Source organism: Somniosus microcephalus, chromosome 21 (assembly GCF_052327205.1).
Source record: "Somniosus microcephalus isolate GS21.2 chromosome 21, FLI_Smic_1.0, whole genome shotgun sequence".
In the NCBI taxonomy this organism is placed as follows: Eukaryota; Metazoa; Chordata; class Chondrichthyes; order Squaliformes; family Somniosidae; genus Somniosus; species Somniosus microcephalus.
In genome coordinates this window covers 20,484,523-20,556,611 of record NC_141007.1, presented here as the reverse complement: position 1 = coordinate 20,556,611, position 72,089 = coordinate 20,484,523, and the positions used below count along the sequence as shown (strand labels likewise).

At 46.6% G+C, this 72,089-nt stretch overlaps 1 long non-coding RNA gene across 1 annotated transcript; it reads left to right on the top strand.

The window, feature by feature from the left end:
- The first annotated feature begins 48,362 nt into the window (after positions 1-48,362).
- Positions 48,363-52,451, top strand: LOC147102645 (uncharacterized). Its single transcript, XR_015073172.1, has 2 exons — positions 48,363-48,436; positions 52,082-52,451. It is a non-coding gene; the product is annotated as an uncharacterized LOC147102645 (long non-coding RNA).
- The last annotated feature ends 19,638 nt before the right edge of the window (positions 52,452-72,089 follow it).

Sequence of the window (72,089 nt, the reverse complement as noted above, 5' to 3'; positions counted from 1 at the left end):
TGATGAACCAACCGACGACAGGGGGCCAGGATCGCCTCCGCACCAAGAGCAAGACACTCAGGAAAGGCGCTATCCAGAAAAGGATCAGGAGGCCGCCCCAAAGACTGAATTTATAAATGGACTATTTGCAGTTAATGTTGCATGTTAAAAGTGTTAATTGTTAAATGAATGTTATGGTACTGTTAATCTAAAAGGGGAGGAATTGTAGTGTATGTACCTTTAAGGGGAGAACTACTTTTTACAGCTCCTGTATACTGTAGTACCGGCAGTGACCACATCTGTATATAAACCCTGAGTAGGGATCTGTACTTTAGTTTTAGAGTAACCTGCATCCAGTAAACACCTGTTAATTTTTCCTCTGCAGTCTCTGTCGATTTATTGAAGAACACCATACATCAACATTCACGGATTCAACAGAAAGAAAGACTTGCATTTCTATAGCAACTTTCATGCCCGCAGAATGTTCCAACATGATTTACAGCCAATGAAGTACTTTTGAAGTGTAGTCACTGTTGTAATGTAGGAAACGCGACAGCCAATTTATACACAACAGGATCTCACAAACAGCAATGTGATAATGACCAGATCATCTGTTTTCTAATACAGGTTGAGGAGTAAATATTGGCCAGGCCAGGAGCACTCCCCTGCTCTTCTTTAAAATATTACCATGGGATCTTTTATGTCTATATGAGAGGGTCGATGGGAAATCAGTTTAACATCTCATCCAAAAGACGGCACCTCCTGAGAGTGCAGCACTCCCTTAGTACCACACTGGAGTGTCAGGTTGGATTACGTGCTCAAGACTCTGGAGTGGGACTTGATCCCAAGACCTTCTGGCTAAAAAGCGAGAGTGCTACCACACAAAAATCACAAAGAATAGGAAGAATGAACCTGGTGACTGTTCGCTGTGGTAATGTCGCACCAATATGCAGCTTATTCTCATAACACATTTAGACTCGATACATTGCAGAACTCCAATCATTTTTCAATGTGATATCTGATTGAGGGTTTGCTGCCTTGCTGAGTCCCTTATGGGCAGACTCTAATAAAAGATTAACAGCGCCAGGTGTCACAGTGTTGCCTGCGGACACAGCTGCAATGGTTTAACTTCAAAGCAAATTGAATTTCAACGTGGTTCTTACTGTACTGCATGACATTTGTATCGTTAAAGCCGAGATGGAAACTCCAGGGGTTAAGCAGTGTGCATTAGCAAACATTTAGCAATGACTCGGATGAGCAGCTTACATCAGTCTTCAAATAGACTGACATCAAAGTTAGAGCAAAGGACAAGCTCCCCGGATATATCCCCGGAGACCATCCATTCCTCTGTGTGACTGACGGGACAGAATGGATGACACAGAGGGGGCGCTGAAAATGTGTGTGTTTAAAAATTATAATAATGGATATTTAAAATGGTTGCTGTGATGGAGGGGTGGCAACGCTGGTCTCAGAGCCCCTGCTTTAGGGAAAAGGGTGGGAAAGAAAATCAGCCGTGCTTCCCATTCCTGTTCACTCTCCACTGGAGAATGCATGTGTGTGGGAGCCAGGAAACTATTACAGAGAATTACATGGAATATACAGCACAGAAACAGGCCATTCGGCCCAACTAGTCTGGGCTGGTGTTTATACTCCACACGAGTCTCTTCCTATTTCATCTACCTTTAAGAGCCCCAGGTGTGCTGTAATGCCGGTAATGGCCACTCGGGCTATATAAGCCTGTATATTGTGTATATCCGTTAGAACCCCCCCCAGACTTTGCTTAGTAAACACCTATGAACCAACTCCTGTCTTCAGTGTCTTTATCAACACACGGACACTACAGTGGCGACGAAGTGGAAACGGACTTACCTGCAATTTGGCAGCACCTCAAGGACATCGATTCCTCGGGCGTCCAGAAGACTCAAGAAAGTGAGAGAAGCTGTGGTTTCACCAGCGGACCAAGCTGGTGTCAGGTACTGCGCTAATCCTTCCTGGGCATCAGGCTGGGGCTCCAGCGGCTGGCTCTACAGCTGAGACAGGCAGCGAAATCGGAGGCAAGCAATAACGGACTGGGAGGGAGCACTCGGGAGACGGCCGGCGCGGCAAGCAGGTCAGCGTTCAGACCTGGAGCGAAAGACCCGCGGGAACGAGTCTCCAACTGTAAATAAATTTTTAAAAAAGAACAGGAACCGCGGGAAACAACGTTGTCATCGGCAGCAGCAGCGGGAAAGCACAGGAAGCGCCATATCTTTGCTGCAGAAAAGAAAGAAAAGCGCAGGAAGCGCCATATCTTTTCTGAAATGCCTAAGTCTGGCAATATTGATGCTTTTGATAGCGAAATAGAGGATTGGACCACATACGTGGAAAGAGTAGAGGTACATTGCACTGCAAATGGAATAGAAGATGAAAAAAAAGCTTCAGTACTGCTGAACCTAATGGGCGCAAAGGCATACGGGCTGTTACGAAATTTAATCACGCCAGCCAAACCAAAGGACAAGAATTTTAAAGAAATTGTTGATACCCTGCAGGAGCACTTAAACCCAACACCGCTGCTGATAGCGGAACGATTCAAATTTTCAAGAGAAATCAACACAAGAATGAAAGTAACGCTGATTACCTAACCGAATTAAGAAAGCTATCAAAGTACTGCCAATTCGGGGCAGGACCAGCAGATTATCTTCGAGACAAATTCGTTTGCGGTCTCTTAAGTGAAGGAACACAAAAAAGGCTGCTTTCTGAAAAAGATTTAACATTGGACAAAGCTTTCAGTATGGCTGTATCATACGAAGCAGCAGCAAGAGGAGCTGCAGAGATACAACAAAAGACACAGGACTTCGGCACCCATGAAATGACACAGGGTTTCGAAAGATGTTATCGCTGCGGCAGATCCACCCATAACCAGAAGGACTGCTGGTTCAAGGACAAACCGTGCAGGCAATGCGGAAAAATTGGACACATTGCACGGGTATGCCGATCTGGACAAAATAAGTCAAGGGACAGAAAAAAAAAAATCAATAAAGGAAAGTACAGGAAGGTACAAATGATGACAGACAGTAGCTCCGAAGACCAGAAGAGCGATAGCGACTCCGAAAACAAGAGACTAAGCTGTCTCAAATTACATAATGTACTTGCCAAAGATGATTACCAAACCATTTGGGTTACCCTCACGATAGCAGGGTCCCCAGTTAAAATGGAGCTAGATACAGGATCAGCTCTAACCGTAATAAATCAACGGGATTACGAGAGGCTATTTTCGCATATACCTCTAAAAGACACATCCATTATCTTAAAAAGATATACGGGGCAGAAAGTATACCCCGAAGGAAAAATAAGGGTGCCTGTTGTACGCAACGGCAAAGAAATACAAAAGTTGTATTTATACATTCTACAAGATGGTGGTCCACCATTGTTGGGACGTGAATGGATCAGAAAGATACGTTTAGACTGGCACTCCATTCAGGCACTGACGGTGACCAGTAAGAAAAAAAAATGATGACATCATACCTGAACGATTAAAAGACATCTTGGCCAACGCCAAAGAAGTGTTTCAGGAGAAACTAGGAACCTTGAAAGGCATCACCGCCTCAATAAAAGTGGAAGATGCAGCAATTCCCAAATTTTTTAAGGCAAGACCGGTGCCATACGCAATTCATCCAGCAGTCGAGGCAGAGCTGGAGAATTTGCAAAAGGCAGGCGTATTATCCAAAATAGATTGGAGCGAGTGGGCAACACCCATCGTTCCAGTCATGAAAAAAGCATTGAATAATGATAAATCTGAAGAACAGAGAAAAATTCGCATCTGTGGAGACTTCAAGGTGACTGTAAACCCGATCCTTCACACAGTACAGTATCCTCTTCCGAGGATAGAAGATATTTTTGCCTCACTATCCGGAGGGAAACGTTTCACCAAAATTGACTTGGCACAGGCATATCTACAGATGGAGGTTGAGGAGGCGTCTAAAAAGTATCTCCCGATAAACACACACAAAGGCCTGTACCAGTACAATCGACTGGTTTTTGGAGTAGCATCAGCTCCAGCTATCTGACAAAGAGCTATGGAGCAAGTCCTGCAAGGGATTCCGGGGACTCAATGCTACCTAGACGACATCCTTGTAACAGGAGAAAACGACAACGAGCACCTTGCCAATTTGGAGCAGGTGCTCACTAGGCTGAAAGAACGGGGCCTACGAGCAAATCACCCCAAGTGCGAATTTTTCCAAAATCAGGTATCATATTGTGGCCACATAATTAATAATGAAGGGTTGCATAAGTCACCTGAAAAAATTGAAGCGGTCATAAAAGCCCCAGCACCTGAAAATGTTTCACAATTAAGGTCGTTCCTGGGATTAATAAATTACTATCATAAATTTTTACCGAACTTATCAACTCTTCTACACCCTCTTAATGAACTTCTGCAAGCAGGAGTGATTTGGAAATGGAACGAAGACTGTAAACGTGCCTTCCATAAATGCAAAGACTTAATCACATCCGAAGAAGTTTTGGCTCATTACAACCCATCATTGCCAATCAGACTGGTGTGCGATGCATCCCCTTACGGCATAGGAGCAGTATTATCCCATAAATTCCCTGATGGCTCAGAACGGCCGATAGCTTTTGCGTCACGCTCATTAAACTCAGCTGAGTGTAACTATGCCCAAATCGACAGGGAAGCACTCAGCCTGGTATGGGGAGTGAAGAAATTCAACCATTACCTACACGGACAAAAATTTACCTTGTTGACTGACCATCAACCCCTCATCTCCATATTCAACCCTAAAAAGAGTGTTCCCATTATGACAGCGCAAAGGCTACAGAGGTGGTCCCTTTTTCTAGGGGCACACCAATACAACATAGAATACAAAGGATCAAAACAGCATGGGAATGCTGACGGTTTATCGTGCCTACCGTTGCCAACGGTAGAAGAGGCACCTACAGTAGACCCAGTAGAGATGTTCCACTCTACCATAGTGGAATGTCTACCAGTAACAAATTCTGCCATTGAAAGGGAGACGAGAAATGACCCGAATCTCTCACAGGTCTACGATTTAACAGTGAAGGGATGGCCAGCAGATGGCGAACCACTGTTGCCAGCATTCTCGCAAAGAAGAGAACAGCTGTCAGCGTGCCGAGGAACCTTGATGTGTGGATCCAGAGTGGTGATTCCACCCAAACTCCAGGATAAAGTGCTAAAGGAGCTTCACGAGGGGCATCTGGGTGGAGTGAAAATGAAGAACCTAGCTAGGGCGTTTGTATGGTGGCCAGGTATCGATGGAGACATCGAAGAAATGACCAAGAGCTGTCTAGGATGCCAGAAGGTCCAAAACGCTCCACCACAAGCCCCTCTACATCCATGGGAGTGGCCCTCATCTCCCTGGCAAAGGGTGCACATCGACTTTGCTGGTCCATTTATGGACTCAATGTTCTTAATCGCAGTTGATGCACACTCCAAGTGGCCGGAGGTAATAAAGATGTCCTCCACCACCACGGAAAAAACCATCACAGTATTAAGGACCATATTTGCCAGGAATGGGCTGCCGGAACAGATATGTTCTGATAATGGACCGCAATTTGTGTCCGAAGAATTCAGAAAGTTCTTAAAAAACAATGGGGTTAAGCACTACACGTCCGCCCCATACCATCCCGCCACCAATGGATTGGCTGAAAGGTTTGTCCAGACCTTCAAGAAGGCCATAAAGGCCATGGGTAATAAAGACATAAAACTTCAGCACAAGGTGGATAACTTCTTATTCGCATATAGGAATGCAACACATATGGTTACAAACCAAACTCCCGCCATGATGTTCTTCAATAGAAACCTAAGATGCCGGCTGGATTTGGTCAAGCCCAACATCAGAAGGGACGTGGAGAACCGGCAGTTTCAAGGCATGAATGAAAGGCCAACTAGAACCTTCCAGATAGGTCAACAAGTTTTGGCCCGGGACTACCGTACCGAGAAATGGCAGCCTGGAACTATCTGCACACGACTAGGACCACTAATGTATACCGTGGACATCGGAGAAAGCATAATAAGGCGCCATGCTGACCAAATCATAAAGTCATCCGAAAAGGGACAACCTACACCACAACTCTATACGTCTAACGATGAAGTAGAGATACCCATATCTACCTCCGATCCGGTAATACTGGAACCCGATGAACCCGACACTGGCATTCAAGCCGAATCAGCCTTGCCAAAAGAACCTACTACACCACCAGAAACTACTACACCCCCGAGGCGTTATCCGGACCGAGTCAGGAAGCCTCCTGAGAGACTGACTTATAATTAATTAACTACAACAATATGTATATTATTTTTCTTATAACATGTAATTAATAATTACTTAAAATATGATGTACTGGTTAGCTAAAAGGGGAGGAATTGTAGTGTATGTGCCTTTAAGAGCCCCAGGTGTGCTGTAATGCCGGTAATAGCCACTCGGGCTATATAAGCCTGTATATTGTGTATATCCGTTAGAACCCCCCCCCCCAGACTTTGCTTAGTAAACACCTATGAACCAACTCCTGTCTTCAGTGTCTTTATCAACACACGGACACTACAGTCTGTGCTGGTGTTTATACTCCACACGAGTCTCTTCCCATTTCATCTACCTCACCTCAGCCTTTCAGCATATCTTTCTATTCCCTTTTCTCTCCTGTCCTCGTCTAGTTTCCTTTTGAAAGCATCTAAGCTATTTGCCTCAACCACCTCCTGTGGTAGCAAGTTCCACATTTTGACTACTCTCTGGGTAAAGACATTTGTCCTTATCTATATATATAAATCGGTCGATCTGTCATTCTGTCTGTCATTCTGTCTGTCATTCTGTCATTCTGTCTGTCATCGCGTGTGCATCTGGCGGGCTATGCGCTCGAAAGTTACAGGGCGTACCTACGCGCGCGTTACCTCCAAAGAAAGCTTACGCTTCCGAGACGGTTTTAAGCGTATTTACGTTTCGGCCGGGCTAAAATCGCGTCCGCGGTATCCCAAAAACCTTCAACATTCTGCTCATTAGCATCTCATTATCCGCTCATTAGCGACAGAGTGACCTCGAGGTCGACCAATCGTACGGCGGCTTGCTGCCGCGTGCGGCCGGGCCCTCCTACGGTCGAGTGACGGGACGATTAACCAATCCTACGCTTTGGTGACCTGACGGTCGACCAATCGGTGCGTGTGTGGGCGGGCCTTATCGTTCTGAACCGAGGTGAGTAGCCGCCATCTTGCTTTCATTCTTTTTCCTACTTTCTGCGTCTTTCTTTTCAAATATACATTTCCAGCAAAATAAAATTCAATTTATTAAATTCTTTTAAAATAAATCACTCATTTGTAAATATTTTATCTAACCTGAACATTCTTTTTCCTACTTTTGCCCGTTTTTTTCTTAGGCCTGAAAGCCTGGGCCTTTCTTGCCCAGCCAGGCCCGAGCTAGGTAACTGGGCTGCTGCTAAGCTCCTCACGCGCCCCCCCCATGTCACGTTACCCGGGGCAACGGCGTCAGCCACGAGGGTCAGGGTGCGCGCGCAGCAGGAGCAGGTGAGACTCTGTTCCGCGCTCGGCTCGGGCGGGGGGGGGGGGGCGGGGCTCTCGAGAGTGCGGATCGGGTTACCCCGGCAACGGGAGTGCGGGCCGGCTGGGGCTTGGAGAGCAGGGCTCTCGGGAGTGCAGAGCGGGCTCGAAGAGCGGGGCTCTCGGGAGTGCGGGGCGGGGCGGCTGCGGCTTCGAGAGCGGGGCTCTCGGGAGTGCGGGGCGGGGCGGCTGCGGCAGCGGGGCTCTCGGTAGTGCGGGGCGGCGCGGCGCGGCAGGGTTACCCCGGCAACCGGGCGTAGCCGTGGCCGTCTCTCAGCCTCAAGCCCTCCCTTCCTCCCTCCCCCCCCACCCCCTCCCCGCCCCCTCCCTTCCCCCCCCTCCCCCCTCCTCCTTCTTCCCCTCTCCCTCCCCCCCTTCCCCTTCCTCCCCCCGCCCTCCCCCCCCGCCCTCCCTTCCCCCTTCCCCCCCGCCCTCCCTTCCCCCCTTCCCTCCCTTCCCCCCCTCCCCCCCCGCCCTCCCTTCCCCCCGCCCTTCCCCCCCGCCCTTCCCCTCCCTTCCCCCCGCCCTTCCCCTCCCTTCCCCCCCCACCCTTCCCCTCCCCCCCACCCACCCTTCCCTCCCCCGCCCACCCTCCCCCCCGCCCTCCCTTCCCCCCCTCCCCCCCTTCCCCCCCTCCTCCCCCCGCCCTCCCCTTCCCCCCTTCCCACCCTTTCCGCCCTCTCTTCCCCCCACCCGCCCTCTCTTCCCCCCCAGTCGCGCTCTTCTCTCTCTCTCTCTCTCTCTCTCTCCCCACCCCCCAGTCGCTCTCTCTCTCTCTCTTCCAACAACAACATGCCCTCGAAAAAGCTCGGCACCGCCGGGCACTTCAGCTAGTCTATATATATAAATCGGTCGGATCTGTCATTCTGTCTGTCATTCTGTCATTCTGTCTGTCATCGCGTGTGCGTCTGGCGGGGCTATGCGCTCGAAAGTTACAGGGCGTACCTACGCGCGCGTTACCTCCAAAGAAAGCTTACGCTTCCGAGACGGTTTTTAAGCGTATTTACGTTTCGGCCGGGCTAAAATCGCGCCCGCGGTTATCCCAAAAACCTTCAACATTCCGCTCATTAGCATCTCATTATCCGCTCATTGGCGACAGAGTGACCTCGAGCTCGACCAATCGTACGCCGGGTTGCTGGCGTGTGCCGCCGGCCAATCGGTGCGTGTGTGGCCGGGCCTTATCATTCTGAACCGAGGTGAGTCGCCGCATCTTGATTCCAAACTTTTCCTTTCTTTTTTCCTGCTTTCTGCGTCTTTAAAAAAAAAACGTTGCTTTTAAAACACATATTGTTTTAAAAAAAAATGATTTAGAAACGAATTAACTTATCTAATCTCATTAATTTTCCTACCTTTCCCCGTTTTTCCAGGTAGGCCTCGAAGCCTCGGCTTCTCCTCCGCACCCACGCCCGAGCTAGGCACCTCCCGGCCCCACTCGAAGGCTGCAGGGGCGGGCCTCAGCCCAGCGCCGCTACTTACTAAAGGGTGCGCGCGCAGCAGGAGCTGAGACGTGGCGTCTCTCTCTGGCTCGGCCGGGGGGCGGGGCTTGCTGAGCGTCAACAGTTACCCTGGCAACCGGGCCCGCCGGCCGTCTCGCACAGCCGCAATCGGTGGTCTTCACCTCGGGGGGGGGCGCGACCCTCGGGTGTGCGCGCAGCAGGAGCTGAGACGCGGCGTCTCTCTCTGTGTGTAGAGCCAGATGATGTAGGCGGGGTTTTAAATGAATTTTTTGCATCTGTGTTCACTATGGAGAGAGACGATGCAGACATAGAAATCGGGCAAGGGGACTGTGACATACTTGAACATATTAGCATCGAGAGGGAGGAGGTGCTAGTGGTTTTAGCAGGCCAAAAAGTGGATAAATCCCCAGGCCCGGACGAGATGTATCCCAGGCTGCTGTGGGAGGCAAAGGAGGAGATTGCAGGGGCTCTGACACAAATTTTCAGAACCTCTCTGGCCACAGGGAATGTACCAGAGGACTGGAGAACAGCTAATGTAGTACCATTATACAAGAAGGGTAGCAGGGATAAACCAGGGAATTACAGGCCAGTGAGCCTAACATCTGTGGTAGGGAAATTATTGGAAAAAATTCTGAGGGACAAAATTAGTCTCCACTTGGAGAGGCAAGGATTAATCGGGGATAGTCAGCATGGCTTTGTCAAGGGTAAATCATGTCTGACAAATCTGATTGAATTTTTCGAGGGGGTGACTAGGGGGGTGGATGAGGGAAATGCTGTGGATGTGGTTTACATGGACTTCAGTAAAGCTTTTGACAAAGTCCCGCATAGGAGACTGGTCAAGAAGGTAAGAGCCCATGGGATCCAGGGTGCCTTGGCGCGTTGGATCCTAAACTGGCTGAGTGGCAGGAGGCAGAGGGTGATGGTCGAAGGATGCTTTTGTGACTGGAAGCCTGTGTCCAGTGGGGTACCTCAGGGATCGGTGCTGGTCCCTTGTTGTTTGTGATCTACATAAATGATTTGGATGAGAATGTAAAAGGTATGATCAGTAAGTTCGCAGATGACACGAAAATTGGTGGGGTGGTAAATTGTGAAGAGGAAAGCCTCAGGCTACAGGACGATATAAACGGGTTGGTCAGATGGGCGGAAAAGTGGCAAATGGAATTTAACCCTGAAAAGTGCGAGGTGATGCATTTTGGACGGACAAATAAGGCAAGGGAATACACAATGAGTGGTAGGACCCTAGGAAGTACAGAGGGTCAGAGGGACCTTGGTGTACATGTACATAGATCTCTGAAGGCAGCGGAACAGGTAGATAAGGTGGTTAAAAAGGCATATGGGATACTTGCCTTCATTAGCCGAGGCATAGAATATACGAGCAGGGAGGTTATGATGGAGCTGTACAAAACGCTGGTGAGGCCACAGCTGGAGTACTGTGTGCAGTTCTGGTCGCCTCACTATAGGAAGGATGTGATTGCTTTGGAGAGGGTGCAGAGAAGATTCACCAGGATGTTACCTGGGATGGAGCGCCTCAGCTATGAAGAAAGACTAAACAGGCTGGGGTTGTTTTCCTTGGAGCAAAGAAGGCTGAGGGGGGACCTGATTGAGGTGTACAAAATGATGAGGGGCATAGATAGGGTAGATAAAGAGGAACTTTTCCCCTTAGTAGGGGGGTCAATAACAAGGGGGCATAGATTCAGGGTAAGGGGCAGGAGATTTAGAGGGGATTTGAGGAGGAACTTTTTCACCCAGAGGGTGGTTGGAATCTGGAACTCACTGCCTGAAAGGGTGGTAGAGGCAGGAACCCTCACAACATTCAAGAAGCATTTGGATGAGCACTTGAAATGCCATTGCATACAAGGCTATGGACCAAATGCTGGAAAATGGGATTAGACAGGACAGGGGGTGGATGGGTGGCGCAGACACGATGGGCCGAAGGGCCTCTTTCTGTGCTGTAAAACTCTATGACTCTATGACTCTCTGGCTCGGCCGGGGGGGCGGGGCTTGCTGAGCGTCAACGGTTACCCTGGCAACCGGGCCCGCCGGCCGTCTCGCACAGCCGCAATCGGCGGTCTTCACCTCGGGGGGGGGTGGGGGGGCGCGACCCTCAGGGGGGGCCGCGACCCTCAGGGGGGGGCGCGACCCTCGGGGGGGGCCGCAACCCTCTGCGGGGGCCGCGACCCTCGGGGGGGGCCCCCCCGCCCCTCCCTCCCCTCCCCGCCCCCACCCCTCCCCCCTATCCCCACCCTTCCCTCCCTTCCCCCCTCCTCCCCCCCTCCCTTCCCCCCCCTCTCCCCCCCTCCCCCCTCCCTTCCCCCCCCTTCCCTTCCTTCCCCCCTGCCCTCCCTTCCCTCCCATTCACCCCCCTCCCATCCCCCTCCCTTCCCCCCTTCCCTCCCCCCGCCTCCCTTCCCCTCCTCACTCCCTCTCCCCTCCCTCCCCTCCCCCCGCCCTCCTCCTCCCCTCCCTCCCCCCCAGCCCTCCTCCCCCCCCCCAGTCGCTCTCTCTTCCAACAACAACATGCCCTCGAAAAAGCCTTGCACCGCCCGGGCACTTCAGCTAGTTATATTATATTATTAAATTCCTCTAATTTTGTCCTCTTGAGCATCCCTGATTATAATCGCTCAACCATTGGTGGCTGTGCCTTCAGCTGCCTAGGCCCTAAACTCTGAAACTCCTGCCTAAACCTCCCTGCCTCGCTACCTCTCTTTCCTCCTTTAAGACGTTCCTTGAAACCCACCTCTTTGACCAAGCTTCTGGTCATCTGCCCTAATTTCTCCTTGTGTGGCTCGGTGTCAAATTTGTTGTCTTATAACACTCCTGCGAAGCACCTTGGGACGTTTTACTACGTTAGAGGTGCTATAAAAATACAAGTTGTTGTTGATATTATTTCCCAATTGGATTTATTAGTAAATAATGTTCCCCCTAATTATTTTTGGGTGCGCGTGGCCTCTTTAAGGGGCTGCGCGGCCCATTCACAGTTTCGCGCAGAAACTTAACATTGTAATAGCCAGTCCCAGGGTGCGTGGAACCGGCAGAGAGCCGTGCAGCCACACGGCTCAGAGGGAACGTTGTTAGGAACTATCTTGTGTTTATGGCCCCTAGTTTTGGATTCTCCCACAAGTGGAAACATTCTCTCCACATCTTTGCTATTTCTGTTTTCTGGTCAATGTTCTATGTAATGTGATATGTCAGCAATGGCCCTGGTGGATATAGGCAACACTTGATGTACTACAAAGTCATTGTACAGATCATAGGGTCCCATGATCACCATTGAGAGGTTTCAGTTCTGTGGAGAGACTAGAGAAGCTGGGGTTGTTCTCCTTCGAGCAGAGAAGGTTAAGGGGAGATTCAATGGTATTCAAAATTATGAAGGGCTTTGATAGGGTAAATGGGGAGAAACTGTTTTCACTGGCGGGAAGATCAGGAACCAGAGGACACAGATTTAAGATAATTGGTAAAAGAGCTAGATGGGAGATGAGGAGAATTTTCTTCTACAAGGTGAGTTGTTATGATCTGGAATGCACTGCCTGAAAGGGTGGTGGAGGCAGATTTAACAGTAACTTTCAAAGGGAATTGGATATACACAAAAAAAGGAAACATTTGCAGGGGAGTGGGACTATTTTGGATCGCTCTTTCAGAGAGCCGGCACAGGAACGATGGGATGAATGCTCTCCTTCTGTGCTGTATCATTCTACCTACCCTGTCCAACCCAGTCATCATTTTAAAGACCTCTATCAGGTCTCCTCTAAGTCTTCTCTTTTCTGCTTGAATGTGATACTCCCAGGGTTGAATATCTGACATTCGCTGTCCAAGCTCATACGTGAAGAACAGCCACTTGAGTGAGACATTGGAGGCAGGATCAGTGTTTGCCTTGCGGGGCGAGGGTGAATGTGAGGGGGGGCGGCGATCCCCTTTGAAAAGGATGAATTTGAGGCCCCTACATTTTACCAGGCAACGATACTAAATACTATCGACTTCACCTGGTGTCAAATCCACACCCATTGGATTGTGAAAAGACCCGTTAGCACTAGGCTTTATAAAATTAGTTGACAAAATGAAAAGCGATAGAGAGAACACCAGAGTAAATGACAGCGAACGATTATAAAGGTCTCGAAACACCACTTTTATTTCAGTATATGAACCGAATGACAACTCAGGGACGAGCTTTTTGTGCTATTTCCAGCGAGGTCTGGCTTAATATCAGAGTAGTCGAGTGGTGCTTTAAAGTTGGAAGTTAAGAGTAAGAAGTGAAATCAGGTGGAACCGCCCCACCCCCCCTCCCCGCCCCCACCCCCCACCCACCACCCCCCCCCCTCCTCCCAGAGGAGAATGGAGCTGTGGAAACGTTTCCAGGGCGGCCACTGAAGCGGTCAGTCTAACTGGGGTTAGGGGACAATTGGATACATTTCGAGAGAGAGAAGAGGTTGAGAGATATAGTGAGACAGTGAATAGGTGCCTCAAAAGAGACGGGCTTTTTAGGGGCGGTGCCATTGGCTTTACTGATGTTGGGTTAATGAAAGGAAAGGAAATTCCTTAAAGTAAAATAAAAATGATTTCCCAACTCCTGACCAATATTCAGTGACTCCCGCTACCGAGCGTGCATGGGTGTGGATTTTGGGTAAAGGCTGGATCGTGCTGGGCTTTTGTAAGAAGCCTTACTTTTAGGCCTCTGTTACTTGTTCAACAGGTTAGAGACAACACCAATGGTTACATAAGAACATAAGACGTAGGAGCAGGAGTAGGTCATTTGGCCCCTCGAGCCTGCTCCGCCATTCAATAAGATCATGGCTGATCTGATCTTGATCTCAACTCCACTTCCCTGCCCACTCCCCATAACCCTAGACTTCCTTATCGCTTAAAAATCTGTCTATCTCCACCTTAAATATATTCAATGACCCAGCCTCCCCACCTCTATGGGGCGGAGAATGCCAAAGATTCACGACCCTCTGAGAGAAGAAATTCCTCCTCATCTCCGATTTAAATGGGTGCCCCCTTATTCTGAAATTTTGCCCCCTAGTTCTAGATTCCCCCACGAGGGGAAACATCCTCTCTGCATCTACCCTGTCAAGCCCCTTCAGAATCTTACATGTTTCAATAAGATCCCCTCTCATTCTTCTAAACTCCAATGAGTATAGGCCCAACCTGCTGAACCTTTCTTCATAAGACAACCCCTTCATCTCCAGAATCAACCTCGTGAACCTTCTCTGAACTGCCTCCAATGCAAGTATATCCTTCCTTAAATAAGGAGACCGAAACTGTACGCAGTACTCCAGGTGTGGTCTCACCAACGCCCTGTACAGTTGTACTGCAATCGGACTTGTCACCTTTCTTGAAGATGGTCACAATTACAGCGTCTCTGAGATCCCCTGGCATGCTCTCCTCCTTCCAGATAAGAGAAATGAGTTCATGAATTCATGCCAGTAGTGCTTCTCCACCATGCTTTAGTGCCTCGGTGGGGATTCCATCTGCTCCTGAGGCCTTGTTGTTCTTCAGTTGTCGGATGGTCTTTTCAACCTCATGCTGGGCTGGGGTTGCGTTGAGATGGTGACGGGTAGCATGCTGTGGGATGGAGTGGAGGACACTCGTGTCGAAGACAGAGTCATGGTTAAGGAGATCTTCGAAGTGCTCTTTCCAGCGGGCACTGACTGTCTTTCTGTCCTTGATGAGTACCTCTCCGTTCTTGGCCCGCAGTGGGGCAGGGCCTTGGGTGCTTGGGCCGTAGATGGTCTTCACTGCGCTAAAGAATCCACACACGTCGTGGTTGTCAGCTAGCTGCTGGATCTCCTGCGCTTTCTCCACCCACCATCTGTTCTTTAGGTCGCGAGTTTTTTGTTGGACCTCGGCCTTCAGGCTTCTGTAGAGCTGCTTTCTTGCTCTCGAGTTCTGTTGATGTTTCCAGATCAGGAATGCCTTGTGCTTGCAGCTTATTAGCTCCTGGATCTCCTGGTCATTCTCCTCAAACCAGTCTTGGTGTTTCCTGGTCGAGTGACCGAGCGTCTCTTCACAGGTGCTGATTATGGAGGTCTTGAGTAATTACAGAGGAGTTTCCCTGCTGTCTGCCACAGAGAAAGTCATTGCAAGAATCTTCCTCAATCGCCTTCTCCCAGTGGCCGAAGAGCTCCTCCCAGAGTCGCAATGCGGATTCCGCCCACTAAGGGGCACAATGGACATGATCTTCACCGCATGTCAATTACAAGAGAAATGCAGGGAACAGCACCAACCGCTGTACATGACCTTCTTTGATCTCACAAAGGCCTTCGACACTGTCAACCGTGAGGGATTATGGAGTGTCCTCCTCAAATTCGGCTGCCCTCAAAAGTTTGTCACTATCCTCCGCTTGCTTCATGACGACATGCAAGCCGTGATCCTGACCAATGGTTCCACCACAGACCCAATTTCACGTGCAAACCGGGGTCAAGCAAGGCTGGGTCATCGCACCAACGCTCTTCTCGATCTTCCTTGCTGCAATGCTCCATCTCACCCTCAGTAAGCTCCCCAATGGAGTGGAGCTAATTTACAGAACAAACGGGAAACTCTTCAACCTCCGTCGCTTCCAGTCCAGATCCAAGGTCACCCATCCTCTGTCGTCGAATTACAGTATGCAGACGACGCTTGAGTTTGCGCTCACTCGGAGGTCGAACTCCAAACCATCGTCAGCACCTTCACCGAAGCGTACGAGAGCATGGGACTTATTCTAAACATCAGTATAATGTGGATAAATGCGAGGTTATCCACTTTGGTGGCAAAAGCAGGAAGGCAGATTATTATCTGAACGGCAATAGATTGGGAGAAGGGGAAGTGCAACGAGACCTGGGTGTCCTTGTGCACCAGTCGCTGAAGGTAAGCATGCAGGTACATGGTATGTTGGCCTTCATAGCGAGAGGGTTCGAGTACAGGAACAAGGATGTCTTGCTGCAGTTGTACAGGGCCTTGGTGAGACCACACCTTGAGTATTGTGTGCAGTTTTGGTCGCCTTATCTGAGGAAGGATGTTCTTGCCATGGAGGGAGTGCAGCGAAGATTCACCAGACTGATACCTGGAATGGCAGCAATGACGTATGAGGAGAGATTGGGTCGATTGGGCTTATACTCGCTGGAGTTTAGAAGAATGAGAGGTGATCTCATTGAAACTTATAAAATTCTGTCAGGCCTGGACAGACTAGATGCAGGAAGGATGTTCCCGATGGTCGGGGAGCCCAGAACCAGGGGTCACAGTCTAAGGCTAAGGGGTAAGCCATTTAGGACAGAGATGAGGAGGAGTTTTTTCACCCAGAGAGTGGTGAACCTGTGGAATTCTCTAGCACAGAAGGCAGTGGAGGCCAATTCATTAAATATATTCAAGAAGGAGTTAGATATATTTCTTAAGGCTAAAGGGATCAAGGGATATGGGGAGAAGGCAGGGACAGGGAACTAAATTTGGATGATCAGCCATGATCGCATTGAATGGCGGAGCAGACTTGAGGGGCCGAATGGCCTACTCCTGCTCCTATCTTCTATGTTTCTATCTGTAAGACAAAGGTCCTCTACCAACCTGCCCCCGCCACACAGTACTGCCCCCTGATTATCAAAATCCATGACAAGGCCTTGGACAACGTGGACCACTTTCCATAACTCGGGAGCCTACTGTCAACAAGGGCAGATGTCGACGACAAAGTCCAACACCGCCTTCAGTGTGCCAGTGCAGCCTTCGGTCGCCTGAGGAAGAGAGTGTTTGAACACCAGGACCTCAAACCCGGCACTAAGCTCATGGTCTACAGAGCAGCAGTGATACCCGCCCTGCTGTATGCCTCAGAGACATGGACCATGTACAGCAGGCACCTCAAAGCACTGGAGAGGTACCACCAACACTGCCTCCGCAAGATCCTGCAGATCCATTCGCAGGATAGGCGCACCAACGTCAGTGTTCTTGCTCAGGCCAACATCCCCAGCGTGGAAGCTTTGACCACGTTCGATCAGCTCCGATGGACGGGTCACATTGTCCGCATGCTCGATACGAGACTCCCAAAACAAGCGCTCTACTCGGAGCTCCGGCACGGCAAGAGAGCCCCAGGTGGGCAGAGGAAATGCTTCAAGGACACCCTCAAAGCCTCCTTGAAAAAGTGTAACATCCCCACCGACACCTGGGAATCCCTGGCCCAAGATTGCACAAGGTGGAGGAGAAGCATCCGGGAAGGCGCCGAACACCTCGAGTCTCTTCGCCGGGAGCAAGCGGAAGCCAAGCACAGGCAGCGCAAGGAGCGCACGTCAACCCAAGCACCCCACCCACCCGCCCCTTCAACCATCGTCTGCCCCACCTGTGACAGAGACTGTAGGTCCCGCATTGGACTCATCAGTCACCTGCGAACTCATTTTAAATGTGGAAGCAATTCATCCTCGGTTCCGAGGAACTGCCTAAGAAGAGAAGTACAGTTGTAACAGGACTTCCCTACTTTTATACCCCATTCCCTTTGCAATAAGTTGTTGGTCTTATTGTAGTATTTGTAGTCTACGTGACTGCTGTTAGGTTCAGAGAACTGCCTCTCAGGTTTGAATAATTTCTTAACTTTTCAGCCCACACACTGTGACAAACATTAATATTACAGAAATAAAACTAGTTGTATGTCAGGGGCAATGTTCCCTCTAAGCTGCGCGCGTGCACGGCCGCGCAGTGACCCGCAAGGTCCCGCGCAGGCCGCTGACCGGCTTTTACACTGTAAATACCGCACATGCACCGAACCTTAAAGAGACTGCGCGTTGAAAAAAACAGGCTGTGCAGAACAAAGTGCAGCTCACAGGGAACATTAGTCAGGAGTATCTTTATTTCTGTAATATCAATCCTAAACTACCAAACTAAACACTTGAATAAAAAATTAAATATCGAAAGCTCTCCCTCTCTTTCCTTTTCTCTATCCTCGCTTCTTTCTCTATTCCTTTTTTGATTATTTTTTCAGTAATTTAGATTTCTTTTTTTATCTGATCTATCTTTCCCATAACATCTTATTCTTAAAAAAGGAGCGTTTGTTTACACTTTTCTTCCCTGGTCTCTCATTCTCGATTTGTAGGTGGTACCAAGTTTTTTTTTAAATTGGTCTTCCATCAGCTACAAAGCCAACTCCTAAAACTCACTTTTCAGTCAAACAAAACACTCAATTTTAACCCAGTTAAAGTGGAGTGAAGCACTTAAATAAATTCATCCATAGCATGTTAGGGGCTGAATAAAACAATAGAAAAATATCTAAATGAACCACCCGCCTCCTGGGAGCGGGTTAGTTGCCCGCCCCCATCCTTCCTCTGCTGAAACCGGAAGTGGGCGGGCTTTGAAGCGGGTTGGGTTCGGGTTTGAAATTTTAAAATCCGACCCAAACCCACCTGTTTTTGGGGGTTAAAATTCCCCATCTAATTTCAATTGGAGCCCATCACTCCTCTGTGCTGAGGACCTGTAGTTACATAGAACGGAGGTCGGAGGTGTGTGTTCTATGCATTATGTTCTATGCAAGGACCAGCAGAATGCTTTATTTTCTCCTGCATTGTCAATATTCACATTGCATTGCCAACCTCCAACTCTCTTTGTGCACTGATGTCTCTTGCAAGGCAACGAAAGCTGTTTTGCGATTGCCTGATTAGCTCATCCTGTCCTTGTCCAACATCCGTTTGCCAGTAGGAGGTTACTGGCTAGGATCAGAAGCAGCAACCCTGGCTAACATAGAAACATAGAAACATAGAGATAGGAACAGGAGTAGGCCATTCGGCCCTTCGAGCCTGCTCCGCCATTCAATGAGATCATGGCTGATCTTCCTCTGAGATCTTAGCTGATCTTACCAGTTCAGTACCCCGTCCCCGCCTTTTCTCCGTAACCCTTAATCCCCTTAGCCTTCAGAAATATATCCAATTCTCTCTTGAAAATATTTATTGAATTAGCCTTCACAGCCCTCTGTGGCAGGGAATTCCACAGGCTCACCACTCTTTGAGTGAAGAAATTCTTCCTCATCTCTGTTTTAAATGATTTGCCCGCTATTTTTAGACTGTGGCCCCTGGTTCTGTGCTCCCCTGCCATTGGAAACATTCTCTCTGAATTCAGCCTGTCCAGGCCTAACGTTTCCCCATCTCAGCTCAGAGGCACTCAGGTCAACGGTCGGGCCTCAACCACCTCCCACACCTAACTGAGAATAGACTGGCGATCAAACCTGAGACCTTACTGTCCTGGAGAGCGCAGATTCACAGGACACTCACCGACTGAGCCACTGGGGGAGCTGTGTCCTTGGTAACCATTTATTCATTATTCTTAAATAAAAATAGAAAATGCTAGAAATGCTCAGCAGGTCAGGCACCATCTCTGGAGAGAGAAACAGAGTTAACGAATCAGGTCGTTGACCTTTCATCAGAACTGGGAAAAAGTTAGAGATGTCACAGGTTTTAGGCAAGTGCAGAGGCAGGGGAAGGGGAGGAAAGAACAAAAGGGAAGGTCTGTGATAGGATGGAAGGCAGGAGAGATTAAGAGACAAAAGGGATGATGGTGCAAGGCAAAAGGAGATGGTAATGGGACAAATAAAGAAACAAAAGATGGGTCTAGAGGAGGTGTAAATGGCAACAGCAGAATCATTACATGCTGACCGAAAAAAATTATGCAGTAATTATGATCTGAAACTGTTGAACTCAATGTTTCACACAAGGCTGTAAAGTGTCTAATCGAAGCAGTATGCATTCCAGACACCAAACACTTATTGTACTCAAAATGTGAAGCCTTTGTGGATAATTCAGTTGGTCACTGAAGCTAAATAGTGACGGTGATTCTATAAAGACTTTAATACTTTGGATAATTCGGTTCTCTAAATGAAACAATCATTAGTGTTTCAGATTAGTATTTGTGCACACTCGTTCAGAAAAAAAGGCTGTGGGCTTATTTATTGATCTTTGTGAATTTGGTATGTTGTTATGAATTGCCAATTAAATAGCAGACAGATGAGGATAGAGGCATGCTGTTTAATGCGTTTTTATAGTAGAGATCAAACAACTATAAATCACAAACAAAAGCGGTGTGTTTTTTTTAATTAATTATCGGGATGTGGGCGTCGCTGGGAAGGCCAGCATTTATTGCCCATCCCTAGTTGCTCTTCAGAAGATGGTGGTGGGCCTTGTTCATGAACCACTGCAGTCCGTGTGGTGAAGGTGCTCCCACAGTGCTGTTAAGTAGGGAGTTGCGGGATTTTGACCCGGCGACGATGAAGGAACGGCGATGTATGCCCAAGTCGGGATGGTGTGTGACTTGGGAGGTGATGGTGTTCCCATGCGCCTGGTGTCCTTGTCCTTCTAGATGGTGGAGGTTGCGGGTTTTGGAGGTGCTGCCAAAGAAACCTCAGTGCGTTGCTGCAGTGCGTCCTATAGATGGTACACACTGCAGCCACGGTGCGCCGGTGGTACATATTGAGGCCAGTGGATTAGGTGCCAATCAAGTGGGCTGTTTTGTCCTGGATGGTGTCGAGCTTCTTGAGTGTTGTTGGAGCTGCACTCATCCAGGCAAGTGGAGAGTATTCCATCACACTCCTGAATTGTGCCTTGTAGCTGATGGAGAGGCTTTAGGGAGTCAGGAGGTGAGACACTCGCCACAGAATACCCAGCCTCTGACTTGCTATAGAAACCACAGCATTTATGTGGCTGGTCCAGTTGAGTTTTAACGGTGAAAAAAACAAACTTGCATTTATATAGCACCCTTTCCTTAGGCCATCTGAAACCTTTCACAATTAATGATTACTTTGGAACTGCAGTCAAACTTGTTATAGCTGCCAGCTATATACAGTAAGGTCCCATAAACAGCAAGCAAGTTGAATGATCATTTATCTGTCTTTTAGTGGTGTTGGTTGAGGGAGGAATCTTGGCCAGGACACTAAGAGAACTCAATGCCCTAGACATAGGACCTGAGCAGGCAGGTAGAACCTTACTTTAATGCCTCATCCAAAATGCAGCACCTCCAACAATGGAGCACTCCCTCAATCCTGCATCGAAGTATCAATTTATACGCTCAAGTCCTGTAGGGCAGATTGAACTCACAACCTTCTCAGTCAAAGACAGGAGTGTTGGCACTGCAACAGGTTGATACTTGTCACAACACTGATGTTCTGGGAGAGCAATGCTCCAGTGAAGGCACTTGCCCTCTAATCACTGCTGTCCCTTTTTAATTGATCAATGTGTTGTCCAGTGATTGTGGGGCTCACTTGGAGGACCAATAAGAAGGAGACAGATGTTTCCTATTGCCTCGAACAGCTGGTCTTGAAACCCACGGATTCTGTCAGAAGCATGGGGTTTGCCTCCTGTACATTGTCAGACATTATCCATGAAAAGGTGGTTTCACCGTGAGGTTCATCTGAGCTGGTATGGCAGTAAGATGCCTACAACTGATCTCAGTATTCTGGGGCTGGAAGAAAAAGCACTACGACACAAAATAACACCAGGTACGGATGGAGGGATCGGATTATGAGGAGCAATCACTGGAAGAGAGATTGAGCGATGATATGATTGCTGTTTTTAGGGTTCTAAAAGGAACTAGATAATGTAGACCATGCTATTTCACCTTATCCAGAAAAGTAGAACCAGAGGACACAACACAAAGAGATAGGAAACACAAATATTCAGCAAATACTATATGAGCAATATATCTAAACACACCTGCAACAAGAAAGTCCATTATGGGCCAATTACCTTTCATAAGAACTTCAAAAGCAATTTGAAAGTCTTTGATGAATGTTAAACAAAGCACTTTATAAGGCTTTCTGTAACAGCAGAATGCGTCATTCAGACCAGGGCGCTTTCATCTGATCATATACCTGAATTTCAGAAAGAACTCATAAACTGATGTTCTGGGTAACCTCAAACGACCTCATTTTACAAGGCCAAAACAAATTGTTGACCCATGATTAGCATACGATGCTTTTGTTACCTCTAGATTTGACTATTCCACAAACATCTGGCTGGAATCCCATCTTCCACCATGCATAAACATAAGCTCATCCAATGCTCTGCTGCCCATATCCTAACTCGCACCAAGTCCCGTTCACCCTGTGTTTACTGACCTACATTGGCTCCCGGTTGAGGAACGCCTCGATTTTAAAATTCTCATCCTTGTTTTCAAATCGCTCCATGGCCTCACCCCTCCCTATCTCTGTAACCTCCTTCAGCCCCTACAACCCTCCGTGATTTCTGCACTCCTCCAATTCTGGCCTCTTGTGCATCCACGATTTTAATCGCTTCGCCATAGGTGGCCGTGCCTTCAGCTACCGAGGCCCTAAGCTCTGGAATTCCCTCCCTAAACCTCTCCGCCTCTCTACCTCTCTTTCCTCCTTTAAGACTCTCCTTAAAACCTATCTTTTTGACCAAGTCTTCCCTAATATCTCCTTATGTGGCTCGATGTCAAATTTTGTCTGAGTACACTCCTGTGAAGCACCTTGGGACGTTTTACTACATTAAAGACGCCAGATAAATACAAGTTGTAGTTGCTGAGACTGCTCGAAAAATATTTCCTGCTTAAATTTTCATTAAACACAGTATAAAGATTGCAATGCATAACAGAAGAAAAAATATTTTTTGTCTGTGGTGATTGACCCAAGTTATGGGGTCCAAGTCCAGGCAACCGGGTTTATTAGCTTAGCATAACCAGAAATTCACAATAGAAAGACAAACAGTTCTTTCAGTTTATTGGAAGTTCTTGCTGTCTGACACCTGCCATTTAAATTAGCGACCTAGTCTGAGCTGCAATCAGAGTACATCACCTGATCTTTGACTCAAAGAAACAAGCACATCCATACATGCACAATATAAACACCCTACAAAAACAGCACAAATCTAGGCTGACACTCCAAGGCAATACTGAGAGAGTGCTGCACTGTCGGAGGTGCCGTCTTTTGGATGAAATGTTAAACCGAGACCCCGTCTGCCCTCTCAGGTGGACATAAAAGGTCCCAGGGCACTATTCGAAGAAGAGCAGGGGAGTTCTCCCAGGTGTCCTGGCCAATATTTATCCCTCAACTAACATCACTAAAACAGATTATCTGGTCATTATCACATTGCTGTTTGTGGGAGCTTGCTGTGTGCAAATTGGCTGCCACATTTTCTACATTACAACACTTCAAAAGTACTTCAAAAAGAAAATACTGCAGATGCTGGAAATCTGAAATAAAAACTGCCTGACTTGCTGAGTATCTCCAGCAGTTTCTGTTTTTACTTCAAAAGTACTTCATTGGTTGTAAAGTGCTTTGGGACGTCCTGAGGGTGTGAAAGGCGCTATAGAAATGGGATACTTGCCTTCATTAGCCGAGGCATAGAATATAAGAGCAGGGAGTTTATGATGGAGCTGTACAAAATGCTAGTTAGGCCACAGCTGGAATACTGTGTGCAGTTTTGGTCACCACACTATAGGAAGGATGTGATTGCATTGGAGGGGGTGCAGAGGAGATTCACCAGGATGTTACCTGGGCTGGAGCACTTCAGCTATGAAGAAAGACTGGACAGGCTGGGGTTGTTTTCCTTAGAGCAGAGAAGGCTGAGGGGGGACCTGATTGAGGTGTACAAAATTATGAGCGGCATAGATAGGGTAGACAGAAAGGAACTTTTCCCCTTAGTAGAGGGGTCAATAACTAGGGGGCAGAGTTTCAAGGTAAGGGGCAGGAGGTTTAGAGGGGATTTGAAGAAAAACTTTTTCACCCAGAGGTTGGTTGGAATCTGGAACTCACTGCCTGAAAGGGTGGTAGAGGCAGGAATCCTCACAACATTCAAGAAGCATTTAGATGAGCACTTGAAATGCCATAGCATACAAGGCGACGGACCAAGTGCTGGAAAATGGGATTAGAATAGACAGGGCTTGATGGCTGGTGCGGACACAATGGGCCGAAGGGTCTCTTTCTGTGCTGTATAAGTCTATGACTCTATGACTCTATGAGAAATGCAAGTCATTCAGAATGATACCCAGGCTTCAAGGGTTAAGTTACAATGCGAGATTACACAAATTAGGGTTGTATTCCCTAGAATTTAAAAGATTAAGAAGTGATCTGATCGAAGTTGTCATGATATTAAGGGGAACAGACAGGGTAGATAGAGAGAAACTATTTCCGTTGGTTGGGGATTCTAGGACTAGGGGGTAGAGTCTAAAAATTATAGCCAGACATTTCAGGAGTGAAATTAGGAAACATTTCTACACACAAAGGGTGGTAGAAGTTTGGAACTCTCTTCTGCAAACGGCAATTGATGCTAGATCAATTGTTAATTTTAAATTTGAGATTGATAGCTTTTTGTTAACCAAAGGTATTAAGGGATATGAACCAAAGGCGGGCATATGGAGTTAGATCGCAGATCAGCCATGATCTCATTGAATGGCGGAACAGGCTCGAGGGGCTGAATGGCCTCCTCCTGTTCCTAAGTTCCTATGTTCCAAAGTTCCTAAGTCTTTCCTTAATCAAAACAGATCTACTGTAAGTATTTATAGGGAATGTTTGTCTCCTTCCACATGAATGTCCTCTCTAAGTGCCTTTAATAAAATGAATTACACCAATTCCCATGTATAGTGGGCGCTTTCGTGTGAACACAATTTGCCCGCTAAACGCAATGGCCAGTATAACGGGGTAGCGCTATTAAAGTAATCAGCAAGAATAAGAACATAAGAACATAAGAAATAGGAGCAGGAGTAGGCCAATCGGCCCCTCGAGCCTGCTCCGCCATTCAATAAGATCATGGCTGATCTGATCCTAACCGCCAATCTACTATCACAGAACCATCTCCTGAATCTAACAGAATTAGACACACAAAATAGGAGCAGGATCAGGCTACACGGCCCCTGGGCCCGCTCCGCTACCCACAGGGCCATGTCCGATCCGAACCTAGACTCATGTCCAAATTCCTGCCCGCTCCCCATAACCCTTAATTCCCTTTACTTCTAGGAAACTGTCTATTTCTGTTTTAAATTTATGTAATGATGTAGCTTCTACAGCTTTTTGGGGCAGCATATTCCATGGACCTACCACCCTCTGAGTGAAGTAGTTCCTCCTCATCTCAGTTTTGAAAGAGCAGCCCCTTATTCTAAGACTATGCCCCCTAGTTCTAGTTTCACCCATCATCGGGAACATCTTCCCCGCATCCACCCGATCCAACCCCTTCACAATCTTATATGTTTCAATAAGATCGCCTCTCATTCTTCTGAACTCCAATGAGTAGAGTCCCAATCTACTCAACCTCTCCTCATATGTCCATCCCCTCATCCCCGGGATTAACTGAGTGAACCTTCTTTGTACTGACTCGAGAGCAAGTATGTCTTTTCTTAAGTATGGACACCAAAACTGTATGCAGTATTCCAGGTGCGGTCTCACCAATACCTTGTACAACTGAAGCAATACCTCCCTATTTTTATATTCTATCCCCCTAGCAATGAAAGCCAACATTCCATTGGCCTTCTTAATCACTTGCTGCACCTGCAGACTAACCTTTTGAGTTTCGTGCACCAGGACCCCCAGATCCCTTTGTACTTCAGTACTTTCCAGTTTCTTGCCATTAAGATAATAACTTGCTCTATGATTTTTCCTGCCAAAGTGCATAACCTCACACTTTCCAGTATTGTATTCCATCTGCCAAATCTCTGCCCACTTACTTAGCCTGTCTATGTCCCCTTGCAGGTTTTTTATGTCCTCCTCACTCACTACTTTCCCTCCCATCGTAGTATCATCTGCAAACTTTGATATGTTACACTCGGTCCCCTCCTCCAAATCATTAATATAGATTGTAAAGAGTTGGGGACCCACCACTGACCCCTGCGGAACACCACTAGTTACTGATTGCCAGTCTGAGAATGAACCATTTATCCCAACTCTCTGCCTTCTGTTAGATAGCCAATCCTCTATCCATGCCAGGATATTACCCCCAATCCCATGATTTTTTATCTTAAGCAATAATCTTTTGTGTGGCACCTTGTCAAATGCCTTTTGGAAGTCTAAATACACTACATCCACTGGTTCCCCTTTATCCACCCTATATGTTACTTCCTCAAAGAACTCCAGCAAATTTGTCAAACATGACTTCCCCTTCATAAAACCATGCTGACTTTGTCCTATTAAATTATGATTATCCAAATGTCCTGTTACTGTCTCCTTAATAATGGACTCCAAAATTTTACCTGCCACAGATGTTAGGCTAACCGGTCTATAGTTTCCAGCCTTCTGTCTACTGCCCTTTTTAAATAAGGGTGTTACATTAGCAGTTTTCCAGTCTGCCGGGACCTTTGCTGAGTCCAGGGAGTTTTGGAAAATTATTACCAATGCGTCCACAATCCCTACCGCCACTTCCCTCAAGATCCTCGGATGTAAGCCATCAGGTCCAGGTGATTTATCCGCCTTGAGTCCCATTATTTTACCGAGTACCACTTCCTTAGTGATTTTGATCGTGTTTAGCTCCTCCCCCCCTTTAGACCCCTGTTTGTCCAGTGTCAGGATATTCTTAGTGTCCTCTACTGTAAAGACTGATACAAAATATTCATTCAGTGTTTTTGCCATCTCCATATTTCCCACCATTAATTTCCCGGTCTCATCCTCTAAGGGACCAACATTTACTTTAGCCACCCTTTTTCTTTTTATATAACTATGAAAACTCTTACTATCTGTTTTTATATTTTTTGCTAATTTACTTTCATAATCTATTTTCCCTTTCTTAATCAATCTTTTCGTTATTTTTTGCTGTCTTTTAAAGTTTTCCCAATCCTCTATCCTCCCACTAGATTTGGCTACCTTATATGCCCTTGTTTTTAGTCGAATACTATCCTTAATTTCTTTACTTAGCCACGGATGGCTGTCTTTTCTTTTACACCCTTTTCTTCTCAGTGGAATATTTTTTTTTGGAAGTTGTAAAATAACTCCTTAAATGTACACCACTGATCATGTATCGTCTTACCCTTTAATCAATTTTCCCAATCCACTCTACTCAATTCCACTCTCATACCTTCATAGTCTCTTTTATTCAAGCTTAGCATGCTTGTTTGAGATCCAACCTTCTCACCCTCCAATTGAATATGGAATTCAACCATGTTATGGTCACTTATTCCAAGGGGATCCTTTACTAGGACATTTTTAATTAATCCTGTCTCGTTGCACAGGACCAGATCTAAGGTTGCTTGCCCCCTGGTCGGTTCAGTTACATACTGCTCAAGAAACCCATCCCTAATACACTCAATGAACTCATCCTCAAGGCAGCCCTGCCCAATTTGATTTGTCCAATTAATATGATAGTTAAAATCCCCCATAATTATAGATGTTCCCTTATTACAAGCCTCAACTATTTCCTGATTGATACTCCGTCCAACAGAGTTGCAACTGTTCGGAGGCCTATAGACTACGCCCACTAGTGTTTTTTTCCTCTTATTATTCCTTACCTCCACCCAAACTGTTTCATTATCCTGATCTTTTGACCCAATATCATTTCTCTGTATTATAGTGATTCCTTCCTTTATTAACATAGCCACCCCACCTCCCCTTCCTTCCTGCCTGTCCTTCCTGATCGTTAAATAACCTGGTATGTTTAATTCCCAGGCATTGTCACCCTGCAGCCATGTTTCTGTAATGGCCACAAGATCATACCCATATGTGGTTATTTGTGCTATTAACTCGTCTATTTTGTTACGAATGCTACGTGCATTCATATAGAGAACTTTCAAATATGTTTTGTGACACTTAGTTCCTGCTTTTGCCCTTTTTATTACTTTACCTTTTACTCCATACCTTCTGCCCCTTCCTGACATGCTCTGGTTTTTAATTTCCCCACTGCTACCTAAGTCTATGACCTTCTCTGTTGTCATTTTTATTATTTGCTCTCTAGGAACCTCCCTCCCACTAGTTAGTTTAAAGCCCTCTCTACAGCCCTAGTTATATGATCCGCCAGGACTCTAGTCCCAGCACTGGCCAAGTGAAGCCCGTCCCAGCGGAACAGCTCCCTCCTGCCCCAGTATTGGTGCCAGTGTCCCAGGAAGCAAAACCCATTTCTCCCACACCAGTCTTTGAGCCACGCATTTAACTCTCTAATTTTATTTGTCCTAGCCAAATTCGCTCGTGGCTCAGGTAACAATCCAGAGATTATTACCCTTGAGGTTCTGTTTTTTAATTTGACCCCTAGCTGCTCATACTCCTTTAACAGAACCGGCTTCCTAGTCCTATCTACGTCGTTTGTACCAACATGGACCACGACAACTGGATCCACCCCCTCCCACTGCAAGTTTCTTTCCAGCCCAGAGGAGATGTCCTTAACCCTGGCACCGGGTAGGCAACACAGCCTTCGGGACTCTCGCTCTCGGCTGCAGCGAACTCTATCTATCCCCCTAATAATACTATCCCCTACCACTACAACATTTCTATTTACTCCCCCCTCTTGAATGGCCCCCGTTCCACGGTGCTGTGGCCAGGTTGCTCATCCTCCCTGCAGTCCCTGCTCCCGTCCCCACAGGGAGTAAGAACCTTGAACCTGTTGGACAAGAGCAAGGGCTGCAGCTCCTCCAGCTCTACCTCCTGGATCCCCGTACCTGCCTCACTCGTAGTCACACCGTCCTGTCCCTGACCATGGGCTACATCTGAATTAATTAACTTCATAGATGTGACCACCTCCTGATACACAGAGTCCAGGTACTTCTCCCCCTCCCTGATGTGTCGCAGTGTCTGAAGCTCAGACTCCAGCTCATCAACACGGAGCTGGAGTTCCTGTAGCAGCAGACACGTGTCACAGACGTAATCACCGTGAGCCTCAATGGGGTTCACCGGATCCCACATCTCGCAACAGTAACACATCACCTACTCCATTCTATGTAATTAATTAAATTTTTTATTGTTAGTTATGGACACCCTCTGCCCGATTTTAGATGCTAGTATCCCCTTTAATTAATTGGATTTAAATTAAATCAATCCCTCTAGTTACACCAGTTAAATGGTTTACCAACAGTCACTCTCCACCAGAAAGGCCTTATTAACTACAACCCACAGAGTTAAAATTTGAAAAGAGCACCTAACACCCCACTTACCCTAACTCACACTTAACCAAACTCACAGTCCTCTTTGATGACTCACACTCAGTGCTTGCTCGCACTAGGACTGGTCTTTTTATACTGTTTGTTTGTTTACAACCAAATGAGTCACCCCTGCTGATTGGTTAGAAAACTGGTTTCCACTGCCTGCTGTGCCAATTTACTCCTACTGCAATGTAACCTTGTTTTACTCTTCTTAAACCAACAGAATCCCAAATATTTAACTTTTCCCCTTTACTTAAACTGCTTAAGTAATCTTATCAAGAATGATTTAAAGAGAAATAACAATTAAAGAACCCTCACACTTACCCAAACTCACAGCACACTTTGATGACTCGCACTCAGTGCTTGCTCGCACTAGGACTGGTCTTTTTATACTGTTTGTTTGTTTACAGCCAAATGAGTCACCCCTGCTGATTGGTTAGAAAACTGGTTTCCACTGCCTGCTGTGCCAATTTACTCCTACTATGCTCCGTCTATGTTCCAGCTCCACTCTGACCTGCAGCTTTATTTAAACTGCAGTCCGTGCTTAGTACAAACTGTAACCCCACACCACTTAGAGGAGATGATAAGGGAAAAGGTAATTGAACATTAACGAGATGTTATTTACTTATTTATGTTGGTTCTTGCATTCAGTGCCCCTTAATTAGGCACGAACTAATGAGTAAACACAGCTGTTCCTGCCCGAAATAAACAGAGCACTTACGATGCCAAAACCGACAACTTTGAAAGTGATGTTAATGCAAATAGATAATGGTTATCGCTCTTTGTCCGATATAAGCAACTGCCCGTTGTAAGTGGTGACGACTGTATATGGGGTCAGTGAGGCTGCACTCTTGATGCAGAGCCTTGCCAGATGGGATTACAAGTCGGAGATAGGGCTGTAACACTAGCCCTGATTCTCTTATCCATGAGCTCCCCTCGCAGGGCTCCGCACTGGAAATGTGGCCTTGCTGACAATCAGCTGTCCCGCCCACTTTCTCCATGCTTCAACAGCCAATTGTCAGTGTGAGTTTAATGTGTTAGGCAGGAAGACTTCAAATTAGCGTCCCTGTGATAGACACCAACACCATGGCATTACCAAGAACATACTCCCGCAAAATGTAAAAATATATATGGGGGGCAATTTTAACCCAGACCGACCGTTGGGAATCTGACTGGATCAGGTACAGCTCTAGTTTTACACCAATGTTCCCTTTAATTTTTTTTTGGGGGGGCCGCATGGCTCCTTTAACGGGCCGCGCGGCCCATTCAAAATTCCACGCAAGTGCGTTTTTTTTCAATTTAAAAGCCAGCTCACCGGCTGCGCGGGACCTGCAGAGCATTGTGCTGCCATGCAGCTTAAAGGGAATGTTGTTTTACACCCCGCCCGCTTTTACTCACCATTGAAGTCATCAGAGAGTAATATTGGGCGGGGTGTAAAACCGGCATTCCACCTGATCCCATGGGTTTCCCGCCCGCCGAGTTAGGTTATAATGACCCCCTATTATAAGATATATGTTCATTGTTGTTTTTATTAAAGGCACTGTTGCCAACAACAAGGGGGCAGTTCTGCGGGAAAGGTGCTCATTTCCTACCCTCTCCTTCCCCTTTAAGAACACGAGGATAGTGAAAGGACAATTGAATCCATTCACTCCACTCCTTCCAACAAACCATGTATGAATCGTGTTATGGGTCCACTAACTTAAAGCTTCCATGACATACAGAGAAAGTGACCTGTGATTCACAGCAACTTTCAGTTGGTATCACTGCAATTAACCAAGTAACACTTTTCTAATCTTTCACAATGAATAATAGCATGCCTGCAATTTTCTCACCACGCTGAAAAATAGCTGACAGCTCTTAAACCCTGAACTCTTTGTGAAATCGTAGGTGTAGGATTCACAAAATTCCGGGACCCCCTACTCAATGGACATGTATCTGGAATTTAAAAATGGACTGTGTTGGACCTTTTGGAGGAGAAATGTGGACAGAAATATCTCACTATTAGGTGCCTTTGGACTAAACTAGGGCCTATTGGATTGAGTTTGGACATTTTAAATTGTGTGCTGGGTCTGCACAGGGAAATGGGATCCTTATAGGGCTGCTAACCCACCTGGGAGGCAGGCCCCCCAAGGAGACATTAGCAGTCTAACAAAAGCCCACTTACCAGGGACCCAGATACATACATATTTTAATAGTTCTTAAAACGGCTATACAGAAAAACCCTGGCATCAGCAAAACACACAATGGACAGTATCAAGACCTGATTACATTCTAAAAGCACCATTCAAAAACCCCATCAACACCTTTGGGAATCTTGTATCATGCTAATGCTCAATCAGCCCACCAAAATTCTCACAAAGGGATCACATCAGAGTTGATCAGCCTGCCAAAATTGCAGAAAAGGGAGTCATCTAAAATCAATTGTGCACCCGAGTTTTGGTGCAAAAGTTTAAGCAGCCTCTCAGGTATAACTGGGGCCTTGCTAGTAGCTAAAGAAACCTAAACAGATGGGCTGAAGAGAGAGAGTGCCGGTGGGCAGCAGCAGCAGCACACCGGAGCAGAAGAAACGCACCCGAGAACACGCTGGAAAAGCACTTGGACTCTGGGCTCTTTGACTCTGGCTTTGAAACATCTAACTTGCCACACGAGGTTACAGCAATGCAACAAGAAAGCCTAACAAGAAGCCTGGGAGTCACTGAAAGATCAACCATCATCCAGTGCTGACTCTAGGAAAAACTTGTTTACCATCAAAACGTCGACCAGTGCTAATACTGAAGACACCGCAACCAGCCAAGGAGTCCACAGGATTGAGGAGAGAGAAAGCAGTGTGAAACTGGTCTAAACTGTGGAGAAATCCTTTGGTGAGCATAGTCCCTGTAATTTCAGAGCCTAACTGAGTTAGTGTAGTGGTGGGAGGTGGTTTTATTTTTTTTAAATTTTTTTTCTCTCACTGCATAACCTCTGTACCCGTTGCATATATGTTTTTGTTTAGTTAATTCGTGTGGTATGCGATTTCTAAATAAAATATTTGTTGTTGCACCAAACAGTTGTCTGCCTACATCTATCACATCCCCTAAATAACTCCAAGCCCCAGAACCAGGGAGTGGGACGATTCGAACCGTCAAGGCATGTTAGTTTAATACTGATGGATGGATAACCTCTGTCATCTGATACCTCTCTCTGATTATTAATTTAATAATATGTTCCCTCAATAATTTCTGTAAATGTGGAGTGACCTTAACATTTATCTCATTATACAGACTCAATCTAGTTACCTTTGACTGACTGACTGACGACCTCAATATTATTTTGATTGTCTACTTGTAAACCTTTTAAATCATAGACTGATACAGCACTGAAAGAGGCCAATCGGCCCATCATGTCTGTGCCGGCTCTTTGAAAGAGCTATCCCATTAGTCCCACTCCCCCGATCTATCGCCATAGTCCGGGAGTTTTTTTTCCCCTTCAAGTATTTATCCAATTCCCTTTTGAAAGTTACAATTGAATCTGCTTCCACCGCCCTTTCAGGCAGCACATTCCAGATCACAACAACTCACTGCGTGAAAATATTTCTCCTCATCTCCCCTCTGGTACTCTTTCTTGGTTACTCCTTATTCATGTGCATGGCTTCAAAGGGTCTTTACTGAGCACTTGCATGAAGGTTGTCCACTTGGGTAGGTATGCACCTATATCCTAGCTGTAAAATGATTTGGGACTCTGCTGCCCATGTCCTAACTCGCACCGAGTCCCGTTTACCCATCACCCCTGTGCTCACATTGGCTCCCGGTCCAGCAACGCCTCGATTTTAAAATTCTCATCCTTGTTTTCAAGTCCCTCCATGGCCTCGCCCCTCCCTATCTCTGTAATCTCCTTCAGCCCCACAACCCCCCGAGATATCCGCTCTCCTCTAATTCTGCCCTCTTGCGCATCCCCGATTTTAATCGCTCCACCATTGGCGGCCGTGCCTTCAGCTGCCTAGACTCTAAACTCTGGAATTCCCTCCCTAAACCTCTCCGCCTTCGCTACCTCTCTTTCCTCCTTTAAGATGCTCCTTAAAACCTACCTCTTTGACCAAGCATTTGGTCATCTGCCCTAATTTCTCCTTATGTGGCTCGGTGTCAAATTTTGTTTGATAACGCTCCTGTGAAGAGCCTTGGGACATTAAAGGCGCTATATAAATGCAAGTTGTTGTTGGTGGGACATTAGGATGCTCCAGTGTAAATCAGTTACACCTGATAAAGGGGCAGAAAGTGGGCATAACCAGATTGGCCACACCGGATTGCCACACATTTATTACTGTTGGGTTTTCAATGGGCACCTGACGCCCCTTATTGCAATATTTAAATGAGGCTGCCATGGCAACAGTTAGATGTCCACCTGGAGTTTGCACCAGAATAGCACTGCCGTTCCAAACCCGCCTAATAATGTGGGCATCCAAGGTTTCTGAGGGCTCTGTTGTATACGGAAGCGTATTTAAAAGTCCCACTCTTGAGACTTGAGCACATAATCCAGGCCGACACTCCCAGCGCAGTACTGAGGGAGTGCCGCACTGTCGGAGGTGCCGTCTTTCGGATGAGGCATCTCGAATGTTGACATAGTTTCCGCCTCAACCACTAAAATTGGAAATGAAACCCACAGCCTCACAACTCTCTGTGTGAAGAAGTTTCTGTTGCCCTCTCAGGCGGATGTAAAAGATCCCACGGCAATATTTCGATGAAGAGCAGGGGGAGTTCTCCCTCGTGTCCTGGCTAATATTTATCCCTCAACCAACATCACTAAAAAACAGATGATCTGGTCATTTATCTCATCGCTGTTTGTGGGACCTTGCTGTGCGCAATCTGGCTGCCGCATTTCCTACATTACAACAGTGACTACACTTCAAAAAGTACTTCATTGGCCGTACGTAAAGTGTTTTGCGATGTCATGAAAAGCACTATATAAATGCAAGTTCATTCCTTCTTTCTTTGGAGACATGCCTCAATGTGTATGAATGCTGTTTATTTGCAGACAACCCACACTACTTTGGACCGACTATAAAAGAAAGGAAAAAGTCATTACCCCTGTATATACGAGGCACAGTTTGAACCAAAAGATCAAGCTCCCTCCACCTGCTGCCAGATTACAAAGAATGGCACAGATGAAAGCAAGGAGGAGAATGGAGTGGTTCCTCGCCTCTCCCACATTATATGAATAACACAACAAAGCCGCAAAACATTGCAAGTACCACGCTCGACCCAGACAGGTTTCAGGACTGAGATTCAAAGGCTATTCCAGTGGAATGACAATGCATTTCATCGCTGGGTTGATGTCAATTGATTTTTTGAGAGCTGAATTTCCATCACGGTTCTTCTTACAAAAGAAAGTAACTCAACCAGTAGCCTTTGAATTTCAAGAGCTGATATTTTAAGGTGAAATTTGCAGAAAATATAAAAAGCACATCGTATTTCTTCAGTCGTCTAACATTCTCAGTGAAGGGAAAGTGTTTTTAAAATTGTTACCGAGTTCGATGTACTCTCTTGCCCAGGGTGTGGTTTCTCAGGTGCCAATAGCTCTCCAGTACCTCATCAAGTGACTATTCTTCAAGAACGACTCCAGGTCAAGGGGCTCCTCACAGCCCAGTCCAGTCCTGTCTTCACTTGAAGTCTGCACACATGCACTTTCTCAGTAGGAATTACTGGATAGTGATTAGGACTGGAAAGCCTGGAGGCTCTTTCATCTCCCTAGGGAAAAGATGCAGTGATGGAGTGTGTGTGTGTGTGTGTGTGTGTACTGGCTATGGGGAATATATTGAGGATGTAACTGGTAAAATAGATAAGGGAGAACCAGTGGATGTGGTGTATTTGGACTTTCAAAAGGCTTTCGATAAGGTCCCGCATAAGAGATTAGCGTGTAAAGTTAAGGCACATGGGATTGGGGGCAAGGTATTGACTTGGATAGAGAACTGGTTGGCAGACAGAAAGCAAAGAGTTGGAATAAATGGGTCTTTTTCCGAGTGGCAGGCAGTGACTAGTGAGGTACCGCAGGGATCGGTCCTTGGACCCCAGCTATTCACAATATATATTAATGATCTGGACGAGGGAACTAGATGTAATATCTCCAAGTTTGCAGATGACACAAAGCTTGGCTGGGCATGTGTGCTGTGAGGCGGATACCGAGAAACTCCAGTATGATTTGGACAGGTTGGGTGATTGGGCAAAAGCATGGCAGATGCAATATAACGTGGATAAATGCGAGGTTATCCACTTTGGTGTCAAAAACAGGAAGGCAATTATCTGAATGGCAATAGATTGGGAGAAGGGGAAATGCAATGAGACCTGGGTGTCCTTGTGCACCAGTCGCTGAAGGTAAGCATGCAGGTGCAGCAGGCGGTTAAGAAGGCAAATGGTATGTTGGCTTTCGTAGTGAGAGGGTTTGAGTACAGGAACAAGGATGTTTTGCTGTAGTTGTTACAGGGCCTTGGTGAGACCACATCTTGAGTATTGTGTGCAGTTTTGGTCGCCTTATCTGAGGAAGGATGTTCTTGCCATGGAGGGAGTGCAGCGAAGATTCACCAGGCTGATACCTGGGATGGCAGGAATGACGTATGAGGAGAGATTGGGTCGATTGGGCTTATACTTGCTGGTGTTTAGAAGAATGAGAGGGGATCTCATTGAAACTTATAAAATTCTAACAGGACTAGACAGACTAGATGCAGGATGTTCCCGATGGCGGGGGAGTCCAGAACCAGGGGTCACAGTCTAAGGATATGGGGTAAGCCATTTAGGACAGAAATGAGGAGGAATTTCTTCACCCAGAGAGTGGTGAGCCTGTGGAATTCTCTACCACAGAAGGCAGTTGAGGCCAATTCATTAAATATATTCAAGGAGTTGGATATATTTCTTAAGGCTAAAGGGATCAAGGGGTATGGGGAGAAAGCAGGGACAGGATACTGAATTTGGATGATCAGCCATGATCGCATTGAATGGCAGAGCAGGCTCGAGGGGCCAAATGGCCTGCTCCTGCTCCTATCTTCTATGTTTCTATGTAAGATGCATTGTCAGGCGTGTGAATATGTCTGTGGATCTGAGAATGTGTGTGTGTGTATGCATATGTATGTGTGTGTATATATGTATATATATTCGTGTGTGTATTTCTATATATTTATGTGTATGTGTATGTGTGTGTACATGAATGCATGTATGTGTGCGTATATGTATGTGTTTGTATGTTTGTGTGTGCGAGTCTGTGTTAGGAAGAATCAACCCACCAAGATTACGCCAGCAGCACCTCCTTCCTCTGTGGCCTCTACCATTGAGGGCAAGAGCATCAATGTTGTGGGGACACTATCACCTCCAAGTTCCCCTCCAAGTAACACAACATCCCGACTTGGACATATATCTCTGTTCCTTCACTGTCACTGAGTCAAGACCCTGGAATTCGCTACCTAGCCATCAACACAAGGACTGCAGCGGTTGAAAGAGAAGGCCACCACCACCTTTTCAGGGCATCAAGTGATGGGCAATAAATGGGCTTTGCCAGCATCGCCCAATCCCAAGAAATGATTTTTTTTAAGGGGGAGCGCAGTGGGACTCAAATGTGGTGAGACAGCAGGCTTTACGAATCAAGCAATGTTTAATGTTCTGGGGGATTTTAATACTGTTGATTTTGGGGGGATTTTGATCTTTTTTGCATGACTTGCAAGTGTTCTGTGAGATCCAAACACTTCATCAGTAACCTTGATGATCACTGTAGGAATAGACGGGTCACTGACTGGATGAGTAACGGGGAGAATGGACGAGACTTCACATCTCTATCACAATCCTCGTGCGGAAAGTTTTTGAGCACGCTTCTGAAAGCAAAAATGGAGACCGAGCAGGAGGGAGAGCAAGAATAGGAAGAATGGAAAGAGATGAAAACAAGGCTGAAGGGGAGGTTTATTAGGAGACTTTTGGAAAATGGGAGGGAGGAGGTAAGACAGAGGGGTTGACGGAGGGAAAGGGGAATAGTGATTAAAAGAGTGAAGGAAGCATGAAGCAAGGACATGTAGTGCCAGACCAGCGTGGCATGAACTAGTTCCATCTCTGTACTGGCAATCTGCAGCTCATCACACTTCAGCGCCTTTGCTGAGCTGATTGGTTTGTGGTGGGGCGTTTTACTATGTTAAATGTGCTATATAAATACAAGTTGTTGTTGTGGTTGGTTGCATGAATGGCACCAAAACAGTACAGCTGTCAGTGGTATCCAGAAGCACTGTTAAAATGTATACAGCTAGTTGTAGGAATCAACGGATTCCTATCTAAATCACTGAGGTCGAGTCAGTTCAGTAAATTAACCGAATTTAATTAAACTGGTGAACAAAACAAAAACATGCAGGAGCAACAGCAACCAGGTCTATACAGTAGCTTGTTCCACGAGGTCTGAACTCAGAACCTCCCACCTCTGACGTCATGACGTCATCACGTTTCCCGCCACTCGGGGCACCACGTGACCAACGTGATGACGTCATCACGTTGTTTCAGGGTTTTTACAGAAAGCTTGTTTACACTCAGCAAACGGACATAGGTGCTGTAACATTGCTTTAAAGACAGTTATTCATTTGTACAGGAGTTCATTGGTGGTTTTACCACATAGTCAGTATTAAATTGTTCATTCACGTGACTGAGAACGGTGTGTTAGGATGATCAAGTGTACTCTCCATAAAATACATACCGGTGTAAAAACAAGGCATTCGGTCTCATTTACTGTTAATATATTGAGATTGAAAGTTAAGTTTGAAGTCTTCACATGATTTCTGCACAGTTCATTCTCCTCTCTCTGCTAAGGGTTCTCAATGAAATGATACTGGACATTCTCAACCCAATTTCCCGTGGGCATAGGTTCATAGCACAAAACCGCTGTGATTTGAAAGTATTTGGTATCCCCACAGAGACAAAGATGGCTGGTGCGGGAAATGGATAATGTCACATTGGTGCAAGATGGGGCACTCTTCTGAACTTGGGGCTGAGGCATGAGCGAACAGGGCACGAGAGAAAGGAAGGATTATCCCAGCTATTCATCCGATGCAGTCCCAATGTGGCTTCATTCTCATTTTCTTTTTCTTTATTCATCCCAGGGATGTGGACATCATGGGCAGGGCCGGAATTTATTCCCCATCCCTAGTTGCCCTGAGAGGGTAGTGGTGGGCATTTGTCGTAAACCATATACTCTATCCCAGAATGTTATTTTCTGAAAGAAGTCTATCAGTGGGACCACAATGCATTGTGAGTGAGTACTATAATGCGCTGACCTTTGGCCATTTGCCAGGACAACTCATTTCCATATTTAGAATATGTCCTTCTGGACGTGGGACAAGGCACAGACAAAATGTCTGACACATGGGAGGCCTGACTCAAGTAAAGGGAAGAAAATTCAGCCAGTCAAAAAAACGCGGGCAAAAGAATTAGGTGCAAAATGCACCTACGGTACGCTCACCCAATTTACTAAATCCTTTGTGCCTGTTCTAGCAACATAGGAACAGGAGGAGGCCATTCAGCCCCTCGAGCCTGCTCTGCCATTCATTGAGATCATGGCTGATCTGTGACCTAACTCCATATACTAACTTTTGCCCCATATCCCTTAACATCTTTAGTTAACAGAAATCTATCAATTTCCAATTTAAAATTAACAATTGACGCAGCATCAATTGCCATTTGCAGAAGAGAGCTTCAAACTTCGACCACCCTTTGTGTGTAGAAGTGTTTCCTAACTTCACTCCTGAAAGGCCTGGCTCTGATTTTTAGACTGTGCCCCCTAGTCCTAGAATCACAACCAGGAGAAAAAGTTTCTCTCTATCTACCCTATCTGTTCCCCTTAATATTTTGAAAACTTTGATCAAATCACCCCTTAATCTTCTAAATTCCAGGGAATACAACCCTAGTTTGTGCAATCACTCCTTGTAATTTAACCCTTGGAGTCCAGGTATCATTCTAGTAAATCTACACTGCACTCCCTCCAAGACCAATATATCCTTCCTAAGGTGTGGTGCCCAGAACTCCAGGTGTGGTCTAACCAGGGCTTTTTACAGCTGTAGCATGACTTCTACCCCCTTGTATTCTAGTCTTCTAGATATAAAGGCCAGCATCCCATTAGCCTTTTTGATTATTTTTTGTATTTTTTGGTATTTTAATGATCTATGTACATGGACCCCCAAGTCTCTTTGGACCTCCACTGTTTTTAGCTTGTCACCATTTAGAAAGTCCCCTGTTCTATCCTTTTTAGGACCTCACATTTGCCTACATTGAAATCCATTTACTACAGTTTTGCGCATTCACTTAATCTATCAATATCCTTTTGTAATGTTGTGCTTCCATCTACACTGCTTACAATGCTGCTTATCTTTGTGTCACTGGCAAACTTGAATATGTGGCTCTCTATCCCGTCATTTAAGTCGTTAATAAATACAGTGAATAGTTGAGACCTTCTGTCAGAACTGGAAAATGTTACAGAAGTAACAGCTTCAATGCAAGTACAGAGGCAGGGAAAGCCAGGGGTGCGGGGGTGGGGGTGGGGTGGAGGGGGGGTGGGGGGGGAGGGGGGGTGGGGGGGGAGGGGGTGGAGGAAAGAACAAAGGGGAAGGTTTGTGTTAGGGTGGAAGGCGTGATTAAATGACAGGAGGTATAAATGGCAACAGCAGAATTATTACCAGCTCCTGTTGTCCGATAAAATGGGAGCAGTGGTTATGATCTGAAATTGTTGAACTCAATGTTGAGCCTGTAAAGTGCCTAATCAAAAGATGTGGTGCTGTTCCTCAAACTTCCGCTGAGCTTCATTGGAACAGTGTAGGAGGGTGGGGACAGAGAGGTCAGAGTAGAAGTGGGACGGAGAATTAAAATGACAGGCGACTGGAAGCTCAGGGTGACGCTTGCGGACTGAATGGAGGTAACACCCGATCTGCATTTGGTCTCCCCAATGCAGAGGAGGCCGCATCGTGAGCAGCGAATAGAGTCATAGTCATAGAGCCAGAGTTATACAGCACAGAAAGAGGCCCTTCGGCCCATCGTGTCCGCGCCGGCCATCAAGCCCTGTAAAATACAGTATACTAAATTGAAAAAAGTACAAGTAAATCGCTGTTTCACCTGGTCCTGGACTGTGGGAAGGGAGGAGGTGAAAGGACAGGTGTTGTATCTCCTGCAATTGTACGGGTGGCAAACATTTAAAGAAATATTCCAAAATTCTCAACGAATATACAGTCCATTGAGAAATAAAAGCTCCATGGGAAAAGTGATCCAACCGTGGCTAACTAAAGAAGTTAAGGATAGTATTAGATTAAAAGAAGAGGCTTATAATGTTGCGAAGAATAGAGGTGAGCCTGGGGATTGGGAGAGCTCCAGAAACCAGCAAAGGATGACCAAAAAATTGATCAAAAGGGAGAAAATAGAATATGGGAGCAAACTAGCAAGAAATATAAAAACAGATTGTAAGAGTTTCTACGAGTATGTAAAAAGGAAGAGAGTAGCAAAAGTAAGCTTTCGTCCCTTAGAGGCTGAGACTGGAGAAATTATTATGGGGAATAAAGAAATGTCAGTGACTTTAAACAAATATTTTGTATCTGTCTTCACAGGAGAAGACAAAAAGCATACAAAAAATAATGGGGAACGAAGGGGCTAATGAGAGTGAGGAACTTAAAGTAATTAATATCAGTAGAGAAAAAGCACTTGAGAAACTAATGGGACTAAAAGCCAACAAATTCCCTGGACCCGATGGCCTACATCCTAGGGTTCTAAAAGAAGTGGCTGCAGAGATAGTGGATGCATTAGTTGTGAACTTCCAAAATTCCCTAGATTCTAGTACGGTCCCAGCAGATTGGTAGGTAGAAAATGTAACCCTGCTATTGAAGAAAGGAAGGAGGGTGAAAACGTGGAGCTACAGGCCAGTTAGCCTGACATCAGTTGTCGAGGAAAATGCTGGAATCCATTATTAAGGAAGTCATAACAGGGCACTTAGAAAATCATAATATGATTAGGCAGAGTCAACATGGCTTTATGAAAGGGAAATCGTGTTTAACAAATTTATTAGGGTTTTTTGAGGATGTAACTAGTAGGGTAGATAAAGGGGAACCAGTGGATGTAGTATATTTGGATTTCCAAAAGGCATTCGATAAGGTGCCACATAAAAGGTTGCTACACAAGTTAAGGGCTCATGGGGTTGGGGGTAATATATTAGCATGGATAGAGGATTGGTTAATGGACAGAAAACAGAGAGTAGGGATAAACTGGTCATTTTTCCGTTGGCAGGCTGTAACTAGTGGGGTGCCACAAGGATCAGTGCTGGGGCCTCAGCTATTTACAATCTATATTAATGACTTAGATGAAGGGACCGAGTGTAATGTATCCAGGTTTGCTGACAATACAAAGCTAGGTGGGACATTAAGCTGTGAGGAGGATGCAAAGAGTCTGCAAAGGGATATAGACAGGTTCAGTGAGTGGGCAGTAAGGTGGCAGATGGAGTATAATGTAGGGAAATGTGAGGTTATTCACTTTGGTAGGAAGAATAGAAAAACAGAATCTTTTTTAAATGGTGAGAAACTATTAAATGTTGGTGTTCAGAGAGATTTAGGTGTCCTCGTGCAAGAAACACAGAGGGGGCAAAATTCAGTTACGCATAGTGATGACGCGTTTCAGTGCCCCTCCCCTTCCGTTAAAGAGGACGGACGCTGCGAGCTCTGCAGGGCCTCCGATGGCCCACACTAACCCACCAGGGTGGCGTGGTGCCGAGGCTGCAGCCCGCCACTGAGATGCAGTGCCGGGCTGCACGATGGTGGCCACGGACTATGCCAAGGGCTGAAATGGAGGGCTGACCTGGAGGGAGGGGCAAAAAAAATTAAATGGCGGCGCGGGTCGCACCTCCCTTTAATTAGCGCCCTGCGAGTGGAGATCAGCCCAGCTCGCGACCCGCGAAGCTGGCACTGACACTGCCCGCGGCAGCCTTTCAGGGCACAGCCAAATTTCTGCTGCGGTGCAGTAAGGGGTCCCGGCGGGGCGCTAAGGGGTCGCAGCACACGCCAATGACGTCATCACCGGTGGTGCAGCGGCCCGGGGCACTATCGGCGGGGGCACGGTGCTATCGGCTAGCGCCTCAGTAACGCTCCGCTGAATTTCTCGGGGCTGTAACCCCGCCCGGACGATAAGCCCTTTGCGCCCCATTAGCACCCCCCAGAGGCACTAACGGGCAGGCGCAAAGGAGCCAAATTTCATGGCCAGAAAGTTAGCATGCAGGTACAGCAAGCAATTAGGAAGGCAAATGGCATGTTGGCCTTTATTGCAAGGGGGTTAGAGTATAAGAGTAAGGAAGTCTTACTACAATTGTACAGGGCTTGGTGAGACCACACCTGGAGCACTGTGCAGTTTTAGTCTCCTTATCTGAGAAAGGACATACATGCCTTAGAGGTGGTGCAACGGAGGTTCACTAGATTGATCCCTGGGTTGTCCTATGAGGAGAGGGTCGTCATATGAGGAGAGATTGAGTAGATTGGGCCTATACTCTCTGGAGTTTAGAAGAATGAGAGGGATCTAACTGAAATATATAAGATTCGGAGGGGGATTGACAGGATAGATGCTGAGAGTTTGCTTCCCCTGGCTGGGGGTCTAGAACTAGGGGGCATAGTCTCAGGATAAGGTGTCGACCGTTTAAGACTGAGATGAGGAATTTCTTCACTCAGAGGGTTGTGAATCTTTGGAATTCTCTGCCCCAGTGGGCTGTGGATACTGAGTCTTTGAGTATATTCAAGGCTGAGATTGATAGATTTTTGGACTCTAGGGGAATCGAGGGATATGGGGATCGGGCGGGAAAGTGGAGTTGAGGTTGAAGATTAGCCATGATCTTATTGAATGGCGGAGCAGGCTTGAGGGACCATATGGCCTACTCCTGCTCATAATTCCTTTGTTCTTATACCCTGTCAATCCCCTTCAAAATCTTGTATGTTTCAATGAGATCGCCTCTCATTCTTCTAAACTCCAGAGAGTATAGGCCCATTCTACACAATCTCTCATCATAGGACAGCCCTCTCATCCCAGGAATCAATCTAGTGAACCTTTGTTACACCGCCTCCAAGGCAAGTATATCCTTCCTTAGATAAGGAGACCAAAGCTGTGCACAGTACTCCAGGTGTGGTCTCACCAAGGCCCTGTACAATTGTAGCAAGACTTCCTTACTCTTATACTCCAACCCCCTTGCAATAAAGGCCAAAATGCCATTTGCCTTCCTTATTGCTTGCTGTACCCGCATGCTAGCTTTCTGTGTTTCTTGCACAAGGACACCCAAATCTCTCTCAACACCAACATTTAAAAGTTTCTCACCATTTAAAAAATATTCTGTTTTTCTATTCTTCCTACCAAAGTGAATAACCTCACATTTCCCTACATTATACTCCACCTGCCACCTTACTGCCCACTCACTCAGTCTATCGATACCCCTTTGCAGACCCTTTCACCTTCCACCCCACCACCCTCCACATTCAACGGATCATCCTCCACCATTTCCGCCACCTCCAGTGTGATGCCACCACCAAACACATTTTCCCCTCCCCTTTCAGCATTCCTGGTTCACGCTTTACATTACATACATAGGATATATGGCACAGAAACAGGCCATTCAGTCCAACCAGTCCATGCCGGTGTTTATGCTCCACTCGAGTCTCCTCCTGTCTTTCCTCATCTAACTCTGTCAGCGTAACCCTCTATTCCCTTCTCCCTCATATGCTTGTCTAGCCTCCCCTTAAATGCATCTATACTATTTGCCTCAACTACTCCCTGTGGTAGCGAGTTCCTTCATCACCCCTAACACCCACTCCCCTTCGCCCAGCACCTTCCCATGCAAGCGCAGGAGATGCAACACCTGCCCTTTCACCCCCTCCCTTCCCACCGTCCAAGGCCCCAAACACTCCTTCCAGGTGAAACAGTGATTTACTTGTACTTCTTTCAATTTAGTGTACTGTATTCGCTGCTCACGATGCGGTCTCCTCTACACTGGGAGGCCAAATGCAGATTGGGTGATCACTTTGTTGAACACCTCCGTTCAGTCCGCAAGCATGACCCCGAGCTTCCAGTCACCTGTCATTTTAATTCTCCGTCCTACACCAACAATGACATCTCTGTCCTTGGCCTCCTACGCTGTTCTAATAAAGCTCAACTAAAGCTCAAGGAACAGCACTTCATCTTTCGATCAGGCACTTTACAGCCTTCTGGACTCAACATCGAGTTCAATAATTTCAGATCATAATCTCTGCTCCTAACTTTTCAAACAGCAGGTGCTGGTAATGATCCTGCTGTTGCCATTTACAGATCCTCTCGACCCATCTTTTGTTTCTTTACCTGTCCCATTACCATCTTCTTTCCCTTTGCACCATCATCCCTTCTGTCATTTAGTCACCTGCCCCTCTCCCCTTTCCCTGACTCTGTACTTGCTTAAAACCCATTATATCTGTAACATTTCCCAGTTCTAACAAAAGGTCACAGACCTGAAATGTTAACTCTGTTTCTCTCTCCACAGATGCCTACTGACCTGCTGAGTATTTCCAGCATTTTCTGTTTTTATATTAAATAACATTTTATCAATCCGCAGGACAGACCAAACTGCTTCACAACTAAAAAAAAAATTAGTTCAGAAGTTTAGACACTGTTACTATGTAGACAGTTCGTGGTTTGATAAAGTTGGGTTTCAGTTTTACGAGCCTGTAGACTGTGGAAGGAAGGGAAGACTGGAGTAGATAAGGGAACACACTTTGCAAGTCCCTACACCACTGGCTGGGTGTCACGTTCAGCAGTGGATGTTGGGTAATGAAGGTCGCGCTGCCCGCGATTTTCCCGTCTATTAAAATATGCTCGCGGTCTAACCCAGGCCCGGGAATTGCTCGGTGCCGAGACTGGCAGCAAACAGCGGAAAAAGAGCTGGAGCTTCTCACCTCACCTCACCTCCAGCCCCACTCTCTCCACTGCGGTGGTGGGACATTTCCAATTCACAATCCCTGCCATCCTTGAGTGATAGTGACAGTTTGCCCCAGCAGATGGACGTGTGTGCGTTTGAGCTCAATGCTTGCAGAGAGGAGGAGGCGTTCATTCCAGCGGCCTGCGCTAGTGCCAGCCTAGGCTCCAGAGGTGAAAGAGCACTGACTCGCTTCACCGAATGATGCGCCACTGGCGGTAGTCCATCAAACATGACATTTTAATTTTTAATTATTCTTTGCCCAAGAGAGCTTTAACAAGCCTTTTACTCGATATTGCATTTCTTTCCTATTGTTTCCATCGCAAAATTGGATAAGGCCACAGATGGTACCAATGATTGAAAACCTTCCTCCAAACATCTGCTTTTAATTATAAATAATAATAAAAATATAAATTCACAAGCCAGTTTGATTTCCTCATTGTTTCATTGGCGGAGAAATGCAGCCTAATTTCCGAAGGATTTTTATTTCCCACTGTCCTGCTCCAGGATATCTGGGTTACTTATCACGATATTTGACTTAATTTTTTTTTAAATCCCTGGCAAATGGGGTAGGTGGGCATCCAGCCTCAAACACACAGGCCAGATGGCAGCAGATCTTCAGGGGAAAATGACACCTTTCTTGTGCCACCATCTCCACAGAGTACGCACACGGAGGTGTGTGTTGTGTTAGGCGTGGCTCCGTGGGCGGCACTCTTGCCAATGCATCAGAAGGTTGTGGGTTCAAGTCCCATTCAATAGACTTCAACACATGATCTAGGCTGACACTCCAGTGCAGTGCTAAGGGAGTATGATAGCAAAATACTGCGGATGCTGGAAATCCGAAATAACAACAGAAAATGCTGGAAAAACTCAGCAGGCCCGGCAACATCCGTGGAGAGAAAATAGAGTCAACGTTTCAGGTCGAAACCCTTCGTCAGGACTGAAAAAACACAGGAAATGAAACAGATTAAAAGGCCAGTTTGGAGGCTGGGAAATGGGGATGAGAGAACAAAAGAGAAGTGAAGAGACATTAAGAGGTATTCAAAACCAGACGAGATGGTGATAGGACTAGTGGAGACAAAAGACGGCTCTAGATTAGGTGTGAAATGTGCTGGCAGAATGGGAGACAGCTGCCATGTGGGAGAGAAAAAAAAGGGGGAAGGGCACAAACCAAAGGTGTGGATAAAAAATATATATAAAAATATAATAGGGGCCGAGGTTATGATCTGAAAATGTTGAACTCGATATTGAGTCCGGAAGGCTGTAAAGTGCCTAATCGGAAGATGAGGTGCTGTTCCTCGAGCTTACGCTGGGTTTCCGTGGAACAATGCAAGAGCCCGAGTACAGTGAGGTCTGAGTGGGAATGGGGCGGTGAATTAAAATGACAGGCGACCAGAAGCTCGGGGTCACCCTTACGGACTGAATGGAGGTGTTCCGCAAAGCGGTCACCCAATCTGCGTTTGGTCTCCCCAATGTAGAGGAGACCGCATCGTGAGCAGCGAATACAGTATACTAGATTGCAAGAAGTACAAGTAAATCGCTGTTTCACCTGGAAGGGGTGTTTGGGTCCCTGGACAGTGGGAAGGGGCGAGGTATATGGGCAGGTGTTGCACTGTCGGAAGTGCCATCTTTTGGATGACATGTTAAACAGAAGCCCTCTCTGCCCTCTCAGGTGGATGTAAAATTATAAATTATAAATAGTAATAACAATAAAAATGCACTATTTCGAAGAAGAGCAGGGGAGAATATCCTGGCCAATATTTTTTCCTCAACTAACATCACTTAAACAGATGCGCTAAATCCCAAACTTGCGCTCTGTCAAGGTACGCCTTGACAGGTCATCCACTCCGCCTTGGAAAAAACCATTGCTGCCGCAGAGTTGGGCTATTTGCCCACCAACTGCCCAGCAATTACAGACGTTTTTCTTACGGTTCGTGAAAGCAGGCGTAGGAGCCTGTTTCACTCTTAAAAGATCTGCAGTTGAAAAATCGCCACTTTGCATTTCCCCGATACCAAGACAAACACAGGATAGCAATCTTAGCAATCAATTTTGATTGGAAATGCACTGCAAAATGATTAGTCCGCAGCCCGTTTCTGGTTCACAGCATTTACAATGCGTATTAAGCTCCCTCTTACGTGTTTTCTTAACAATGCTACAAAGCAATTTTAGGAAAAAAAGACACGGAGAAAATATCTGTCACTTGCACTAAAAAAAGGTTCATGAATATTGGTGGAGAAAACGTGGCAAACAGACTACTCGCTTAATAGGGACTGACTGCTGAGCTGTTTGAATTGATTTCATGGATATACAGAGGAAAATAATCTTATTCACCCTGTGAGGTTTCTGTGTGATGAATGAAGCTTTTTGTGATGTTGTTTGACGTTAGAACAAGAATCCAGCAGACAGACGGTTTTAGGCTGATTTATTAATAGCAGATGTATATTGTGTACGTTTGGATGGAGGAAACTTGTTTCGTCGGTCGAGTTTCATTTGAATTACTTGGAAAGTTGAATAAGGAAGTTAAATAAAGTGAACGGCTATCAGATTTCAGTGACCGATTCTGTCCCTTCAACTCAATAATGAACAACATAACAAACAATACTGTATAATGCATTTATAACAAGGAAAATAGATTTATCTATACCAGTCTAAATGAGGTCTGATTAATATATTTTAATCCTGAAAATTAACATTGAATATATGGCTGGGAATCCCTTTCTGAAGTTCAACAACATTACTTGTAGGAGATATAAAACATTGTTAGACCTTTACTGAGTATCAAAACAAAAAGTTTTGAGAGGGGATGAGAGGGGATCATTGAAATGTATAAAATTCTGACAGGGCTAGACAGACTGGATGCAGGGAGGATGTTTCCCCTGGCTGGGGGGTCTAGAACGAGGGGTCACAGTCTCAGGATACGGGGTAGGACATTTAGGACTGAGATGAGCAGAAATGCCTTCACTCAGAGGGTAGTGAACCTGTGGAATTCTCTCCCACAGAAGGCTATGGAGACCAAGTCACTGAATATATTTAAGATAGATTTCTAGACACAAAAGGCACCAAGGGGTATGGGGAGAGAGCGGGAATATGGTATTGAGATAGAGGATCAGCCATGATCATATTGAATGGCGGAGCAGGCTCGAAGGGCCAAATGGCCTACTCCTGCTCCTATTTTTCTGTGTTTCTAAGTTGTATACATAGGGACTAATAAATTGTGAGTTTGGATGAAAAAAATAAAACAAAATGCTGATATATGAAATAAGTCCAAGTACCAGTTTAATTAAAAGCGTTTAGAAGTTTTTAGAAGGTTATAAAAGTTTTTAAAATGTAATTTCAATGGAAGAGCCTGAGAGAAGTTTCTGTGGGTGTGTCTGAGTTTTGACAGCTTTTGTGGGCGTGTCTTTCCTTACGGATAGGCTGTACGCTGCGGTCCTGGTCTTCGTGATGTCATACGCTGCGCACAACGCCGCAGCGCTGAAGAGGAAGTCTCTGCTCCGGTCCTCACTCAAGGTAAGTACATATTCCTTTCGCAGGTCGGCAGCATACTCCGGAGCTACGCCACCGACTGCAATTTTTGGCCCATCACCCGCTCATTTATCACCTTGCTGTTTGTGGGATCTTGCTGTGCACAAATTGGCTGCCACATTTCCCTACATTACAACAGTGACCACTCTTCAAAAGCACTTCATTGGCTGAAAAGCGCTTTGGGAGGTCCTGAGGTTGTGAAAGGTGCTGTAGAAATGCAAGTTCCTTTTTTTAATTATTCATTCGGAATTCGATCACTTAAACTAAAGCTTAATTTCCGTTGAATGCAAGTACAGTCTGACATGAATCTTGCCATTCATGTGGAAATGACTTATGAAATAATACTGGGCGGCCTGCTGGTGGCACTGTCCAGGGAGAGTATAAATACTCGGGCATGGGTCCAGCTTGCTCAGGACATTCTTTTACAGGAACTAGTGAAGGACACAACTAGATCTCCATGTTGTAAAACAGTTGATTAAAGCTTTGTTTAACGCTTAGACCAAGTGCCTAGTAGTTTTCTTACGTCATAGTCCCCACCGCTTAAACCGCCCTCGTTTAAATTGGGCAAATAGCGCTAAGTCGCCACTTACAGCATGTTAATTGCGCCAGCTGTTTGGGGCCGAAGCAGGTGTTCAGTGAGCAGTCTGAGTGAATCACTTGTCAACCCGAGCGTGCAGATCAAGCACGGCTAATCCAACCAGCTCTTCACAACAGACAATTTTTATCTTTGATATTTGTTTGTCACTTGCCAACCCTGCCCAGCTTCAGCGGGGTTCAAGTTCCTCTGCTGCGGCTGTGGCTGCCTCTGCTGTTCTTATGCAATCACCGTTACAGCCAACAAGCAACACCGGTTAAATCAGAGTGAGCCTTTTCTATGCGGAGTGCCAATCTCAGCACGCGCGCAGGCTCGCTTGAAGTTTTGTCCGTTTCGAGGTTTAATTAACATCAGAACTTTCTGATCATGTAAATCGCATTAGCACCAGCTATAAGCAGTGGTGACTGTAACAGAGAGTTTCTCATCTTCAAAATAACCCATGGGCCTTGTGGCCCGGGGGAGCATAGGCATCTATTGAGAATGAAATTGGAATTAAATCCCTTAATCTCATCCAGAACGGAGTTCCATCTGCTGAGAACATGTCAGCTAACCACATCAATGAATGGTTAGATGACCAACTCAGTCGGCTCAGGGTCTTTGATTGGCTGGATACTTGAAGGCAGAAATTGCCTTATCACCTCCTCAGGACAGCTCATAGTGCTTCATAGTGAATCACTTCTAATCATTGTGGAAGGGTAGTCACTGTTACTATGTCAGCAAGCCATTTGCATCCAGAATGGTCACATAAATAGCAAATGAAATGAAAGACTAGTTGATCTGTTTTTGGTTAAGGCAGGGTTGCTGGCCAGGGCAACTCCCAGCTCTCATCACAGAATCATAGAAATTTACAGCACAGAAAGAGGTAATTCGACCCACCGTGTCTGTGTCGGCTGAAAAAGAGCTATCCAGCCTAATCCCACTTCCCAGCTCTTGGTCCGTAGGTTACGGCACTTCAAGTGCATATCCAAGTACTTTTTAAATGGGATGAGGGTTTCTGCCTCTCCCACCCTTTCAGGCAGTGAGTTCCAGACCCCCCACCACTCTCTGGGTGACAAAAGTTCTCCTCAACTCCCCTCTAATTCTTCTGCCAATTACTTTAAATCTATGCCCCCTAGTTATTGACCTCTCTGCTTGGGGAAATAGGTCCTTCCTATCCACTCTATCTAGGCCCCTCATAATTTTATACACCTCGATTAAATCTCCCCTCAGTCTCTGTCTCAAAGAAAACAACCACAGCCTATCCAATCTTTCCTCATAGCTAAAATTCTCCAGTCCTGGAAACATCCTCGTAAATCTCCTCTGTAGTGCAATCACATCTTTCCTGTAATGTGGTGACTAGGATTGTACACAGTACTCTAGCAGTATCTCATATGCCTTCTTAACCACCTTATCTACTTAAAATGCTGCCATTCAATCTGTTATATCCACCTGAGGGACCTCAGTTTAATGCCTCGTCCAACAATGCAGCAGGCCCTCAGCACTGCACTGAGGTGTCGTCCCGGCTCGTGGGATCGAAAAGCTGTAGGAGCTGCAACCTGGGGGAAATGGTGGGATGTGCATGCTCAGGACCTCTGGCTAACCTCACTGAAGTTCACAGGGTCAGGGCAAGGTCCCTTATTTCGAACAAGAGCAGGGGAGGTTCTCCCTTGATGTTGTGGCCAATATCTAACCCTCAACCAACGTCACTGAAACAGATTATCTGGTCATTATCTCATTGCATCTTGCTGTGCGCAAATAGGCTGCTGCGTTTCCTACGCTAAAACCGGTGACTACACATCAAAAGTACTTCATTGGCTGTAAAGGGCTTTGGATGTCCTGAGGTTGTGAAAGATGCTATATTAATGCAAGTCTTTATTTATCATGCCAATGGGTGGGTGCCCACACCCCTAGAGGTGCATCTAGGGTGCTCGCCTTACCAGTCTGAGGGTGGGGTGGGGGGGGGAGGGTTTTGTTGCTGAAATCCTCCCACCCACCCCAGAAACATCTGATAAATGCCTCCATCACCACCCTTTATAAGGAGGCTGGAAAATCCTAAAAGCATTGTGGATCCAGCCTTAATGGCCACTGATGATCTGCCGACTGACTGAGAAAGTGGCCACAAGCGGGAGCCCTGACTAATGTTTCCCCCCTACTATCCCAAGTGTCAATTATCCTCCCCCATTTTAATGGGTATTATTTGACCTTCCTATCCATGGGCTGTGCTGTCGCCACCCCTCCCCAATTATACACGGCGGTGGAACCTTCAGCTTCCTGCTGAGCTATGAAAGGTCCAACTAGACAATAGGCAACAGCTTTGCACGTCAAATAAATCCCTCTGTGTTTTCCATCGTGCTCTTGGCGATTTGTCGGAGCCTGGGTGGTAACCTGGCAAAGGCGATCGCCCGCCCGTTGTAGAACCTGCCCGATCTGCGTTACACCGACATCAACGTCCGGCGGAGGCGGGGGTCCCCAATGGAGGGCTCTCTACGCGGGAGTCCTCCCTTTATCTATTGGGGACTTGGCCTGGAGGGTGTTGCATGGACAGTCCGTGCAACAAGGTTTTAAGTAGGTTCACGGGCTCCCAGGCCGCCTGCCTTTTCTGCGGCTTGGAGGAGTCCGTGTTCCACATATATACAGAATGTGAGAGATTGCAGCCCCTGTTTCACTATTTGAAGGGGCTGCTCCTCGATTTTTGGCTGCACTTCAGTCCCACGCTCCTGATCTTTGGTCACCCGGTGCAGTGGGGTGCGAGCAGGTCGGAGGACCTCCTCGTAGGACTGCTCCTGGGCCTGGCCAAAGTGGCCATTAACTGGTCCAGGCAGCAGGCGGTCGAGGGGGTCGTTCGGCCCGACTGCCTGTCCCTCTTCCGCGGCCACTTTCGCGCTCGGGTGGCCCTGGAGATGGAGCACGTGGTGTCCGCCGGCACGCTTGACGCCTTCCGCGACCGGTGGGCGCCGTGGGGACTGGAGTGCCTCATCACCCCCGGCCAATCAAATCTTAATTTAAGTTGTTAAGTTTCCTTTAATGTTTTATTCGTTACAGTTTATTTGTTTTAGTGCACCCAATCAAAAGAGTACACTGACATCAACTTTGGCTGTGAAGCGCTTCGGGACGTCCCAAGGTCGCAAAAGGCGCCATATGAAACTCACGTTCTCTCTATTTCATCCTGTGGGAAGGAGACATCGGCTGGAGAGGATGAACAGCTTTCACTCGCAAGGTTCCCTCGACTGCAAAGAGTCGCAGACGGAACTCATGTGGGCATCGGGCTGGTCATATCAACCCAATGGCCTTCATGAGCAGAAAGAGTTTATACTCAATTGATGTCCAGGTGGTACTTATCAACATGTACATCGGTGGCCATTATCCAGAAAGCGGGGGTACTTATTATTCCATGTACTGAGAATAAAATCAAGAATTAATTGTGAATGTTTGTTTATGCAAATTGACCCTAATTAATATGTATGGCTGTATTTACATGCGTTAAAAGGCTGCTTCATTATTCGAGAATGATAATGTACAAAGTTAAGGGTACTGTACTTTTCCATTTTCAATTATGCCATTATAATTTTCTGCCTTAACATTACAGCATAGCCATTAATTAAGCTATTCTCCTTTTGCCTTGCGCAAGATTACTTCAGTTCAAATTTAAAGCTTTATTAAAATTACATGCTATTATCTACACGGCTCATGAAATGTAGGTATTAATCAAATTGACCGAGAGTTACCCTGGAAACCACAGACTGCCTAATTTTCATAGTTAATCTCAAAATGTGATGATGTACATTCTTGGTGCCCAGTTTGATCTGAGTTGGTTTTCAAACGCTCTATCTGTCAGCCGTGGCTCAGCGGGTAGCACTCTCGCTCTCTGAGTCAGAAAGGCGTGGGTTCAAGTCCCGCTCCAGAGACTTGAGGATGTAATCCAGGCTGACACTCCACTGCAGCCCTGCCGGAGTGTTACACTGTCAGAGGTGCCATTTGTCAGATGAGACATTAAACCAAGGTCCCGTCTGCCCTGTCAGGTTGGATGTAAAAGATCCCATAGTACGATTTGAAGAAGTGCAGGGGAGTTCTCCCCAGTATCCTAGGCCAATATTTATCCCATCAACCAACATCACTAAAACAGGTTATCTGGTCATTATCACATTGCTGTTTGTGGGACCTTGCTGGGCGCATATTGGCTGTTGCATTTCCTACATTACAACAGTGATGTCCTGAGATCGTGAAAGGTGCTATATAAATGCAAGTCTTTCTTTCTACCCATAACTAAGACCACCTATTTCCTGCCTCTGAGTGTCTTGTGTTCGGGAGTATGCCCAGACTGCTCAACAGCTAATATTGCCCTCTTGTAATCTGAACTGGATATCGAGTCTTTCACACCTGTCCTCACGTGTGCTTCTCCAGTCTTTCAATAGACGTGCTGCCAAACACTTCAGTGAGATGAGGCCAGATATGCATTATTAAGCTGCTTTATTTTATAGAATGAGTGACAGTTAATAATCAGAACTCACTTACTTTACTTAATTTCAAACCCCTCCTGGTGAATAAGAATTTAAAAAAGCTTGCCACACTATCCCATGTAAATGGACTAATTTAACTATTTCTGGTCAGCCTTCTGATACCGGCTGGCTCTCAGGTTGAGATGAGCGAGTTTCCCTTGCTCGGCAGGATCCCCTTCCAAACCGACCTGGACTGACTGACCTTGAACTGAGCTTTTCTCTCCTTTCTATTACTTCTGACCAAAAGAAGTGGATGGGCTATCTCTCCAACTTCTTCCCCATTCAGTGATTCGCCAGTACGCTACTCCAGTGGATTATTGGCCAGGACCCCATGTTGGGCGCCAATGAATAGGTCATTCCAGTGGTAATAAGTGTGCATGTTCGTAGCAATCCTAGATAAAGATAACAAAGTTACTGTTGTCCCAGTAGTTGTGTAAAGACATCTTCAAAGCCTGGCTCGTTAACACATATGGCTGGATTCCCTCTCTTGGGTGGAGGCTTGGCAAGAGGGGACTTCCACCTGCCCCTCTGAACCTGCCCTGACCCTGCCCCATTCTCCTGGGTCAGGGGTCATTTTGGATGCCAGGAAGGCTCCCGGTAGGATTCCTGTCACCAAGAAGGAGCCGAGTAATGTCTGTCTGCAAAATCCCTGGTGGCGCTGCAGCGAGTCTGTTGCTACAGCATGCAGAGGCAGCCGTGCAGTTAAAGGACCAAATGTGCCCCAAAGATCTGCACAGGTAAGTGGGAGCCCAAAATGGAAGAGAGGAGGGCGCTACGAGACATTGTGAGCCCCCAGAGCCGTTACCACCATTTCACGGAGAGCAACGTTAATTGGGGCGGATGTTAGGAAAATCCGCCAAGACCCAAGCCCCCCCCCGACTCCCCCCACCCCCAACACCAGCCCCCACCCCCCTTGCCCCAACGCCAGCCCCCACCCCCCCTGCCCCAACACCAGCCCCCCGCCCCAACACCAGCCCCCACCCACCCTGCCACCCCACCCCCCCCACCCTCAGCTCCAACACCAGCCCCCCCTGCAGCCCCCCACCCCCAACACCAGCCCCCCCGCCCCAGCCCCAACACCAGCCCCCACCCACCCTGCCCCAATACAAGCCCCCCACCCCCGCACCCCCCACCCCCCCCCCCCAGCCCCCCCACCCCCAACACCAGCCCCCCTGCCCCTGCCCCCCCCCCCGCCCATGCCACTTCCAAGTGACAGGGAAGGGATGGAGCGGGCAGTGGTGGTCCGAGTGGAGGAGGGAAATCCAGGGTCGGGGTGGTAGGGAGCCGGTAGATCTCACCACTGGAATTTTCCCTCATTCTCTACTGCTGTCTCGGCCAATTTCAGGCGGGATCACAGAGGAGAATCCAGCCCATAAACTCCTCTTTGACACTGTGGCGGCAGCACATGGCTGTTAGGAGAATTTCAAGTCTGCGTGTATCCCCTTTAATTCAGAACACACCACTTAAATGTATCTGATTTCCAAATCCTTTCAGTGAAATAATCGTCAAAAAATCTGGAAACACAATACTGCCATTCCTATTTTTCCAATACCATCCGTCCTTGTAGACTCTCAAGGGTCACGTTGTGGACAGTGTTACCATAGTAAATGGTTTCAATGCCATTTCAATGACTTTTATCTATTCGTTTGAGCTGCATTCAAATTCATATCTCAGAGGTAAAAGGTCAATGTGCTAACCCACTGCATCCCCTTTCTTAGTGGCTTTGTGTTTGTGCTTTACATTCACAGGGTGGTTCAATGAGCTGCTTGTTCATACAGAAACGGCACTGGCACAATGACTGGATCATTTTAACTTCTTCTTCTTCTTAGGCAGTCCCTCGGAGCCGAGGATGACTTGCTTCCACATTAAAAATGAGTTCTCAGGTGACTGATTAGTCCAATGCGGGATCTACAGTCTCCGCCACAGGAGGGGCAGACGGTGGTTAAAGGGGCGGGTGGGGGGGTGCTTGGGTTGACGTGCGCTCCTTGCGCTGCCTGCGCTTGGCTTCCACTTGCTCCCGGCGAAGAGACTCGAGGTGTTCGGTGCCGTCCCGGATGCTTCTCCTCCACTTTGTGCGGTCTTGGGCCAGGGATTCCCAGGTGTCGGTGGGGATGTTACACTTTTTCAAGGAGGCTTTAAGGGTGTCCTCTGCCCACCTGGGGCTCTCTTGCCGTGCCGGAGCTCCGAGTAGAGCGCTTGTTTTGGGAGTCTCGTATTGGGCATGCGGACAATGTGACCCACCCATCGGAACTGATCGAGCATGGTCAAAGCTTCGACGCTGGGGATGTTGGCCTGAGTGAGAACACTGACGTTGGTGCGCCTATCCTGCCAATGGATTTGCAGGATCTTGCAGAGGCAGCGTTGGTGGTACCTCTCCAGTGCTTTGAGGTGCCTGCTGTACATGGTCCATGTCTCTGAGGCATACAGCAGGGCGGGTATCACTGCTGCTCTGTGGACCATGAGCTTAGTGCTGGGTTTGAGGTCCTGGTTTTCAAACACTCCCTTCCTCAGGCGACCGAAGGCTGCACTGGCACAGTGAAGGCGGTGTTGGACTTCGTCATCGATGTCTGCCCTTGTTGACAGTAGGCTCCCGAGGTATGGAAAGTGGTCCACATTGTCCAAGGCCTTGTCGTGGATTTTGATAATCGGGGGGCAGTATTGTGTGGTGGGGGCAGGTTGGTAGAGGACCTTTGTCTTACGGATGTTTAGTGTAAGGCCCATGCTCTCGTATGCTTCGGTGAAGGTGTTGATGATGGTTTGGAGTTCGACCTCCGAGTGAGCGCAGACGCAAGCTTCGTCTGCATACTGTAATTTGACGACAGAGGATGGGACGACCTCCAGTCCATCTTTTCAACACTTCCAGCGCTACTGACAAGGTCATTCGTTTTGACACCTTCACTTCCCTAAGCCAACCTTTTTTGAGCTGTTGGTCTGATAACTTAGGCTATATCAAATTTTAATTAAAAAAAAGATCTGATAGGTTGGAAACTAAGCCTTTCAGCCTAGTGCCCAAGGGAGTAGATTGTCGACTTCACCACCTGAGCAGTAATCTGTCGGAGCAGATCACCCGCTCGTTGTGGAACCCGCCAGATTTTCATTACAAAGAAATGGAAGTTACATGGCATTTACAGCACAGAAACAGGTCGTTCGGCCCCACAGGTCTGTGCTGGTGTTGATGCTCCACACGAGCCTCCTCCCACCACTCTCCATCTCACCTTATCAGCATATCATTCTATTCCTTTCTCCGTCATGTATTTATCTAGCTTCCCCTTGAATGTATCTATGCTATTCACCTCAACTATTCCTTGTGGTAGCGAGATCCACATTCTAACCACTCTCTGGATAAAGACGTTTCTCCTGAATTCCCTGTTGGATTTATTAGTGACTGTTATAAATCTCATCATTCATCAAGAAACTACTCATGAAATAACACTGGACGGCCAGCTGGTGGCGCCGTCCAAGGAGTATAAATATTCGGGCGTCAGCCCCAGCTTTCCAGGGACATTTTGTAAGACAAGGAACTAGTGAAGTACAACTAGACCTCCATGTTCTGAAACAAGTTGATTAAAGCCTTGCTTTATGCTCAAACCAAGTGTGTAGTGAGTTTTATTACATCAGTGACTATCTTATATTTATGGCCCCAAGTTCTGGTCTCCCCCTCAAGTGGCAACATCTAGTCTACCGTTCTTACTAGCAGCGATCATCAACGGAGTTTACTGGGACGGTTCTGCCAGTCTTGCATTATAGCAGAAGGCTGGAGAACCCTCAAGAGCCAGAGAACTTTCAAAAAACATAGATCAGGCATAATAGAATATGAAAGATAAAAGGAGCAAAGGCACAAAAATGGAGTTGAGGTGCAGATCACCCGCGATACAATTAAATTGTGTGTCAGCCATGGCTGAGTTGGTAGCACCCTCGCCTCTGAGTCAGAAGGTTGTGGGTTCAGAGTCCCACTCCAGGGACTTGAGCACAAAAATCTAAGTTGACACTCCAGTGCAGTACTAAGGGCATGCTGCACTGTCAGAGGTGCCGTCTTTTGAATGAGACGTCTGCTTTCTCGGGTGGACGTAAAAGATCCCATGGGATTATTTGAAGAAGAGCAGGGGAGTTATCCCTGGTGTCCTGAGCAATATTTATCCCTCAATCAACATCACTAAAATAGATGATCTGGTCATTATCATATGGTTGTTTGTGGGAGATTGCTGTGCGCAAATTGGCTGGCATGTTTACAACAGTGACAACACTCTTCAAAATTACTTAATTGGCTGTAAAGAGCTTTGGGACATCCGGTGGTCGTGGAAGGCGCTATATAAATACAACTCTTTCTTTTCTTTTAAATGGTGAAGCAGGCCCGAGGGGCTGAATGGCCTATTCCTGTTCCTAATGTTACTAGGTTACTAGAATGGCTTGCACTTATATAGCGCCCTACTGCAGCTCCCAGAAAGTGCTTCACGTACAGGGGCTGAGTCCAGCATCCCGACGAGGAGTGGCACTCTTTGGGAGCGCTAGTTCGGGAAATCACAGGGTCACAGTGCCTGGTTTTCCAACCATGAATTTAAATGGATGGAAAATCACGAGCTGTGGATCTGTAATAGCCCTACCAATGAGTGACATCTTCTCCAGGCGCATCCAACTGGAGAACCAGCCCTACAATGAATTAGATTGGCTTGGTGACTTGATGTTATTCAAGCAAGTGTGGCAACATGATGGTCCGGCCATCATGGTGTGGGGCAGAAATAAAAACAGAAAATGCTGGAGATACTCAGCAGGTCAGGCAGCATCTGTGAAGAGAGAAACAGAGTTAACGTTTCAGGTCAGATGAAAGGTCATCGACCTGAAACGTTAACTCTGTTTCTCTCTCCACAGATGCTGCCTGACCTGCTGAGTATCTCCAGCATTTTCTGTTTTTATTTCAGATTTCCAGCATCTGCAGTATTTTCTTTTTGTATATGGTGTGGGGCAGGCTTGATGGACCAGCTCACCTTTACTTGCCCGTCAATTTCATCTGTTTGTTAAAAATTTTCACACAGCAAGATCCCACAAACAGCAGGCTAATCTCTTTGGTGGTGTTGGTCAAGGGAAAAATGTGGCTGGGACAGAACGCCCTGTTCTTCATTAAAGAGTCGAATAGGAATCATCAACATGCACTTTAACAGGAAGAGCAGCAACTCACCTGAAAGCGCCACCTCTGACAATGCAGCACCCCCTCAATACAGCACCAGAGCGTCAGCCTGGATTAGGAGCTCAAACCATGAAGTGGGGCTACAACCCACCACCTTCTGTACTACCAATTCAGGCAAACTAACACTTTGTACAGCAGTGACTGGGATTGAATGGAAGATAGACAGAATAAAAATAATCGTTCATAAGCACATTTTATGGGTGTCAGCCCTGGTTCAGTGGTTAACACTCTCGCCTCTGCACCAGATATTTGTGGGTTCTAAACCCCACTCCGGAGACTTGAGCATGTAATCCAAGCTGACACTCCAGTGGAGTATTGAGGGAGTGCTGCACTGTCGGAGGTGCCGTCTTTCAGATGAGGAGTTAAACCGAAGCCTCGTCTGCTCCCTCGGGTGGATGTAAAAGGTCCCAGGGAACTATTTCGAAGAAGAGCAGGGGCGTTCTCCCTGCTGTCTTGAACAACATTTATCTCTTGACCAACATCACTAAAACGGATGATCTGGTCATTTATTTAATTGCTGTTTGTGGGACCTTGCTGTGCAGAATTTGGCTGTCGAGTTTCCTACATTACAACAACAACCACACTTCAAAAGAAAAGTTCAAGATCCTGAGGGGTCTGGATGGAGTAGATAGAGAGAAACTGTTCCCATTGGCGGTAGGGTCGAGAACCAGAGGGCACAGGTTTAAGGTGATTGGCAGAAGAGCCAAAGGCAACATGAGGAAAAACTTTTTTTTATGCAGCGCGTGGTTATGATCTGGAATGCAATGTCTGAAAGGGCGGTGGACACAGACTCAATCATGGCTTTCAAAAGGGAATTGGATAAGTACCTGAAGGAAAAAAATTTGCAGGGCTACGGGGAACGTGCGGGGGAGTGGGACTAGCTGAAGTACTCTTGCAGAGAGCCGGCACGGGCTCGACGGGCCGAATGGCCTCCTTCTGTGCTGTAACCACTCTGTGATTCTATGATTTGTTGGCTGTGAAGCACTTTGGGATGTTTGAGGCTCTGAAAGGTGAGTTTTTTCCTTTCTTTTAGTATTTTAGATATATAAATCAATATTACAATAATAATGCTTCTAAGATTATTAATATTACATGGTATTTGATTGTGTGACATTAAAAAGTGTCTGGCCCTGGGAGGACAGAATACCCTGGGGCTGCTGGTATCCTAAGGGTTAATCTGTGAGGGAGGGAGGAAATGAGTGGGAGCCAATTATGTTGCATCAAACCTTCAATTAAACAGAGTTAATGGCTCATTTGCTGGAATGCAGATTTTCTCTCAAGTAAAGTGCTCCGTGTAAATAGCGCTTGAGATAATGACTGAGTACTTAAAGTGACAAAGCGACTAATCTGTACAATTATTGCAGCATCTCTTCAAGCAGCCTGTTATCATATGCAACCCAGTGCTCCCATTCATTATTGGTTTAATTTGCTATTAATTTGTTAGTTGATAACCACCAATGCCCTAGCTTAATGCTGCACTCAAGAAGGCACGATGTTCTGAGCCCCAATTGACACCAGACAGTAAATCCACATTGTTGCTGTAGCATTTTTTATTAAAATGCGGCTCCATGATAACAACTTGTACTTACTGAACCTTTTTAATGTGGATAAATCTCCTGAGGTGCTTCACAGAGGAGAAATGAAGTAGGTGACAAGGAGGGTGAGCAGAGGTGACTGAAAGCTTGGCTTGAGAGATATGTTTTCAGAGGGCTTTTTAAAGGTGGGAGGTGGGGAAAGGCATAAAGGTTTGGTGAGGGAGTTCCAGAGAATGGGGGTGAGGTTTTGCAAAACTCTGGAAAAGAATGAAAGAAAGACTTGCATTTATATAGCGCCTTTCACGACCTCGGTGCGTCCCAAACGCTTTACATGCAACAACGTACTTTTTGACGCATAGTCACTGTTGTAATGTAGGAAACACGGCAACCAATTTGCACACAGCAAGCTCCCACAAATAGCAATGTGAGAATGACCAGAGAATCTGTTTCAGTGATGTTGATTGAGGGATAAATATTGGCCCCAGGACACCAGGGATAACTCCTCCTGCTCTTCTTCGAAATAGTACCATGGGATCATTTACCTCCGCCTGAGAGCGCAGACGGGGTCTTGGTTTAACATCTCATCTGAAAGCCGGCACCTCCGACAGTACCGCACTCCCTCCAGTACTGCACTGGAGTGTCAGCCTAGCTTTCTGCACTCGGGTCCCTGGAGTGGGACTTGAACACAAGAATGGTACCAACGAAGCCACGGCATAATCAGATGAATACACAACAAGACCGAGCACCAGGAGGCGAACCAAGGGTGGGAGAAGGATGGAGAGGTTCGGTGAGATGAGACTGTGCAGGGATTTGTGGAGGAGGAGGATTTTCAACTCCAACCATTGGGGAGCCAATGTAGGTTAATTTAGGTCAACGAGGATAGGGACGAGGGAGTGAGGCTTAATGCAAAACAGGATTCAGATGGCAGATTTTGGACAATTAGCAATTTGAAATGTTAGCTTGGCTTACTTGATACATTCACCTTTGAGTCAGATGATTGGGGTTCAAGCCCCACTCCAAAGACTTGAGTCTAAAATCCAGCCTGACACTTCAGTGCAATATTGAGGGAATGCTGCATTGTCAGAGGTGCCATTTTTCAGATAAAATGTTAGTGTGGCCCTATCTGCCAGCTCATATTGAAGAAGAGTAGATGCCTTGGCCAACATTTTTCCTTTTGCCAACAGAATTTTCTGGTCATTTTGATGTGCTGTTTGTGGGACCTTGCTGTGCTCAAATTGACTGCTGCATTAGTCTTCCAAACAACTGCACTTCAAACGTAATCCACTGGATATAAAGTACTTTGGGTGTCCTGAGGATGTGAGAAGGTGCTATGTAAATGCAAGTTCTTTCTTATGTCGAGCAGTTGGTTAAAGGTTAACATGGATGGTGTTGGAGAAGTTGCATCTAGAGATAACAAAGACGTGACTCAGGGATTCGGCAGCACTGGGGGGTAAGGTAAGGACAGAGGTGGACAATGTTGGGGATGTTGAAGTAATCAATCTTTGGTAGTGGGCAGGATATGGGATTAGAATTTCAGCTTTGGGTTAAACAGAAAGCCAGGGTTGTGAGTCTGATTTCAACCTGCAGAAGCAACCAAAAGTGGATGGAGCTAATGGCAAAGGTACAGAGTTGATGGAAAACCATAGTAGTTCAACTGTAGGAAATTTGGGCTCATTCATGGCTTTATGTCAGACGAGGGGAGGGGAGGGGGGATTTTCCTCTTTGAGATGGAGTTCCGGCAGGGCAGGAATTCTGCCCACTCCCCTGTATCCATCTCAGCCCCATTCCATCATCCTGGGTCACGTCTCATTAGGTAAGCACTCCAGGCTCCCTATTCATGGCAGGAATCTAGGCACACAATATTCAAACAGGACAGACCAGCAAATGGGAGATATAAGTTGAGTAGCCCAGTTGCTGAAGGCTTGTGGATCACATGTGCCCTGAGGGCTGCTGTTTGGACACCCCAGCTGTATAATGTCAAAATATCAATCAAATTCACGGGTGCAAATCATTGTACTGAAAGGGCAAAGCTAATCTGAAACTCAATTGGCCGAGTCTGGGCTCATCCTAGATCCTCTTGATTTTAGATTTGGTTCCATTTGCCCATGACGCATTACTTTTGACCCTGGTAGAGTTGTATAGGTTCAATAAGATCGAATCAGATTCGACAGTAACTTTTTAAACGGGAATTGAATAAATGAAGGGGAAAAATTTGCAGGGCTTTAAGGAAAGGAGAAGAGTGGGGAGTAATTGGACAGCTCGTTCAAAGAGCTGGCATAAGCACGATAAGCTGAATGGCCTCCTTCTGTGCTGCATAATTCTATGAGTGTACTGGATATTTGCAATGAGATAACCTCAACCTCTATCTGCTCTGTTGTTGACAACTGAAGATGGAGAATGGACGTTGGTTTTTGCAGAGCTTGATGTATTTTTTGCAAAATACTCATTTTCCTCTTGGCCGCTTGCTTTCAAAACCATTGTTGTTTTTATTCTAATTATAGGGAGGAATAAAGGATCAGAATGACATTGAAAATGTAACAAAGAACATGCAGTTCTAACAGCTCAATGAGTTAGTTGGATCCATTAACTCCGCCAGGCTTAAATGATTGAGGGATTGTCCAGGGAATACTAATCAGTTTTCAAAAATAATTAAAAAAGAAAAAAAAATGCAGTCTTCTCAGACTCTACAGAGATAAAACCTAGACAGGTCCTCTGTGGTCTGCAGACCCTGTGGTGCCGATACCTGTGGGCATGCTGCCGCACGCTCCTGGCTTCCATCCATTCTTCCTCCAATGTCCTCCGCATTCTCTTCCTCATAGCACAGGAATAATTGAATCACCAGAGGGATTCCATTATTTCATTATACAGAGGCCCCTTTAAATTCTCAGCAAGTTGCACAAGGCCCCTTTAAATTCTCAGCAAGTTGCACAAGGCCCCTTTAAATTCTCAGCAGGTCTCAGGAGGGAAATTGCGGGGGCCATTTTTAGAGGTGGAGTTTCAGCAGTAGGGCCCCCTTTTGCTTGCCAGCCTGCCTCTATGCTGTCCATAAAACAGGCAAGTTTTCTGAAGGAAAATCCAGGCCGATGCGTCAACCACTTAGTGTGGGACTGGAATCATGTGTAGGCCTAACCAGTTAGGCCTGGCACGTTCCTTTCCATGAAGGTTATTTGTGAACCACTTGGGTTTTTAGAACAATATGGAAGCTTTCACCGGTTATTTTCTCTGGCACCAGCCGACAAATCACTAGATTCAGCTGCACAGCTTGCCGCAGTGAGATTTGAACCCATGACCTCTGGCTTGCTAGAACGTGCATGTGTGGGGATGTTGGATGAGGACAACAATGGGTCACAACGCCGCAGACAGTCGAATAGCTTACCGACGCTCGTTGACTAGGCTCACGCATAAGGAACACCCGCCTGAGTGCGGGGTTCGATTTTTCCCTTACCCCAGCGCAAGTCAGCCCCCCTTCAGGAGAGAGGGAAAAAAAAACAATGGCCCAGAAATTTGGGTCTCCACGGGTGAGTACGCACGGGGTACTCACCCGTAGGCCCAATGGAAGTGCCGGTTTCCTGCATGCACTGCGCATGCGTGGGAAACCGGCACTTCCGTTCCCTTGAACGAAGGGGTTCAGAGGTGGAACGCGTGCGCAGGAGAGGCTGCGCGTGCGCATCGAACTTACGCTTTTTTTGCAGGTTTTCCCAGGAGGTTAAGTCTCCAGAAGTTACACATTTAAAAAGCAGGCGTAAGGCCTGCTTTTTACAAGGTAAGTGGTGAATTAATTAAAATTAAAACTTTTTTCCACAGGTTTATTATTTTTAAATACTTTAAAGCAAGGTAAGTTTATTTTTAGCCCCGTTAGAAAATAAAATTATTTTTTTCAAAAATTTAAATTATTATTTAAAATAGTTATTTCATGTAATTTATAGTTTATTTAAAAAATGTGATTTAAAAAAAAATTAATTTGAAGATTTAGTGATGTTTTGGGGCCCGTAGTATTTCTAAGTTTTGACAGCTCTTCCTGTCAAACTTATGAATGGAGCATTCCCTGCTCCGATTGGCTCCCCATGGCCCACGTGATCCCAGGGGACGCATCGAACTAACTGCGCCCCTGGGATACGCAAGCACTGTGCGCCGGCAGCTGGAGCAGGCCCAGGATCGGAATCCCACGGGGGCCCACAGCTCACCGGCCGGCGCGCTAGGTAAGTGCAGGTCGGGGGCTTGCACCCGCGGGAAGCCTCCGGCCCGAACTTCTGGGCCAATAAAACCAGATTAGAGGAAGCACCTTGCTCTGTTTCTTTGGGTCTGTTCAAATTCAGCTCGAGTAACCAAACTGCCAGAAAGGTCCAAGCTCAAAGTGATTACCCATGCAAACTTGGGGTGGGTTGGCTCTGTTACGGAATTTGATTGTCAAGCGCATCAAACAACCCATCAGAATCCTATTAGTTCCAGTCGTAAAATCATTTCTCTAAAGCAAGCAGCGTGATTTAATTTTTTTTTACATTCTTCAAAAAGAATATTAAACCCCTGAGGTTGGCTGTGACTGCAGAGCTGGCGAAGTTGCAGGATCAGTATTAGTCTTAATAAAAAATCAAATGTTGTACATATTTAGATAGTCTTCCCAGTTTAATTCAACTCACTTTTGGCCAGTTATCTAGCCTGTCTGGACTATCTCCGCTCATAACCATAGATAACCCAAGTGCATCACCGATTTTTTTCATCGCTCCACTATTGGTGGCCGTGCCTTCAGCTGCCTGGGCCCCAAGCTCTGGAATTCCCTCCCTAAACCTCTCCGCCTCTCTCTCTCCTTTTTAAGACGCTTCTTAAAACCTACCTCTATGACCAAGCTTCTGGTCACCTGTCCTAATAACTCCTTATGTGGCTCAGCGTCAAACCTTGTTTGATAACGCTCCTGTGAAGCGCCTTGGGATGTTTTTACTATGAAAGTGCTATATAAATGCAGGTTGTTAATTCTGTTAACTATCCTAAGTGCCTAGCCTAAATATTGAGTTAAGATATTTGCTGTGTAATTCTGTTTCTCAGGCTGAGTCCCATTACCAATGTACCCTGCTCTCTGCCACCCATTCGCTGTGCTGAATGATGTGCAGTGCTTCACTGAGATGTGTTAAATAGGCACAGCGCAATCCAATTTCTGGGCCCATGTGTTTCTCTCGCACTCCATTTTCCCCTCATTATTTTCCATCGCTTCTCACTGCGGCCGCCCTTTGCCATTGTCAGTTATCCTGGCCCCGCCCCCTCCCTTCCCATCAATCAATTGCCCCCATGTGACCGATCTGGCCCAATCCCCTTGTCCGGACTCTGCGCGGGTAATTTAAATTGAGGGGAGAATTGGAATGCTGCAGGGCAGAAGGTTAACTTTTCAGATTTAAATCCGTACCCCACCCTCGTGTTGGGCTGCCCCACCCCTCCCGGTTCTCGGTTGGATTTTACCACCTTTTGTGGTGATATTTCCTGGGTTTTCTCCCCTCGAGTCTGTCTGAGGCACACAGGTGCAAAGCTCCCCTTTTCTCCTGGGTTGTGCTGGCAGCAGTGCCCGGGAGAGCAACCCTCGACTCCAGGAGCCTCCTGGACAATCTGGCCACCCCACCCATCAGTTTGTGCACAGTGATGAGTATTTAAGTGTCTTGATGTCTCACTGAACAGACTGGGGCTCTTTTCTCTCGAGGTCTTTAAAATTATGAAGGGGTTTGATAGGGTAGACGTAGAGGAGATGAGGGGTGAGACCAGAACTAGGGGCCATAAATATGCTAGTCACTAAAATCCAATAGGGAATTCAGGAGAAACTTCTTTGCCTAGAGAGTGGTTAGAATGTGGAACACGCTACCACATGGAGTAGTAGAGGCGAATATCTTCGATATATTTAAGAGGAAGCTAGATAAGTACATGAGGGAGAAAGGAATATGTTAATAGGGTGAGATGACGTAGAGTGGGGTGAGGCTCTGTTGTAATGTAGGCAAATGCAGCATGTAGCAGTTGGGCCGAATGGCCTGTCTCTGTGCTGTAAATTCTACGTAATTCTATGCAACAAAATGAACTCTGTCAATGCATAAAAATGTACAGTGATTGGGCATCCTTCATAAGAGAGAATTACATTCCACCTGTAATCTCATCTATCCATCCCTCCAACCCCCACCACTGCCCCCGCTCCTGGCTCAGTGGGTAAATTCAGCAAGAAAGAAAGAAAAGAAGAAAGAGTTTGCACTAAATAACAACAGAAAATGCTGGAAAAACTCAGCAGGTCAGGCAACACCCGTGGAGAGAAATTTGAGTTGACGTTTCGGGTTGAACCCTTCTTCAAAAGGGTTTTGAAGAAGGGTTCAACCCGAAACATCAACTCAAATTTCTCTCCACAGATGTTGCCTGACCTGCTGAGTTTTTCCAGCATTTTCTGTTGTTATTTCGGATTTCCAACATCTGCAGTATTTTGCTATCGTAAAAGAGTTTGCACTGATATATCGCTTTTCGCATCCTCAGGATGTCCTAAAGCGCTTCACAGCCAAAGAAAGCAGTTTCAAAGTGTAGTCACTGTTGTAATTATTAAATCCGTGTGTTAATGGAGACACGGAATGCAGGAGTTGGTTTAACAAGTCTTTACTGAATGGAGACAATCAGTAAACTGAAACTACAGAAGGCTGCTAGCGCCTTTTTATACAGGGGTGGTCACTGCCGGTACTGCAGACTGAGACCAGTTATTCTCTTAAAGGTACACATACACAACAATTCCTCCCCTTTTAGATAAACAGTACATAACATTCATTTAACAACTAAATGATAACTAATTACAATCACAATTACGGTTGCTAGATACATTGGTTGAGGCTAAGCAATTATAAGTTCTGTCTTTGAGGAGGCTTCCTGATTCTGTCTGGATAACGCCTCTTTGGGGTATCAGGTTCTTCTGGCAAGGTTGAGTCGGGATCAATGTCGTTGTTTGGTTCATCTGCTTCCAATATCACCGATTCTGCGGTAGATGCAATTGGTACGTCGGTTTCATCGCCAGGTGTATCAGATCGTGGTGTGGAGTTGACGTTTTCCCGTGACTCTAGAATCTGGTCAGCATGGCGTCTTACAATGTTCTCTCCAATGTCCACAGTATACATGAGAGGTCCTTGCCGTGTACAAATCGTTCCTGGCTGCCATTTCTCTGTGCGGTAGTCCCGGGCCAAAACTGGTTGACCTATCTTAAAACTCCTGGTCGGTCTTTCATTCATATTCTGAAACTGCCTGTTCTCCACATCTCTTCTGATGTTCGGCTTAACCAAATCCAAGCGGCATCGTAGTCTTCGATTGAAGAACATCATGGCAGGAGTTTGGTTGGTAACCGCATGTGTCGCATTCCGGTAGGCAAACAAGAAGTTGTCCACCTTGTGTTGTAGGGGTATATCTTCATTACACATTGCCTTGATAGCCAATCCATTAGTGGCTGGATAATATGGGGCAGATGTGTAATGCTTAACACTATTGTTCTTTAAGAACCTCCGGAACTCTTCAGACACAAACTGTGGTCCATTGTCAGAGCAAATCTGTTCAGGCAGCCCATTCCTGGCGAATATGGTTCGTAAGACTGTAATAGTTTTTTCTGTGGTGGTTGAGGACATTTTTATTACCTCTGGCCACTTTGAATGTGCATCCACCGCAATTAAAAACATCGAGTCCATGAAGGGACCAGCAAAATCAATGTGCACCCTTTGCCATGGAGATGAGGGCCACTCCCATGGATGTAGAGGGGCTTGTGGTGGGGCGTTTTGGACCTTCTGGCATCCTGTACAGCTCTTGGTCATCTCTTCGATTTCTCTATCGATTCCCGGCCACCACACAAACGCTCTAGCTAAGTTCTTCATTTTTACCCCTCCCAGATGGCCCTCATGAAGCTCATTGAGCACTCTATCCTTCAATTTGGGTGGAATTACTACTCTGGATCCACACATCAAGGTTCCTCTGCACACTGACAGCTGTTCTCTTCTCAGCGAGAATGCTGGCAGCAGTGGTTCGCCATGTGCTGGCCATCCCTTCACCGTTAAATCATAGACCCGGGATAGTGTCGGGTCATTTCGTGTTTCCTTTTCTATGTTTGCATTCGTCACAGGGAGACATTCGACCATGGTCGAGTGGAATATCTCCATTGGATCCACTGCAAGTTCTTCTTCCACCGTCGGCAACGGTAGGCGTGACAATCCATCAGCATTCCCATGCTGTTTAGTTCCTTTGTACTCGATGTCATATTGGTGTGCCCCTAGGAAAAGGGACCACCTCTGTAGCCGTTGTGCTGTCATTATCGGGACGCCCTTCTGAGGGTTGAAAATGGAGACGAGAGGTTGATGATCAGTTATTAGAGTAAATTTTTGACCGTGCAGGTAGTGATTGAACATCTTCACCCCCCACACTAGGCTGAGGGCCTCTCTGTCAATCTGGGCATAGTTACGCTCGGCTGAAGTTAACGAGCGTGATGCAAAAGCTATCGGCCTCTCAGAACCATCAAGGAATTTATGTGACAGTACCGCCCCAATGCCGTAGGGAGACGCATCACACGCCAGTCTCATCGGTAGTGATGGGTTGTAGTGAGCCAATACTTCTCTTGAAGTGATTAGGTCCTTACTCGTCTGAAAGGCCCGCTTACATTCATCGCTCCATTTCCATGCTACTCCCGTTCGTAGTAGGGCGTTCAGTGGATGCAGAATTGTGGACAAATTCGGCAAAAACTTATGGTAGTAATTCACCAATCCGAGGAATGACCTCAGTTGCGACACATTTTCAGGCGCTGGAGCCTTAACTACCGCTTCAATTTTGTCAGAGGACTTATGCAACCCCTCTTCATCAATCACGTGGCCACAATACGATATCTGTTTCTTAAAAAACTCGCACTTGGGGCGATTGGCTCATAGTCCATGTTCACGTAGTCTAGTGAGCACCTGCTCTAGGTTGGCAAGGTGTTCACTGTCATCTTCACCTGTCACCAGGATGTCGTCCAAGTAACACTGAGTCCTCGGAATCCCTTGCAGGACTTGTTCCATCGCTCTTTGCCATATCGCCGGAGCTGATGCTACTCCGAATACCAGTCGATTATACTGGTAAAGACCTTTGTGAGTGTTTATCGTGAGATACATCCTAGAGGATTCTTCAACCTCCATCTGCAAATATGCTTGTGCTAGGTCAATTTTCGTAAAACGCTTCCCTCCAGATAGTGAGGCGAAGATATCTTCTATCCTTGGAAGAGGATATTGTACTGTGTGAAGGACTGGGTCCACTGTCACCTTGAAGTCCCCACAGATGCGAACCTTCCTTGGCTCCTCAGACTTATTGTTTAACGTTTTCTTCATGACAGGAACGATGGGAGTCACCCACTTGCTCCAGTCTACCTTAGATAACACGCCTGCATTCTCCAGATTCTCCAGCTCTGCTTCAACGGCTGGGCGAATTGCATATGGTACCGGTCTTGCTTTGAAAAACTTGGGAATTGCATTCTCCTCTATTTTTATCGAGGCAGTTACGCCTTTAAGAGTGCCCAGTTCTTGTTTAAATACCTCTTTGGCGTCAGCTAAGATTGTTGACAATCGTCCAGGAGTGACGTCGTCATCCTTTTTACCAGCCACCGTCAGTGCCTGAATGGAGTGCCAGTCTAAAATTATCTTTCTGATCCATTCACGTCCCAATAACGGTGGTCCACCATCTTGCAGAATGTAGAGATACAATTTCCGTATTTTCTTGCCGTTGTATTCGACAGGCACCCTTATTTTTCCTCTGGGGTATACTTTTTGCCCCGTATACGTCCTCAAGACAGTGGATGTCTCTCTCAAGGGTATGTGTGAGAATAGCCGCTCATAGTCTCGTCGATTCATGACGGTTAGAGCTGATCCTGTATCCAATTCCATTTTGACTTGGGACTCTGCTATCGTGAGGGTGACCCACATGGTTCGGTGATCCTCTTTTGCGATTACGTTGTGAAGTTTGAGACAGCTTAGTCTCTTGTTCCCGGATTCACTATCGCTCATCTGGTCTTCAGAACTACTGTCCGTCATCTTTTGTACTTTCCTGTACTGTTCCTTAGTAGCCTTTTTATTGTCGTTGGTCTTCTTCTCAGACCTGCAAACTCGTGCAATGTGTCCCATCTTTCCGCATTGCCTGCATATTTTGTCCTTGGACCAGCAGTCCTTCTGGTCATGGTTTGTTCTGCCGCAGCGATAACATTTTGCAAATCCCCGTGTCATTTCGTGGGTGCCGTATTCCTGTGGCTTTTGTTGTATTTCCGCAGCTCCCCTTGCTGCTGCTTCGTACGATACTGCCACGCTGAAAGCCTTATCTAGCGTCAGCTCTTTCTCTGAGAGTAACCTCTTCTGGGTTCCTTCACTCAGGAGTCCACAGACAAATTTGTCCCGTAAGGTATCTGCCAGTCCTGCTCTGAACTGGCAGTGCTTTGATAGCTTGCGTAGTTCCGTAAGGTAATCAGCATTGCTCTCATTTTTATGCTGATTTCTCCTGTGGAATTTAAATCTTTCTGCTATCAGCAGCGGTGTAGGATTTAGGTGTTCCTGTAGGATAGCAACAATTTCGTTAAAACTCTTTGCCTTCGGTTTGGCTGGAGTAATCAGGTCCCGCAATAGGCCGTACGTTCTTGTGCCCATTAAATTTAGCAATACCGATGCCTTTTTCTCCTCGGCTATTTCGTTTGCCTCGCAATATACCTCGACTCTTTCCACATACGTGGTCCAGTCTTCTATTGCATTATCGAAGGCAGTGATATCGCCAGTCTTTGGCATCTTGAAAATCTAAGATGGCGTCTCCCGCGCTTTTCCTTCGTCCCCGATGGATCAAAATGGCACCTCCCGCGCTTTTCCTTCTTCCCCGCCGACTTAAGATGGCGCCTCCCGTGCTTTCCCGCTGCTGCCGCTGCTGTCAATGCTGCTCTCCGCGGTATTTTTATTTTTAACCGTTCCCGTCGTGGAGCGGACCCTCTGGGACACTTCCCTCCCTCTTCTTAGGTCCGAACGCTGCCCGGCTGCGAAGCACCGGCCGCGACCTGTGTGCTCCACCCTCTCTCTCTCTCTTTGCTTCCCGACTCGCTGCCCGGCCCCGTTGTAGAGCCAACCGATCGAGCTCTAGCCCGCCACAGCCCAGGAAGGATCAGTGCACTACCTGCCACCAGCCCGATTGGCTGGGAAACCACAGACTGGAGACCAAGCCTGGCTCTCGACAGTCTCTCCTGCACTTTTCAAGTCGATGATTTGGAGGGTGGTTGCCCACGGTCGACGCCCGTTTCGCGAGTTTCTGTGGATTATTTTTTTTTTCTTTTTCTCTCTTCTGGCTTCGACCTTCAATAACGTCGTCTGAGGTGCTGCCGAGTTGCAGGTAAGTTCGTTTCTTACTCGTCGCCAGTATTAAATCCGTGTGTTAATGGAGACACGGAATGCAGGAGTTGGTTTAACAAGTCTTTACTGAATGGAGACAATCGGGAACTGAAACTACAGAAGGCTGCTAGCGCCTTTTTATACAGGGGTGGTCACTGCCGGTACTGCAGTCTGAGACCAGTTATTCTCTTAAAGGTACACATACACAACAGTAATGTAGGCAAATGCAGCAGCCAATTTGCACACAGCAAGCTCCCACAAACAGCAAAGAAAGAACTTGAATTTATATAGCACCTTTCATGACCTCAGGATGTCCTAAAAGGCTTTACAGTCAATGAAGTACTCCTTGAAGTGTAGTCACCATTGTAATATAGGAATGGGATAATGACCAGATAATCTGTATATTAGTGATGTTCGTTGAAGGATAAATATTGGCCAGGACACGGGGTGTGGGGGGATGGCAACTCCCCCTGCTCATCTTCGAGTAGTCT